This window comes from Psammomys obesus, unplaced genomic scaffold (genome assembly GCF_907164565.1).
Source record: "Psammomys obesus unplaced genomic scaffold, mPsaObe1.curated_primary_1811, whole genome shotgun sequence".
In the NCBI taxonomy this organism is placed as follows: Eukaryota; Metazoa; Chordata; class Mammalia; order Rodentia; family Muridae; genus Psammomys; species Psammomys obesus.
The window spans coordinates 8,963,579-9,034,406 of NW_026595981.1; the positions used below are offsets into that span (position 1 = coordinate 8,963,579).

Genomic DNA, 70,828 nt, shown 5'->3' on the forward strand with positions numbered 1-70,828 from the left:
CTGACTCTCTGTTTCTTTCTTTGCCTCTGTTTTTCTCTGTTCCTGTCTGTCTCTGTATGTCTCTGTGTGTCTATCTCTCAGTCTGTTTCTGTCCCTTTGTCTGTCTGTATATCTGTCTCTCATCTATAAATCTGTAAGAAGTCCTAGCTGCACACTCTGCCTTCCCCACCATGATAGCAATACCCTCAAACAGTGAACCATGAGACAGAATACATCCTTCCTTCCTCCAGTTGCCTTAGCCAGGTATTTCATCACAGTGACTAGAGGGTAGTGATAGGTCAGGCTTTAGAGTATTGCAGAAATTGTATACCAGTGGATCTCCCTTTGGGCTAGGCAGAGTTAAAGCAGCTAGCAAAAATATTTTCTGCACGGCCCATAACTCTACCTTTCAACCCCTTGGAAGAGCTGGCAGTGTATATGGAGTCATTTGTTTGTTAGAAGGACTTCCAACTTGTGGCTTTTAAGAGCTGTGACAAATGGCTAATTCTGTAGCTCCAGAATTAGGAACCAACATCCTTGTGAACATCAAGTTTTCATTCCTTTCCTCTCCCTCCTCTCCCCTCACCGTGTGTGTGTGTGTGTGTGTGTGTGTGTGTGTGTGTGTGTGTGTGTGTTTGGTGTTCCTAGGAATCGAACTTACGGTCTCACGCCCTCCACCATTAAGCTATGACCCCAGGCCGAGCGCTCAACTCTCTAAAGTGAAATTAATCATCTTCCCAGGGATCTACAAAGAGACAGCTAATTCTATTAGCCCTCACTCCCCCTCCTACCCCCTGCTTCCACCTTAATTCACGTTCTGGTATTTTATGAGACATGGTGTTTGTCTTAGTTAGCAATAGTTTCTATTGCTGCAATAAACTACCATGACCAAAAATCAAGTTGGGGAGGAAAGGGTTTATTTGGCTTATGCTTCCAAATCATAGTCCATCATTGGAAGAAGTCGGGACAGAAACTCTCAGTGCTGGAACCTTGAGACAGGAGCTGGTACAAGCCATGGAGGAGAGCTGCTTACACTTGCTCAGCCTGCTTTCTTATAGAACCCAAAACCACCAGCCCAGGGTTGGTACCACTCACAATGGGCTAGCTTCACCTATTGATCACTAATTGGGAAAATGGTTTATAGCTAGAACCATAGGGACACTGCCTTAACTGAGTCTCCTTTCTCTCTGATAACTCTAGCTTGTGTCAAATTGACACACAAAACCAGACACTACAGTGTATTCATGGCCAAATATTATGTGTGCCCCTCCCCTGCCACCAGGGAAAGAAAAAGTTATATGCCCTGGCACCAAACCGAAGGTAGTCTGAGGGAGTTGATCTAGTCCTCTGTGTATTCAAATGAATTATTGGCCGTAAGATCTAATTGCAGTCCAGACGAGAACATTGTCACGTACATTGATGAATGTTGTGTAAACATTGATCCCTGATTGGTTAATAAAGAAGCTAAACATTCTGTAGCTAGGAAGAAGAGAGGTAGGTGGAGCTTTCATTCCTGGTCCTGGGGTCTCAGGTAGAGGCCATGAGAGAGAAGAAGAAAGAAGAGGGAGAAAAAGGATGTGACAATTAACTGACCTGATGGAGCAGAAACAGCCCAGACAGGACCAATATGGCAAGTAACTCAAGGTGTGTGGCTGGGAAGCAGCCAGACTAGCTTAGAGGATTAAGATAGATTATATTTGTCCAGTCATTTAGCCTAAAGCTTATTAATAAATCTTATAAGTCTCTGTTTCATTTAGTTGGGAGCTAAAGTGTGTGATTAGAAAAGCCCCCTCCATTATAACATATCTTTTAGTACACAACCACTCATCTAGATAGTAGATATTATAACATGTCTTGTTCATAATCACGCATCTAGATTAGTGGGCATATCTACAAGAAGAAGGAAATGAAAGGTCATAGCTAGGCTGTTTGTCACCCCATTCCAAGTCCCACAGTACAGTGGTGCAGCCTGAGAGGCATCCTGGGACACTTTAACATAGATGCCACGGAGGGTTTCCCAAACTAAAGGTTCCAAGCAGCAAAGATAATCACATCAAGGCAGAGGAAAACTAGTGTCTCATCAACTGGTGCCTACACCCAACTAGCTCTCCCATTATCTCTCCCTGTCCTCAGTTACAAGAACAATTGTCCTAGAGCAGGGAGAGGGTGAAAAGGCAGACGGCGACCTTCTTGCTGACACGCAGCTCCTGGACTGTAAGTCCCTGAGTACACATTCCTTATCCTGGCCCAGAGTAGATCTTTCATACTTTGCTGAAAATGAATGAGAATCCCTCACCCACCCAGCTTTCCATGTTTAAGAAGATTATTTGTGGGAAAATGGAGGGTGTTCTTTGGCTGGCTTAGCTAGTTTCCGGGTGGGGCTTTGGCTTCTGTGTGTGACCCGCCCTTAGCCTTGTGTCGTAGCTCTGTGGGTGGAATCGTTTAAATTCTAGGCAGCTCTCAGCCCTGCTACTTGTTGGCTAAAATCCTCCAGCAGCAGCATGAAGCTCGGAGCCTTGTTTCTCTTGGTGTCTCTTGTTGCCCTCAGCCTAGAGGTACAGGAGCTACAGGCTGCAGTGAGACCACTGCAACTTTTAGGTAAGTCTGGACAAATGGTTGCATTTTTTTCCCCTTGAGTGAAGGTGCCTCTGGAGTAGGATCTCCAGAACCAGTGCAAGCAAGAATTGGGAGGGATGGGGCGGGGGGGAGAAGAAAGTTCTCTTTAGGATCCTCCTTTGTGGTCACCTCTTTGTTCCCCAGAACAGAATCCCTCTTCAGCTTTCTCTCTCTCTTCATGTTGAGTCACCTAACTGGACACTCCATTGCTGCTTGCTCATCACAGCCATCTTCCATCTCGCTGGCATCTCCCTGTCTACCAGCTACTTTCTTGGAACTATCTACAGAAAATATTTTTTTAATTGTTTAATTTTTTTAATTGTTTAATTTTAAACGCAGGACAATCTCAATCTCCTTTGCCAACAATATTCTCAAAAAGGGTTTTGCTTCCATAGGGTTTTTATTGTTGCTGGGTTTTGTTTTGTTTTGGTTTTGTCTGGGACAGTCTCATACTGCAGCCCAAGCTGGCCAGGAACTTACTGTGCAGCCTAGGCTGACCTCAAATTCATGGCAATCTTCCTGCTTCATCCTGCTGTGTTGGGATTACAAACGCAATCCAACTTACCTCACTTGGCCTGAAAGAAGTCTTCTTAAATCTCTGCTCATTCTTGCCTTAAACCTCTGGTGTCCACAGCCTCGTTAGACTCCTGACACACCCCTCTCAGGCCCCCTGGATGAGTCTTCTGACTCTTCTCAGTAGTGCAGTCTCCCTTTGCAGCACTGATACTGTCTGCCCTCCCCCACACCTCTCCCCCATCCTGCTTCTTCCCTGGTTTGTCTTTTACTGAATCGTATCACTCCTAAATGTCTTTAGATGGAGCTTAGGCCTCTCTTCTTCACTCTCTCCTGCTCTAGCAACTGCCTGTTTTTGAAACATTGTTTGCATCTCTTCTGTCCTGTTGCCTCAGTGTGTCCAGCCCTGATTGCTCCACCGTCCTGCTATTGCAACTGCTTCCCAAAAGCTCTCCCTACCCCTCTCTTCTTCCTTCTTCCATGTGATTACTAGTTGACTCCTGGTTCTGTCTATGCTTTTGCAGTAGATAATCCTCCCAGGTGACCTTCTTTCCTCAGCCTGTTAAGTGGAATCCCAAATCCACAGGTCCTGGTGACTTTGCCCTTGGCAGCATTTATTTCTCCTGCTCCCAAACTTTCCCAGAACCAACTCCGATTACCATTCTTCCTGACTCCTCTGTCCTGTCTCCTACGTAACACACGGGCTTCCCTGGAGCCCTGCCCTACTACGTTTTCCCCCTGTAAAGATCTGCATCTTTCCTCACAGCACTCCACCTGCTTTCCCCACTACTCCTCCTTGAGAATATTCCTGCACTTCCAGGCTTACTTTTTCTGATGAACAAGAAATACTGTCTTCCCTCCTTTGAGCCCTTTGAGTGCTCTGGATGCACCTTGCAGGACACTTGTGAAACACTGCTTGGTTTCCAGCGCCTTAAATGTAAGTCTTACTTGCATTGGAAGTTTCTTCTAATGTCATCGCTCTTCCCGAATGCTTTATAAATAGCAAAAGCTATTTATATAAGTATTTATATAGCAGAAATACTTAATGATTGACCAAACTATTGTGAATAGGGACAAACAGTCTTCAACTTCCTCACCTCAAAGCAACAACAGCACCAAAACCACTTAGGGATCATGCTATAAAGCAAAGAGCTAGGGAGACTAACCTCACAGTGAGACTGCAAGACAACCAGCAAGTCTGGATAGTCCCTCCTCTGCTCCATGTCCTGTGGTGGAGGGAAGTGTCTTCATTTATGCAACCTTCTTCCTTCCTTTCCACAAATGCAATCTCTCCACCTCTAAAGTAGGCTTGCTTTAATAAGATTGTGTGTGGGCCTTGTTTTTAACAGAAACAAACAGTTACAAATGGCACTATGTATTGAGCTAAAAGAAGCTGGTGAAATTCACTGCTTGATCGAGGACTGTCATGCCCAGCACTTGAACCTCTAGCACAGCAGCGTTCACCGGTCTATTTGTCTGTCTGTGGGAGGGTAGACTCATTGTGCAGTCCAGGTTGGCCTTTTGCTGATGATCTGCCTGCCTCCGCCTACCAGTGCTGGGATTGTAGGTTCATCCCACCATGCCTACTTTCAGCTGATCTTTTCTGACGTAGGCACCTGCGCTGAGCTCTGCAGAGGTGACTGGGACTGTGGACCTGGGGAGCAATGTGTCAGCACTGGGTGCAGTCATGTGTGTACTACAAACTAAGAACAGGTAAAAAAAAAAAAAAAAATACATCTAGCCCTTACTGTGACCCCCAAATCTTGTCCAGACCAGGCAGTCTGTACCTTTCACCTCCATGGGACTTTCCAAAAATTGGTAGGATGGAACCCTATGTGTTTCCCTATAGCTCCTCCCTTTTTTTCTCCATGAAGAAGAAGCATCTACCACAAGATGGTGCTTTCTAAACCTTTAGAATAATTTCCCAACCCAGTCTACCCAGGAGAAAAATCAGACCATATTTGAGCAAGAAGATAAAAATGACCCGTTATTCATCATGCCAAAATGATGTCCGTATGCTACTGTGACTATGCACAAATATATATTTTAAAATAAAACCCTGTACCTATTTGATTTCTTAGCTATTTCATTTAAAAAATAGTTAAGTAACAACTGTAGTCTCAGTACTTATACTCAGTTCCGTCCAGCCATCTTTGCTTTCTCTATGGTCCATCGTGTATGCTCTCCTACCAAACATCCCTGCAAATGTACATTTAAGGCATTTATTCTATAATACTAACACAGCTGTAATGAATATCAAAATGTACACACCCTTACTAATTCCTTTGGGATATAACCCAGCATAATAAAAGACCAAAGAATACTGACAGCCTTTTGATGCACATTGCCATATGGGCATAAGCACATTCGTTTTCTGTAAAAATATTTGATGGGATTCATATTGTTGTTTTAATTTTCAGTACCAATTAATTTAAAAAGAGAATAAAAGCTATCATCATTAAGTTGTGTTAATATGGTTAAATTGTATTAATGGATTTAGCATGTACTCTAAACACCAAACTGTTCAGGCAAAAAGATTAATCTATGGGTAAAGGCTCCTGTTGCCAAGCCTGGTGACCCGAGTTTGATCACTAGAATCCACAGAGTGGAAGGAAAGAACTAGCTCTCAAAAGCTGTCCTCTGCATTCTACATGTGTGCCATGGCATGCACATGACTTCACATACACAAATAATACTAACATACTAAATTAAAGCAAACTCACACAGTTCATGTTCAGAACATTTTAGTTACCCAGTGCACCTTTAGTGCTATGGATTTCCAGAATCAAGAACTATTATTTCTCATTGCATTCTGGATAGCCAGATACCCCAAACAGCAGGCCTCATGTATAAATTGTACATCTATTTCTCAAAAAAAAAAAAAAAAAAAAAAAAGTCTCAAAGGCCATCTTCTCAAATAACTGCTCATCTCTTTCTACAGCTTCTACCTGGAAAAAAAAAAAAGTGCCTGTTTGGAGCTCTGTGACCAAGAAAGCAGTTGAAAATGGAAGCCATAAATGGAGATTATAAGAAGCACAGTGGGGAGGGACAAGGAGGTGTTTCTTTTAATAAATCATCATCATAAAAGTCTCTACACTACTTATGTTATTTGGTTGGAGGTTGCTATGGTTTGAATATGACATGTCTCCACAGACTCATATATGGAGGGCAACTGGTCCATAGCTGATGGCATTTGTTTAGGAAGCAGGGGCCTTGATGGAGGAGGTAGATCATGGGGGTATTTCTTGCTGCTTCCTGGTTGTTTTAAGTGAACAGCTGCAATCAAACACTCCTGTTATCATGAAAATTCTGCTTTACTACAAAGCAAAGCCACCCAGGCATAACCTTAAACCTCTAAAATAGTGCACCCAAAAATAAACCCTCCTTCCTTTAAACTGTTTCTCTAGTTATCTAATTCTAATAGTGGAAAAGCTACTAATGGCAATATGTTGAGCTCTGATAGTATATATCCATGTGGGTGGCAATGTGGGTCCACAAAAAAAAAAAAAAAATATATATATATATATATATACACACACACACACACACACACACACATACATACATACTGTGGTCATCACCAGCTGAAGGGAAAAAAATATAGAGTTCCCAGTAAGACCTTTAAGGACTTCCTGCATTAGCTTGAGTTACCGCTTAGCAGCCCCTACACACCCATCTCCAACCCTGAGATCTGAAAGTCACAATTTAGCATCTGTATACTCTATAATACCAAAGTCATGCGGTCTTGAATAATACTTTATGTGGGTCATCCATGTTATTAAACCCAGACTGTTGACACAGTCTCTTCACACCTCTGTTGTGGTAAGTACCAAGCCCTACACCCTTCTAGCTCAGCGTAATATTTGAACACATCTTAAGTACAGCTTCAGTTACTCTTGGTGATAAGCAAGAAGAACCATTCCTATAGCAGCCAGTTTATCTCTGTAGGTGGTAGTCCTTTTGTGGCTGGGGGTAAGGAGGAAAACAAGGACTGGTAAGAAAGAACAGTAGAAGGGTGGGTGTCACATAGCTAGCATTTCTGTCACTGCCATCTGCAAAAGTGTTCTCCAACTCCAGCCAGAATCTTAGACTCTGGCAAATGCCAGCCCTGCAAACTTTCTGAGAGCGTAAGGGGGTGGGGGAGGGGGCGGGCGAGGTTATCATGCCTTATTTCTGCCACCTTTTACAAGATACCAGGCTGAAGGACAACTACTCTCACCACCGCTTACAACCTGTAGCGCCAATAAAGCCTTTCCGGAACTAGAGCACACAGCAAGGCCCTGCCCCAAGCGGTGCCCCGGAAGTATTTCCGAGCTATCTCACGTAGGAAAAATGGCGGCCGTGCAAGTCGCCGCCTCGCTTTCTTGTGGGCAGCCGCGAGAGGCCCCGCGGGAGCTATCTCCGGAGCAGGACGATGGGTTCCGCCGCTTGTCTGCCAGGCTCCGCGCGCTGCAGCCCGATGACAGCGCCGTGTCCCGCATGGAGATCCACCTGCTCTTCGACCAGCTCATCTCCGAGAACTACAGCGAGGATGGCGGCCTGGCTCCGGAGGTAGGCGGCGCGGCGAGTCCTTCCTCCGGCCCCTCCGGGTCTCACCGTGCCCCGGATGACTTAGTTCCAGGCTGGCTTTCTCCCTCCTTCCGTGCCATATTCTCTGCCCTCCATCTGAAGGCTTGAAAGCTAGCGTCTTTCAAAGGCTTCTTCTCCAACGCCCTCAGCTTCCATCCCTGGAAAACTATTCCAGGAATGTCGGGACGAGGATAGTTTTAGCTGATGAAAACGCTGAAGCTCGCAAAGATCCAGCGTCACGGGGTTGGCAAAGCTAGAACTGAAGCCCGAGTTTGCCGTGGGGCCTGTATTTTCTGTTTTGTTTCTGTACTAGCTCTCGTTTGCCTCCACTCTACTGTCAGAGTAATCTTACTCATACACATCAGACCTTGTATGTCAATAATTCCCAGAATCCTTGAGTCAGTCCTACTGACAAGCACCTCAAACTTGATGGCTCTCAAAGAGGAATACATTGATTCCCATACTCCCAACCCCAGTTCACTCTACCCTGCCCCACCTTAAATACACGCAAGGCGCGCACACTGCTTCTTTCCTTTCTGCTGGAGCTTGTCGGATTAAAATTCTTCAGAGTCTGTCCCAAACGGGTTGTTCGGTTCACTCTCCTCTATTCCCATTGTCAGTGTTTGAGGCAAAGTAATTCTTGCCTGGACAATTCCCCTGGTCTCTCACTGGTCTTCCTCCAGTCTAGCTCCTTTCCAGACTTCTTTGCTGTGTTGCCAGAATCTACTATTTGGTTAAAAAACAAACAAACAAACAAACAAACAAAAACCATAAAAGTGTAAACCTAATCAGAGATTTTTTTTTTTTTTTAATGTATACTGGGAAATGGCAGAAGCAAGCTGCCTAATGAAATAAACCACACAGTAAGAGACAAATACGGGGAGGGAGGAGACTTTAAAAATAAATGTATATTTATATGCTAAGAGGGAAAAAAATCCAGAAGAGCTCACCACAGATAAGGGAGGGAAGTGGAATTAAAAAAAAAAAAAAAAAAAGCGTGCCTTTCTGGTTTTCTCTCCTGTTTCTCCTCTGCACCCTGGTTGTAGTCATTTGGAACTTGCTGTTGTTGTTCAGGCACCAGAAGACTTTTCACATCTCCAAGACTCCCCACTCTGTCGTCGCTTGTTTTTGATTACTTGTCTGACTGGCAAAGTTCTATTCATTCTTCAAATTTTCAGAAAGATCTGTGTATCTTTCTGTCTCCCTCACTAGATTGTAAATGTTTTTTTTTTTTTTTTTTTTTTTTTTTTTTTTTTGTGATTCAGGGAAAAGTTCGTTTCACCTGTGGAGTCAAAAGACCTAGCCTGCTCCCTGGCACATACTAGGTGCTCAGAGCCCTTTAATCAGGGAGCATCAGTAGATGGTGTGGTGATCTGTGGACAGCATGTTCCTTTCTAAGTTTATGTAAGAGTCCTGTCAGTGTTGTTTCTGATTTTCTCAATAGCACCGAAAGTCTGGCTCTCTTGGAATTTTTAGCTGTAGCGTGTGCTTTTCTATGCTAGAAGCCTTTCTTTTGTTATTTAATAGTACTGTGTGGTAAAAGTCCTTTTTCTTCTTTTTAATAATTCTTTTTATTTCATTTCCCCCAAGCCCTACTTTCTGCCTCAGCTTCTGCTCAGATATTTTTATCTCATTGAGTGTGGAACATTTGATATACTTTTCCTGTTTGACTGTGTTTGGGGGTGTTCACTTGGCTAACAGGTGCATTTATCGTTGCTTTGTCTTTTTTTTTTTTTAAATAGGATGTCAGTGCTCTTCTTGTGCGAGCTTGTCAGCTGGTGCCTCTTAACCAGAATCACCTTGTGAGCAAAGTGTCTCAGTTGATCCATCATTTACTTAACAGATTACAGGTAATCATGTATATAACTTTAGGCTCAGATTGTAAATGCAGAGAACACATAAATGCCTTTGAAATACCGTACCTATTGTAGATATGGTAGGCTTATCTTTTTGTTTGTTTTGATATAGGATCTTAGGTCATGTTGGCCTGAGAAAGACCTTGACCTTCTGATCTTTTTGTTCACCTTTAAAGTACTGGGATTACAGGTGTTTGCTACCAGACCCCAGGTTGGTAGTCTAATCTTTTGAAAAGCTTGGAAAATCAAAACGTCTTGAGCTCGGAATATAACTCAGTGAATGGTGGAGCCCTGGCCTCCTGGCACACATGAGGCCATGGGTTCAGTCACATCATCAGTACCACCAAAAAAAAAAAAAAAAAAAAAAAAAAAAAAAAAAAAAAAAAAAAAAGCAATGCTTAATAAGAGCACATCATTAAACCCAAATATATATTCTGAGAACTTCTAGGCTTTTGCTCATGAAAAATATTCTTTTGTGTTTGGCTCAGTAAACCAAGATCATTCGTGACATCTTAGTTTTTGTTGTTGTTGTTGTTCATGGAAAATAGAATTGACCAAGATATATTCCAGACCAAAATTCCATGTTGCATGATTCCCTATTTCTTTCCTACACACACACACACACACACACACACACACACACACACACACACACACATATATATATATATTTAACTTCCTGAAACTATTATTTTTACAGTCTACATAAAACCCCCGAAGTAGCTAGGGAACAGAGAGCCCCAGGATAAAAACTCCACAGTTATTTCTATCAAGGTCTATTCTGCAGTTCTCCATCTGTAAAACTTCTAAGTGAATCCCTGAGTAGATGGATATCAGTTAGCATCGTGCCAGCCAGAATCCTTTGGCCTGTAAGAGAGAAGAACATCCAATAAAACGAGACCCCTGCCATAGGCTAGGAGGGCATCCAGTAAAACTGGGACCCTGCCATTGGGGAAGGGGATGGATGCTAATGTGTATGCACCCAGCTGTGTTAGGTGAGCTGAGGCCATTTCCAGGTTTAAAATGTCACACACAGGTGTGTGGTAGCTTCTGAATTTTTACTGCTGTCACGTGCTTCATTTTTGGGTCACTGGCAGTTGGAAAACACCCTATCACCTGTGGCACCTACAGCCCACAGCCAGCTGTCTAGGATTTGATGATATTGTGCATGGACTTGAATGTCCATAACTTGATTTTTGGTTAGCCCATTCTTTCTCAAGAGGATTATAAACTGTGGGGACAGGAATGTGTCATATCTTCTTGGTGTATTCCTCACATCATGATAGATACATAGTAGGTATTTAGCGGATATGTTTCTTTGCTGTGCCTTAGTTGAGTAATTACTATGTATTAAGTCAGTTTAATCGAAGTAAGACATTTTAGTGTGCTGAATCTTGTGTCTGTATGTATAGCTGTCAGTTTCTGATTAGTTCCAGGAAAAGTTATTGGGACTACCAGGTTCTACTTTGGAGAGATCAAAGGGGCAGAAGAGACCAACATCCTGGGGCAAGGAGAAGGACTCCCCTATCTTGATCAAACCTGCAAACCTTCAGAGCCAGTGCTTTGGTACAAAAAAGATGAACATGCACTCTCTTAAGTCAGATCATCTCTTTTTTTCCCCCGTCTTGGCAGGTCGTTGTGGATGAGCAGAACTTGGATTTCCTGTTGACCTATACAATCTCAGCTATTCAGCAGTGTAGTTCTTGGACGCACATGGAAATTCTTCAAGCCCTGGCAGCTCTGGTTTACTGCAATGGCTCCAAATGTCAAAAGGTAGTATCACAGGTTGTGTTCTGTGATATACACCATGACCAAAAGCAACTTGGGGAAGAAAAGGTCTATATCATTTTACAGCTTATAACCCACCATCAAGAGAAGCCAGGAACTGTAGCAAAAGCCACGGAGAAATGCTGCTTACTAGCTTGCTCTCCCTGGCTTGCTCAGCTACTTTTTTATACAGTGCAGGCCCAACTGCCTAGGAGTCCCACAGTGGGCTGGGACTTCTACGTTAGTTAGCAATTAAGAAAATGCCCCACAGACATTTCCCCAGGCCAGTCTGATAGAGAAAATTCCTCAGTTGAGGTCCCCTCTTCCCATGTGACTCTAGGTTTGTGTCAGGTTGACTACTGAAGCTAACTATGACAGGTAGTTTAAACTAGTATGTCTGTCCTTTGAAAGCCTAGTAGCACACACTTGAGCACCAAGATACCTGTTTTCAAGTATCCATCGTGTCACTAACTATATGGATAGGCTAGAAAAGTTCTTACTGAATCCCTCAGAGTCTTGTTCAGTCATGTGTAACATAGTTGTTCTGAGATGAAGTGAGACAGTGCTTAGCACTCTATTAACCGTTGATCCTTATCATCATCACTACCCTTTGTCCAGGTAGCCAAGACCAAAGACTCCCAGCAGTTACCTAGTAATGATTCTTCCTACTGATTTCTGGCACGTTTGGGTAGCCATTGAAGGATTTACCTCCTAGCTAATTTTTTGATATTCAACTGCCTCTTAAGTATTTTAGTTAAGAAAATACTGTCAAACAAGCACAGTCTTCCAAAAAGCTGTTCTTAGACCCTCACTGTTGATATTTTGTTTCAGTATCTCCCAGACTTGCTAGGCAAGAGTGGCCTCTTGATGAAGTTGAGTGACTTGAGTCACTCTGATCCTGAAGTCAGGAGAGCTGCAGTGCATTGTATGGCAAACTTATGTCTCAGGTACGTGGGTCCAGCCAGGTTTCTCAGTAGTAGAAGATAGGACCTCTCTTGGCCCTTGTAGATTATTCTGTCTGCCTGAAGCCAGAGCCAGTGTAGACAATTAACCTAGCTTGAGCTACACTGCTGACGCATGCCTGTGATCCCGGCACTCAGGAGACTGAGGCAGGAGGATCCTTAGCTTGAGGCTGTCCTACAGAGCAAGTTCCAGACCTGCTTGGGCTACAGTAAACAAAAAGAGAAAGAAGGTAGTTTACATTTCCCATGCCATTTAACAAGGTTGTCTTGTGCTGTTTTTAATTAAAGAAAGCCTATCAAGGAATAAAGGGAGGAATGCATGCTAGAAGTGATAGGCAATATGAGTGACTGGCAATGTGTCAGTTTTATTTTCTGTTGGTGTAAATTTTAACCCCTCTTCTTTTAGAGGGAATATTCGTGTGAATTTAGGCTCTTGTGAGAGTTTCTGTTAAGTCCAGTTTCTTCTTTAAGAAGATGGAGCTGGTCTGTAAGACGCGATTGCAAACAGGCAGCACAGACTTGACCTTTTCTCTGGGTAGCACTGTGCTGTATGGTGCCTGGAAAAGCAGACTCAGTCACCTTCTCACTCTGAAGGATCCATCTGCATTATTTCCCTCCTCTGACTGAAGGGCAGAACCCGGGAAAGCTTGTTTCTTCTCCGCACTTCTTGCACTCCACTCCTGTGATGTTTTTGTATAGAAACTTCTCTCCCTTCATGTGCATTCAAGCCTGTGCCAGTCCTGCAGTAACTAATCAGCCAAAGAGCTGTCTCTAGAGCACAGTCGTATTGAGGGTGCGCTCCAGACTTAGCAGTCTGCATTGCTGTTGCTGACGCTCGTCTGTCTAGAAGCACCATTTAAAAGGAGACAGCTTGAATTGTTCCCCCTTCTTGTGTTTTAGTGTGCCAGGACAGCCGTGCTTGGAGGAGTCCTACCAAGATGTCTGCTTCCAAGCTTTCTTGACCATTTTACAGTCTCCAAGATCATCTGATACGGATGATATAACGTTTTGCATGGTAGGTGGGACTGTTGTGTAACAGCCCAACATTGCAAGGCTTCAGAATTTGACTGCTGTGTCGGTTTGCTCTAGAAGAGAGAGAGAGATTTTTATGTATGTGTAAACGGTGTCTATACGTCAACAGCCCTGAAACCACACCTTTGCATTCAAATGATGCGGAACGGTTATGCTCGCTTTGGTGTACTCTGAGTTCTGTTTTGACAACTTAAAAGCCTGTGTTCTTTCTCCTCCTGAGTCTTAAAAACAAGACAATGATTTGGCTGATCTTAGGGTAAAAAGAAAGAAAATCTGCTCACTAATATTTTTAATGACAAATGTGATATCTGAGCTGGAAATAACTCGTTCTTTGGGTCCTCTGCTTTCTGAATGAGCAGCACATTTATCATTTGATGTACTGTCTTACAACCCTCCCATTTTCTAAGTTTTAATAACCCTTAGACACCTTTCCAGTGCATAATTATATACGTCATGGTTTCTAGTGGCTACAGATGGAATAATTTGGGCAGATTATGCCCCGGTGCCTCCATGCTCTGTCCTGAAATTAGGTTGATAAAACCATATTGTGGGGCTCTTGCTCGGTCCACAGATAAAGCATTTAACGTGCCTGACAGTCATGACGTTGACTTTCACATTTAGCAAGCATTAGCTTCTTGTGTAATCGTTGTAGCCATAAATCACAAAAATCTGCTTTTCCCACTATTTCAACAAGCCTACGGTTCACACCCTTCCCTGTGCGGAATATTTCTGAAGGACAAAGCCCTGGAAATGGGGTTCCTGAGCTAAGAAACTGGCTGGGATCACAACGGCCCTCCCACCTGGGCCTTGTCTTTACCAGCCTCTTAGGATATTTTCTTACAGAGCTCTTCACTTCGCCTCTCTGACATTTTAAAAATTCTTAAATGATACTTTTTATGTGTGTGAGCATATGGGAATTCCATAGCACTTGTATGGAGGTCAGAGGACACGTTGGAGAAGTTGGTTGGCTTTTTCCTTCCACTGTGTGGGTCCTGGGAACTGGAATCAGGTGGTCAGGCTTGGCGGTAGGTGCTGTCCCTGCCGAGCTATCTCACAGGTCCTCTGTCTCATCTGTTCCCTTTCTTGTTCATTTATACTTGCTGGTTTATGTTTGCAGTAAGAGTACTAAGAGAACTCTTCAGAAAGCTGGCCAGGTCTGTTCTCTGGGTCCTCATCTCTGCTGTGTGCTCCAAAAATTTTTCCACCATCTAGAGGACTTTTAGAGCATTCTAACTGCTATGGAGTTGGTCCCTGAGGAGCTAGGTTTTCTTCGCCTTCTAACTTGCATCTCTGCCTCCCTACCCTCAGCTGTTACAGAACGCACTGAAAGGCATACAGTCCCTTCTCAATGGTGGGAAGATGAGACTGACGCAGACCGAGCACCTGGGAGCGCTTCTTGCTGTGCTAAAGGTGAGGCAAGTTTCACCTCAAGTCTTCAAGTGTGGGGGGCCACACCCCAAGTGTGGGACCTGTCTTAAATCCTCTCACCTCTCTTCAGCTAACTGTGATGTATAAGAATGTCTCGTGAATTTTAAGAGCAGAATAAAATGTTTGTATTCAAGCATACTCAGATTAAGGGCGTAGGACAACCACAATGGAGCAAATATGTCAAATTTTAAGAATTACTTTTGAATCTCAGAAAGGAATCAGTGGTGAGACATGATCTGTGGATAGTTTTATTATAGATTATCCTGAACCCCCCTCACCTGCTTGTGCTGAAGGAGCGGTAGCTGCTCTTATTAGCATCTGAGCCTGTACCCATGTGGGAAGTCTTGTAACCCTGAGGCCCAGCAAACCTGCAGTTCAGCCAGGAAGAGTTAGGGGCTCAGTGCTCACCTCAGGTCAAAGCCATCCGTGACAGTCTAGCTTTGTGACCGATACTTTCTTTATTTTCTCTTAATCCCCAAGTAGAGATAGACAGATAACGGAAATAGATGAATAAATAAAAATGATAAATTAGGGGCCGGAGAGATGGCTCAGTGGTTAAGAGTCCACTTTCACAAAAGACCCAACCAATACATGGTGGTTTACAATCATTCACAACTCCAGGTCCAGGGGATCCAGCCCCCTCTTCTGACTTCCATAGACACCAGGTACCCACATTCAGGTCCACACTCATCCAGGCAGAATACCCAGGCACATAAATAAATCTAAAAAGTAATAAAGGATTGGATTAAGAAAAAGAATACATTAGTTTAAACAATTTGATTAATATGAACAGCTGGATAAAAGCTATAAAAATTATAGCTGCACCAAAGCCAAGCCTAGTCTGGTGTGGCCAGTGCAGACACAGAGCGTCTAGATAACATTAAGCTCTTCCACATCCCAGTCCTTGCCACACACAACCCTAATAGCCTCAGAAATCAGCTGAGGTCAGGAATATGGGGTGGGGGGTGGGCATAGATGAGAGTAAACGCACCTTTGCGCGCTCACCTTCAGGTCTCTGCGCTGTCTCGTTATTCTGTGGTTTTCAAACATCAGTCTGCTTGTGTTCTAATGGGAACAGGCTAGCTGACTTACGATGCTTGTGGTGTTTGGTTTTCCTCACTTTTCACCGTTAGAAAGCCATGTTTCACGGACTGCCTGGATTGAACATAGAGATGCCCGCGGTGCTCTACCCAGCTCCGCTTCCTCAGTACGATGGGCGATCACCTGCCAAACCCCAGCAGCCAGAACCCAGCGCTGCTCGACTGTCTGCGGTACATGTCCTTCCTGAGGTTCCGGCTGCGGAGCACTTGAGTGCCTGCTGTGTGCTGTGTCTGCTGTCTAGGATTTGCCTCTCAGCTGCTGCCAGAGGCCACTAAGAATTTGTTCTCAAGTTCCTGTAGTTAATATAGAAATTTTAAACTGATCAGTGTGCTGAGAGTACCACTTAGAGCACCTTGGGCTTCTGGGAGGTCTGGGCTGTTACCGTACAGCCCATAACTGTTGTTACAACTGTTGTTGTAACTGTTACAACAAGCGTTTGCTTTGCATCCAGCCCCGGGATCGTTCCCAGGCCTCTCAAAGCTCAGAAGAATCAGCATGCCTCTTTTCATAAAGGGCCGATGTCACAGATACACTAGTGCAAAAGCGGGCAGGGATTCTCTGTGGAAGTAGATGGGTATGGCTGCATTCCGGCAAGGCTTAATAATAGGAGCAGGCTGCACCTAGCCTCCAGGTCAAATGGCGGCAGTTCTCTTCTAGAGCCATTGAAGCCCGCCTGTCTATCAGGTCACCGTCTCCATGATGCTCTAGTCACATTTCCCTGCCTTTCTAGATAGTTGTCTTCTCCTTAGTTCCCTTGGAGGCTCTGAAGCATGCGTGTGTATGTATGTCCAGCAGTGTGCGTCACGCACCATGCCTGGCACATCCTACCACACTTTGCGCCTTTCTGTCCTCTTACTGCATGTTGTGAACATCTCTAGTCACTTTCAAATGAAAAAGTGCCAGTGATTTCAGCTGAAAGTACTTTGGGAATGACTATCATAATGTATGTGTGTGTGTGTAAATATATGTGTGTACATATGTGTATATTTAAGTGTACATGTATATAGTATGTCTTTGTTTGCTCCTAAAAATCAGAATAAAAAGAAAAAACACAAAGTAAAACCAAAGAAAACCCAACAAGGAGAGAAAGAGGAGGAGGAAGAATCCAGGGGTGAAATGGAAGCAGCCCCCGGCCTCAGCGCGGGCAGGATAAACATGTGTGGTGAGAACACGTGGTGCTCCTCTCCTTCGGGCCAGAGCCTGCCTGCAGGTGCGGGCAGAGAGGCGTCCTCACCCTTCGCCTCCTCCAGCTGGAAAGGAGTCAGCAGCAGTGAGTCAGACTACTCTGACGCGGAAGGAGGCATGCAGGGTAAAGTGAGGTAGTAGTATTTTGTTATAACTCTCTGCCTGATATTTGTAGGTGCATGAGACTCTTAGAACATGTCTGCTATGTGGCGTTGACCTTGAGGTCTTGCATGTGGGGCCATGCTTCTCTTTGATTCATGGCCACTTACTGGATCTGCTGAGTGCTTCTTTCTGGCCTTTTCATCTTCTTAACTGCTAGTCTTCTTCAAAATGAGGTCACAGGTCATATTTTCTGAAAAGCTTTTCCAACGCATTTGTTCTGACTTAGGCTCTCTGTTCCATGACCCTGAAATTTACCTTTGTCCTAGTGTTGTATAAAGTGTGCTACAGTTCCTTCTTGAACCATCTGTCCCGGCCAGTAAAAAGCCTGTCAAGGGCAGGGCCTCTGTGTGTGACCACCTCAAGCACTGTGGCCCACGTTAGGTCTTTCAGGGTCTATCCATTGAGCAGATGCATGGGTTCTCTGCACTGTTTCTTGTAACTCTCGTTTCCTCATCAAAATGTTACTCTCTTACTCTCTTCTGCCTGTTTTTTAATCAGCCTGAATAGCTTGTAGCAAAATTACCTAGCATGTTTTGATCATACTTCAAAAGGGATGGTAGCATCCTTAGGGATAGTCAGGATGCCTAATTTCTCAAATCATTTAAAGTGGCTGCAATAAATGAATAGCCTTTCCATTTGCATGTTTAAAAACTTCTAAAACTTCCTTTTTTTTTTTTTTTTTTTTCACTATGAAAGGTGGTACCAAGCCAAGGTTCGCCAAGGGGCGTTAGCTTGTTTTCTTTCTACTATCAAATCAATAGAAAAAAAAGTTTTGTATGGCTACTGGTCGGCCTTTGTCCCTGACACGCCCGAGCTTGGAAGCCCACAGTCTGTGTCCTTAATGACACTCACATTGAAGGACCCATCTCCAAAGGTAAGAGTGCTGAACCGAAGCTCTGTGGGAAGAAGACACGTTTTTCTGTCCCTTTCCCCCTTTGCCCTATCTGAGCTTTCCTGAATTCTGCTCTCACTAATACCATCCCAGGTCCTGACTTGAGGACCTTAACAGGCAGGAAATGAGGAGGGCACAGGCTTCTGTGGACTTCACGTTAAGATTACATCTTAAGCCCAGGCCTTGCCTGAAGTCAGAGCACACTGGGCTGTAACTGCTGTGTGTCCTGTGAGGGCCACTGAGCTGTGGTTTATAGCAGGAACAACTTAGGAGCGGCTTAGCTCAGTGCAGTGTAGCAGGTAAAGGCTGTAAAGGCTGTAAAGGCTCCCTAAAGCTAGAGAAGTACCTGTAATGCTTCATGGAAGCACAAGATAGTGCTGTGTGTAAAAGAAGGTCCTAAGAAATTTTCCCATGTCTTAAAAAGTCATGAATGGTTTACAGACTTTAATAAGAAAAGGTAATTTCAGGAAAGGAAATGCAGTGGTTTGGCAATCTTGATAGCATCAGCAACCACCCCATGCAGATGGAGTGTCCGCCTCTGTGTAGATCTGTTCACTTTTCCCTGGAAACTAGCTCTTAGCCAAGGAAGGAAAGGAGCTGTTCCAGCCTTCCAGCAGTGACCATTAAAAAGTCACACTGGGCAGCTCCTGGCTTTCTTAGGAAGCCCAGCTACCCACTGAAAGTGGGATTTTAATAAGGCCACCGCATGTTTTCCCTATTTCTAAGGTTTCTTTCTAAAAGGGGAGTGTAACCCACAGTAGATCGGGATACCCCAAAATCCTCTGAGTAGATAATTACAGTCTTTGTCATTGGAGTGATGGCTTCGTGGTTAAGAGTACTCACTGCTCTTCCCGAGGTCCCAGGTTTAATTCTCAGCATCCACATGGCAGCTCACAACCTTCCTTAATAAACAGCAGTCCATGCCAAAGATGTATATTTTTTCCCTTTCCATTCATAAGATTAGGGTCTGTAGGATGGCTCCACATTCAGAGTGTTTGGTATGCACTGAGGAAACGAGTTCAGATCCCTAGCCCATAAGAAGGCTGGAAAGGTGGAGACAGGTAGATCCCCACTGGCTGGCCAGCCTAGCCAGATCAGGGAGCTCCAGACTCAGTGAGAGGCCTCTTTTCCAAAAATGAAGTGGAGAACAACAGAGGCAGACACCTGGCATCAACCTCTAGCCACCACACACGTGCACACATGTGCATACACATGAGCATACACACATACAACTTACATTCTTTATTTCCTACACGCAAGTGTTTGTAAACATCAAGTGAGCGTTGTTCACACACACACACACACTCTCACACTCGGATGCTTCACAGTAGAATGGCTATTTCAAGAGCATTTGTTTTTCTACTCCAGGTGCTGTTGGTTCTCCTTCTGTTGGCCTCATGCTTGGATGTGTAGGTCTGCAGTCTCTAACCATTCCCACACTTAGGATTTCAGATCAGTTCTGCCTCCCTGTTGCCCCGTGGCAGTGTGGTCGAGGATTTCCTTATGTGTGGTGCAAGTGGCCTTCCTCGTAGCTGCCCTCAGTACCTCATACATCCTCCCGTTGCCTTCATTCTTCTAATAAGGCTCTGACTACCTGGAGAACTGAGTATGTATAAGAAGGGAGCCTGGACCCCGACTTCTTACTGATCAGTATGAATCATCTTGAAATTCCAGACTCGTGCCTGCGCTCTTCAAGTTCTGTCTGCCATCTTGGAAGGCTCAAAGCAGTTTCTTTCTGTTGCTGAAGACACCAGTGACCACAAAAGGGCTTTCACTCCCTTCTCTGTCACGATTGCATCCAGCATTAGAGAGCTGCACAGATGTCTTTTGTTAGCGTTGGTGGCAGAGTCATCATCCCAGACCCTTACTCAGATAATTAAGGTAAGTCCCAAGTTACCTGCGGGCTTCAGTTTGTATGTTTTACATTGTCTAAAAGTAATTTGAGCTAAGGGTGTAAGTAATAATTGTATTAAAGGGACCTTTTGAAAGTCTATACCTATTTATCTAGTTAAACTATAGACTTTAAAAAGACTGGTTTTCAGTTAGCATAAAGACCTTTAAAAGTTGGGGGAAGGAGAGCTGGTGGGATGGCTCAGTGGGTAAAGGAGCTTGCTGCTAAGCCAAGTTTGGTCTCCAGAATCCATGTGGTGGAAGGAAGGAACAAATTCCCACAGTTGCCCACTGACCTTCACCTCCACATACATACTCATGAAAATAAATGGGAAAAGAAAATATTGTTCAAAATTTAAAAATCCCCTTAAATTAAATATTGTAAATGTGTGTTTCTGTCGCAGTGCCTTGCAAATCTGGTATCAAATGCCCCCTACAACCGTCTGAAACTCAGCTTGCTGACCAAAGTCTGGAACCACATAAAGCCTTACATCCGCCACAAAGGTTGGTAGTGCTGACTCCTACTTTATATCCACCAAGTGTAGGGTGTCAATGTTTAAAAAAAAAAAAAAAAAAAAAACAGAAGTAAGTATTCAGAGCATTTCCTGGGCTCTAAGATCTCTGCTTAGTCTCAGCTTTTCCAGGGTATCAGCTATTGCTAGAAAGGCCACGTGGGAGAAGGAAGTGAGCCAGAAAATGGACTGTAAGTTTGAGTGCCTCTTTGATTGTTCACACTGACAAACTGCATCTTAGATTAAGAGGGGGCCAAGTACAGCTGGCTGTGTCAAATGCATAAGAGTCAGTATCTTTAGGCAGAGGATGGATGGATGGATGGATGGATGGATGGAAGGTAGATAGGTAGGTATTATGTATTAGGAAGAAAAACTAATATAAAAGCCTGACTTCTGTAGCATGACCTGTGAGGTTCACGTAAAGTCCTCTGAAATTAGCTCACATCTCCTCTAACTACAGACTTATTGCTTGTGTATCTTGGCTCCTCCCTCCATAAGGTGTATGGGCTGTAAGCATCTGCCTTTGGAATGCTCCTCTTTGTCTGTAAGAGTGCAGATCAGACTTACTCTTAGTCTGAGTTTCAGTCAGAGTAAGAAAGCAGTGTGGATGTTTTCTGGAATGCCATGGAGTCAGGCTGAGGGCCTGCAATCCACTCCCACTCTATCCTCACAGCCATGGCCCATCCAGAACCCATTTTCCTCACAGCAGGAGGACTTGTACCTATTCTGTAAGATTCTCATGAAGCTCAAGTGAGAGGATGAGTTCAACCTACTCCTTACACCAGTCTATAAATCAGGACACAGAAAGAGAAGTCCTGCCTTGAATTCTGTCATCACAGTGAGTGTGCAAGTAATTTAAGAACCCAGGTCTCAGCTGGGTGTTGGTGCCACACACCTTTACCTTTAATCCCAGTGCTTGATGGCCAGAAGCAGGAGGATCACCGTGAGTTCCTACACAGAGATATCTTTTCTTGGGAAAAAAAAAACAAGCAAACAACAATAAACCCTAGTCTTCTAGTGCAGACAGCTGCTAATTTAACTGTACCAGTTTCTCTTTATTTCCATCTTTGCCCACAGGCAATGGACACATCTCTACAGTGTCCTTGCAACAACAAGACTTCATACCTGAATGTTTTCATTTGTAAAATGTTCCAACTCTAAAGTACTTAGGGATAAATCTAACAAAATGATAGAAGGTTCATAAGAAACTTAGAAAGTGATAGATGAAATGGAAGTCCTTGTTCATGGACAGGACTCAGTGTTATTTCTTCCAACTTGATCTAAAGTTTAGTGTAATCCCAATAAAAATCCCAGAGGGTCATTTTGTATAATATCAACAGTTGGTTCTCACATTCATTAGGCAAAAGACCTAGAGTAGGAAACGGTATTAGCAGAACAGTTAGCTGGAGGTTGAGCTCAGTGGAGGAGTATTTGCCTAGAATGTGCAGGGCCCTGCGTTCAGTCACTAGGGTTTGCAGGGAGGAAAAAAATAAAGATCTGAGAGTGTCAGTACCTCAAAACCTACTGTAGTAAAGACTGTAAAACATAAAGCAGCAGAAGGAAGTCGAGAGCCCAGAAGTATACCTACATTCATCCTCGTCAGCTGGTCACAGCTAACAAGCCAAGATAACTCTTCAACAGTGGTGCTGGGGCAGCCAGACAGCCACATGAAAAACTGAACCCGAATGTGGGCGCTTCAGCTCGATCTGTTTCTCGTTTATTATGTGTGTGTGTTGTGAGTACATGTGTATATGGGCTTTTGCATGTGTGTGGATGTGTACACACATGTGAAGGCCCAAGGTGGGCATCAGGCATGTTCTTAAGTCTCTCCTCCACTTCATTCATTGAATCGGTGTCCCTCATTTGCACCCAGAGCTCTGGCTGGACACTTTCCTCCCAGGCTCCTGCCTCTTGTCTTCTGAGCACTGGAATTATGAGCAGGTCGCAGTACCCACCCAGCATTTATGAGTGTTCTGGGGATCTGAACTCTAGCCCTCTTTCTTATGGCCAGTTGCTTCAATCACTGAGCTGTCCCTCTAGCCCTGGTTGGTTGGTTGGTTGGTTGGTTGTTAATAGTTTTTTCTTTTAAATCCTGGGGTCATTCAGGTTCATGGGTTAATAGCACTTTATTAATGTGTGTACCACTTTAATGTTTTGGTTTGTTTTGTTTTGGTTTGGTTTGGTTTGGTTTGGTTTTGAAAGGAGGTCTCCCTGTACAGCCCAGATTGGCCTCAACATCCTCCTACCTCAGCTTTCCCAGTGCTGTGGTTGTAAAGCTTCATTGTTTTTATTTTTGGGAGTGTGGGTAGATGCGTGGATGTGTATGTGGGCACTTAGGAGGTCAGAGGAGGAATCCCCGGGAACTGGAATTACAGGCAGCTGGGAGCTGCCCAGTGTTTGTACAGGGATCCAAATTCTAGTCCTCTGCAAGAGCAAGTGATAGAATTTCATGGATACAGCTCCATGCCTGGGTTCGTTTTAAATGAAGAAACCCCACTACCTGTTTTGAGTTTTCTGTCTGGTACTCACATTTGGATACTCCTAGTCAGTTGTCTTGTAAAAGGTCTAATGTTCTTGATTTTCAGGTTGTTTCTTCATGATATTGTCACATATTTTCTATGAACTGAAATTTTAGAAGCTTAATTATACCTAATTAAAGAAGACTGTAGCAGTTCCTAATTGCCATCAGGGATAACAACAGCCCTTATGACAGTGTTTCCATGATGATAGGCTCTGCCTTTCTTTGGACAGATGTTAATGTTCGAGTGTCGAGTCTCACACTCTTGGGAGCTATTGTGTCCACTCATGCGCCTTTGCCGGAAGTCCAGCTGCTTCTGCAACAGCCCTGTTCCTCTGGGCTCAGCAGCAGCAGCTCAGCAACTCCACACCTTAGCACCCCTGACAGTTGGAAGAAAGTCCCCCCAGGACCTTTTCTGGAGGATGCCTCAGTTGGCACACCGAAAGGGTCTTCGGAGCCCTGCTGGCTCATCCGACTTTGCATTTCCACGGTGGTGCTGCCCAGGGAGGATTCCTGCTCAGGAAGCGACGGTGGCTCTGCCCTGGGAAGCACCTATGAGCCATCCCCCATGCGGCTGGAGGCTCTACAGGTAGGAAGCATCGGTCCTCCTGTCTGAAAGGAAGGGATGTTCCTCCTCTGGAGGGTGACTGAGGAACAGAAGCCTGAAGTGGCCTTGCTGTTTCATGTCGCCTTTGCTTTGTTGTTTTGTTTGGGCAGTCCTTGTAAATTGTTGGAGTGCATTCCTTTTTGTTCTTTTGTTACATTCTTTTGTTCCTTTGTAGTCATGTCAAGTATTGTATGACAGGTGGATATAATGACCAACCTAATTCTTTAGAAAGTCTTTGTTGTCATCTTGTATCTATTTATTGAACCAAAATGTCTGCTCCTTGGAAGGAAGAAAACACCCCTTGCAGGGCATGTTGGTCCGCATTTTTAATCCCAGCACTTGGGAGGCAGAGGCAGGCAGATCTTCTGAGTTCAAGACCAGCCTGGTTTACATAGCAAGTTCCAGGCCACCTATGGCTATATAGTAAAAACTCATCTGAAAATAAATAAATAAATAGAAATTTTGAAAAAAGAAAGAAAACATCTATATACTCAAATGTAGTCTAAGACATAGGTTTCTATATGTCAGGGTTCTTTAAAGGAACAGAATGGATATGTAAAGGGGATTTATTAGAATGTCCTTTGGGCTGTGGTCCAGCTAGCCCAACAGTGGCTCTCTACCAATTGAAGGTCCAAGAATCCACTAGTTGTCAGTCCATGATTCTGAAAGTTCAGGCTGGTCTTCAGTATATGCCAGAATCCCAAAGATGTAAGCTCTAATGCCAGAGAAGGAATGGACTTGCCAGTGAGAGGCAGAGCAGGCAGGCAAAGAGAGCAAGCCTCCCTCTCCCATGTCCTATATATAGGCTGCCAGCAGACGGGGTGGCTCCGATTAAAGGTGGATTTTCTCACCTCCGAAGATCCAGATTAAGAGTGGTTCTTCCCACTTCAAATGATTTAATTAAGGAAAAAAAAAATCCCTCATAGGTGTACTCCGGAGCTTGGGTTTTAGTTACCTCCAGATGTAATAAGGTTGACGCCAAGAGTAGCCATCACAGCTCGGTCCCACAGGCTGTTGATCGTCTGAGGACACTGAACACACTCTTCTTTCAGCCTTGGTTTTTCAGCTATAAATTCCATAAAACTCACATCAAAGAATCATTCTTGAGTGAGCTATCACAAATCAATAAAATGCCATGGAACTGATGCCAGCACAGCTAGATAATGGCCGATTCTCACTTCATCAATGGCAAACTGTAGGTCTGTGCTGGGTATGAGGGTTGCTGAAATGTTGGGACATTTCTGGATTGTTCAGCCTCACTCTTTCCGATGAGCTAATTGCCCGCTCTCTGTGTAGGTTTTGGCTAACCTGGCAAGGGGCTATTTTTCGATGGCTCAGCAGTACTTGATGGAGCTCGGCGAGGTGATCTGTAAGTGCATGGCTGAAGCAAACTCATCCATTCAGCTCCACGGCATGAAGGTAATTTCATTACAAGTGACGTGTTTTCTTCCGTGGTTTCCCAGATTTCAGGTGAAGAGGGGACACATTCCTCTCCTGGTTCTTACTTGTAGGGTTAGCTAACAGCATAGGTGTCGGTTTTACTCCTTGAAAGAATACCTCTGTCATAGTTGCTGAGAAGAAGGCAACCAGTTAGGAATTCCGCTTCCTAAATTGTGTGCACTCCTTTAATCCCAGCATGAGGGAAGAGAGGCAGGTGGATCTCTAAGTTTGCGGCCAGCCAGGGCTGCCTGATGAGACCCTGTCTCTAAAACAACAAAAAGGAAAGGAAAGAAAGAGAAACTACTTTCCTGTTGATCTGTGATGATCTTCAAACTGAAGGCATGGTATTTGTGGTCTCTGTAGAGCTAGCTCTCTGCTCTGACAGCTTGTCTCTTGTCTCTTGGCAGCTCCTGGAAGAACTGGGTACAGGCCTGATACAGCAATACAAACCCGACTCCAGCACGGCGCCCAACCAGAGAGTGCCAGTCTGCCTGGTGAGCACCTCCTCCCAGTGTTATCTCCTCTATGCTCTAGCGTGCTTTTTATTTAGAGGCTCAGTAACAAAGTGGAAAAGGTGATACCATTTCTTCCAATGTCGAAAACATGGTAAGCCAACAAAATGGCGCTGTGGGCAAAGGAGCTTGCCACCCAAGGATATAAGCCTTACAACATGACTGTGATCCCTGGAACCCACATAAAGAACCAACTCCATAGTTTTCCTCTGATGTCCCCATGTGCACTATGATAGGTGTGTCCATATGCCAGACACGTGCACACTAATAAAAATAATAAAATCCAGAACAAATCTGTGATACTTTGAATAGGGATGTCTCCCATAGACTCATGGAGTGGCACTATTAGGGTATTTGGCCTTATTGGAGGAAATGTGTCAGGGAGGGGGTGCTTTAAGATCTCCTAAGCTCAAGCTCTGCCCAATGTGGCACACAGTCCCTTCTGCTGCCTGTGGATCAAGATACACACTCTCAGCTCCTTCTCCAGCACCATGTCTGCCTGCATGCCACCATGCTTCCCGCCATGATGGATATGGAGTAGACCTCTGAAACTCTAAGCCAGCCCCAATTATAATTTAGAAGAGTTGCCTTGGTCGTGGTGTCTCTTCAGAGCAATAAAACTAAGACAAAATCTATGAAGGAAAAGCATGTGGAATAGCACACCAAAACTTGTTAAATTTTCATTTTTGTAGTAAATTGTCTATTTATTCTTACTGCGGTATGATGTGTGTGCTAATGCCCACATGTGGATAATTTGTGGACTTGGCTCTCTGTGTCCACTTTTATGTGAGTTCCAGAGATTGAACTCAGGTCACGAGCTAGTTCAACAACTCCCTTTCCAAGGCTGTAACTCAGGCTTCCATGGAACCACTTGTAAGGAGATGGCCTGAGATTGGTCATCAAGTAGAACTTGGGTAGGAATCCAGATTCTTCCTTTGCTGGACAAGTGGTTGTGGGCAAGCCTCCTAACTACTCATAATCCCAGTACTGCTTCACCTGGAGAGAAGACAGACCTTATTACCTGTCATCAGTCAAGCAACACAGTGATCCTATACACATAGCATCTTCAGGCCATTTGTCCTCTGTGTAGGCTCTGCTGGTCAGGAATTGGAGGGGCTGGGTCATGCCCCTGGTCTCTCACGAGTCAAGATGCGGCCAGGGCTGCAGTAATTGTGGCCTGGCCTAGGGCTGGGAGGCCTTCAGGTGGCTCACTCATGTACCAAGCAACTTATGCTGGATATTGGTAGAAGGCTCACTCACTTTCTCCTGGAGAGCTTCTTGATAGGGTCTCCCGTCACTTTCACAGTATCCTATTGGTTACAAAGATCCTATTCACTGTGGGCTGGGTTCCACGAGTGTGAATATTTGAAGGTGAGATTGACTGGACCACCCAGGAGATGGGTGCAGCCATCCAGTTCACACATTCTAGGGAAAGAAGGGTTCAGACTAGGTTTCCAGGAGCATGGACAAAGATAGCACAAGTACATAGCAAAACCCAGGACCAAGTTTTTTCTTCTACGGGAAGAAAACTAGAAAAAACAAAAAACAGACAAATTCTGAAATGAATTAGAAATCCCATATAATACCTGGGAAGGAGACCTGAGAAGCCTGCCTGAGGGGCTTTGGCGGATGAGCTGAGTCATCAGAGTACCGACGGCAGAGCCTGCTTCTCCAGTAGAGAATGGCTACCATGTCCTAGTGCTGGGCACGTAGCACTCAGTGTCACACCTTACTGTGGACTTCAGGGGAGATGTCTTTCCCCGTGTGGCTGAAGAAGAGCCAAAGCCTACACAGGTTAAATCACCCAGGCAAGGTCACAGACGGGAGGGGACAGGAAACAGCTCCAGCTCCCCCTCTCATCCTCTTTTCCTGGCGTGCACAGCCTCCTGTGCCTCAGTGGGGTCATGTTGAGAACGCCCAGCGGGATGCTGGCTCATCGCACCTCTCTGTGACCCCTGCTGCTGACAAGCATGTTAGAATGTGTTTAAGGCCTCTGTTTTCTTGGTAGAAGTGGGGGTAGTGGTGCAGACTTGATTTAGCTGTGCTGGGGATTTAAGAGGATTGATGTGTGACAGTTGCATAGAACAATGCCTGCACAGTGATAAAGCCTCTGAGATACAGCTGCTTCTGTTGTCACCATTGTCATCGTCATCATCACTATTGCTGTTAACTCAATTACACTGTAGCGTCCTGCTGGATCTTGCTGGTTATTTCAGAAATTGTTTCCATTACTGTGGAAGACAACTTGTGAAAGCGCTTATAAAAAGCTACTACTTCAGCAAAACTTGTTTCATCTCCAAGGCTGCACCTAGCGCGCATGGTTTCGGCGGGTTCCAGCGTGGCTGTTGTGCTGTGGTTCTAACTGTGCCTCCCTTCCAGGTGGTGATGTTCTGGACTGCGATGCTGAACGGTCCTTTGCCCCGAGCCCTGCAGAGCTCAGAGCACCCAACTCTCCAGGCAAGCGCCTGTGATGCCTTGTCCTCCATCCTGCCAGAGGCCTTCAGCAGTCTGCCGGTAACCGAGCCATATGTCCCCACTCTTGGACCATGTCCTGGGTAGCAGGGCTCCAGTGTGATTCTTGGTTCTGAAACCTTTTCAGCCTCATCTCTTTAAAAAGAAACAGTTTCTGTTGAATTTGTGGTGGGGGCAGTGAAGCCTTACCCCAGGAAAACCTTGCTTTCTGGGCAAAGGTGGGTGTGGGTACAGGAGTGGGTCTGGTGGCACAGCTGTGAAGACATTTCAGAGACACTTCGTGTCCTGAGTTGAAAGTCCTGGGTCCGCATCCTAGCCATTCCACTCCAGCTCTTTGACTCCATGGATTTCTTTAAAGCTTTGTATTATTCGCTTACCAGAGGAGTCACATGAGAAGAAACGGTAGTGAAAATACTTGTTATCGGGCCTCGACGTCGCTGTGGGTGAGGGTGTCATCTCTGATTTGGACCACATACACGTGTGCACACTGCTCCTGTTCTTTATGTCAGTGGCTTTTGATCTGTCCTTAGCTACGTAAATTGGCTTTAATAAAGGAATGAAAGGTGGGAGGTACAATGTGATGAGATAATGTGTGTCTTGCCCCAAATTGCTCTTCAGATGCCCTCCCCAGGTGTCCGGGCACCGTTCTCTACCGGAGCCAGCTGAAGGTCACAGCATGATTGAACGCAGGCATGGCACACAGTTGTTGTGGAAGACTGGCTCACAGTTGTTCTTTCTCCCTTTTCCTCCTGTGAACCTCCTCGTTGCAGAATGACAAGCAGATTTTGTGCATAACCATGTTGCTCGGCCTGAACGACAGCAAGAACCATTTAGTGAAAGCTGCGACCTCCAGGGCCCTCGGAGTCTACGTGCTTTTCCCCTGTCTCAAGCAGGTGAGAGTAAGCCCGGCTTGCCCTCCTCCGTTTCCTTAGTGCCTGTACCACTGGTGGATTTGTGGACGTAAAGCTTCACTGAGTCGAACAGTGAAGGAAGTTAACCTACTGTGTAATCTGATTTCCTTCATTGCTGCCACAGCGTGCAGCACCTGTGCTTCGATTGTTACTTACCTGACACACTGTTTAATTAATGAATGACTGACTAAAGGTAAAGAGGGCTTTTCCACATGGACGATTAAGAAGGCTCATGCCCATTCGCCCTTCATCCTTACGTGTGACATTCATCTCTAAGAAGGGCTTTCCCTGTCAGGTCAGCTGAGCACAGAAGGCACAGGCAATGTCACAGGCTCACATTGATTCCATAGATGAATTTTGGCTTCTGAATTACTAAAGGCTTATAGCTCTCCGTGAAAACGAATTAGGAAGCTCAGAGGCAGCAGTATGAACCCTGTAAGTAACGTAGCCCGGTTTGTTGCACAGGACGTCATATTTGTTGCAGACACAGCAAACGCCATACTGATGTCACTTCAAGATAAGTCCCTAAATGTGCGCACCAAGGCAGCCTGGTCCCTGGGCAACCTGACAGACACACTGATTGCCAACATGTAAGTGACTCAGGTTGCTCTCTCTGCGTGGCATCTGTTTCAGGATTCCTAAAATACGTCTTTCATCCCTGTGTGGAAGGAGAATCCCGCCATATTATGCAGAGTTTTTCCACTCTGCTTCAATTGTCCGTTAAGCAGTAAACCTGGTAGGTTCTTACTGTGTGTTAAGAATACATGTGTATGTATGTACATGTGTATATATTCAAAAATATATATATTCAAAGTATATATATTTAAAAATATCACAGTACAAATTCGAAACCTCACTCATAATTGCTCTGCTCTTAGGATGCAAAGGTTTGAGGGATTTTGTTTTATTAAAATATTTTTACATACAATATATTTTAATCATGTTTTTCCCTAACCAACTCCTCCCAGATATCCCTGCCTCCCTACCCATCCAACTTCATATTTGTGGTGTGTGTGTGTGTGTGTGTGTGTGTGTGTGTGTGTGTGTGTGTTTCTGTCTGTCTCTTTTTTTTCCTCTCTCTCTAAATAAAACCAAACAAGGACCTGCCCTGGAGTGTAGTCGATATACCCAGTGACACTCCCATTGCAGAAAACAGTTTGCATTTTTTTTTTTTTTTTTTTTTTTAAGAACTATGTTCACAGGTCAAAAGAATTGGAACAGTACTAACGGGTGTTAGTACTGTTAGTACTGTTAGTAGTAAAAAGCCTGCCTCCTTCCCAGAACAGCCCATCCATACCTCTAGAGGTGGCTGCTGGTCTACTTTTTGTCACCTAGTTCTGCATGGGAGACAGGGGAGACATAGCACGCAGAGCCGTTCTCTGCACTGATGTTCAGTGAACCCTTGTCACACAGAGCCCGCCAAGGGCTGCACCCTTACCATGCCCTTCCCGAACGGTTGTCTGAGGCCTTGGGGGTGTCTCAATGCAGTGAACACTTCTGGGCCTGAAATGTCCGTTTTGAAATATCCCTTGTGGTTACATTCTTAAGTGTGGAACCGCTGGGTTGAAACCTAGGTGTGGTGGCACATACCTGTGATCCCAGCACTCAGGAGGCTGAAGAAGGAGGATCACGAATTTGAAGTCAGCATGGGTTCCATACCAAGTTCCAGGCCAGTCTAAGGTCTATAAGAGACGCTGGCTCAAAAACAAAAATGAAACAAGGTCAAAAAAGATGTGTGAGTTCTTGGTGTGATCTGGGGAGATCTGCCAGGCTGTTTTCCTGAAGTTTTTACCCTGGTACACTCGTTGACTGTATCTTTGCACACATTTAAATGATGTTTTCTTTTTACTGCACCTTGTGCCTTGGGTGGAACAGGGACATGCCAGATCCAAGTTTTCAGGACGAGTTCTCTGGACTCCTGCTCTTGAAAATGTTGCAGTCTGCGATACAAGCCTCCACAGACAAAGACAAGGTACACACGGGAGGGCGAGGTGCATGCTGGGCACAGCTGCTCCAGCAGGGCGGTCCCCAGGGTGGAGTGCCTCCCCCTGTCCTGCTGCGTCCTCCTCTCATTGTCATACTGCATGATAGAGTCATGCTGATCTGCTATTTAAAAAGAAAGAAAAGAGAAATGCAGCCTTCAGTGGAATTGACAAGTAGAAAGATCAAGAGCCTGCTTGTGGCTGTTACACAGTGCACTTAAAAAGTGTGGGCGCGGGCGTTAGGCCAGGCGAGCTCGCACAGTTCCCGGACTCAGCCCCCTCACGGGGTTCATGCCTCCTTTGTTGTCTTGCTTTATGAAATGGGGGTGGGGAGTCTTTTAAAGTGGAATTTACGCTTTCTGTAAAATCTCTGGCAAAATAACTGCGGCCTTTTACGTTTTTTTCCAGGTCAAAAGCAATGCGGTCCGGGCCCTCGGGAATTTGCTTCATTTTCTTCAACCCTCTCACATAGAAAGACCCAGGTTTGCCGAGATCATCGAGGAGGCCATCCAGGCGCTGATCTCCACCGTTGTGAACGAGGCTGCCATGAAGGTCCGATGGAATGCTTGCTACGCGATGGGAAATGTTTTTAAAAACCCCGCTCTTCCTCTTGGTAAGACAGTTTCCTCTCCTTGCCTGTCAAGGGCCTCCTGGGAAGAAATATGCCAGTCTGTGCCTCTGTTAAAGACGTCTGTCACAGTGGCTGTTGTCACAGGACTAGAAAACAGCAAGAACCACGTGTAGTGGAATGATGAAATAAGTCTGTGTATATGAGTTTGGTGGGGTGTTTTATTGCCATTTAAAAAGTATATTTACAAAGATCCTTTTCATAACCTGAGAAAATACTTCTTACGTCAATCAAACTAAAATGGGATTTTAACTCATTTCTACAGTATCATCTCATTAAATACTTAGGAGAAAAGATGGAAAGGAAATTGGCCAAGTCCACAGAGTCGCCTCTGGTATAGAGGGTACAGGTTCAAATCCCACAGGTTCTGGGTTGAGAAATGGAGGGCTTCTGGCTCCATCATACTGTCCTGAACACCATGAGTCTTGCTTGACATGTCATCTTGGGCCTGTACCTTCTTCTGTGTACAGATGCTAGCCACTGGGAATGCCGGCCCTGGCCCTCCATCTCTGCCTCTGACAGGACTGGAGAGCTAAGGGTGTGTCGCCCAGAGGGGTGTGGCAGGGGACACAGGGACAGGAATGGAAGGGACCATGTGAGGGCCAGCTGACCCAGTGTCCATCCCTCCCAGGATGTCCAGGCAGAGCAGCCCGGGGGAGACAGTAGAGAAGCTCTCTGAGGATACAGAGCTATGAGGAAGCATGTAGGAATGACGCAGGAATGGACTGTGGGCAGCGAGAGACTGGGAAGATTCTGTTTCTCTAGGGACAACAAAGAAGGGGACAGACTGAGAGAGTGGCTGTTACCCCTGTCATCCCAGAGTGGCCCGCAGGAGAAATGGGAAAAAGACAGAGGCAGCACCTTATTCTTGCACCTAGAAGTGTTTTTTACCTCTTAACAATAAATAAAACGCACGAAGTCTAGTGGCGAGTCGGTGCCTGGTGCTAGCAGGAATGGGCCGCTGCCTTCCTTACACAGCCGGGCACTGCCAGGGGCAGCTGGGGTGCAGTTCCCTCCAGGCTTCCCCACCGAGCTCTGCCCCCCAGACAGGTAAAATCTTATTCTGCTTATCAAGCTTCAGCTTTGTCTAGGGAAATAGGGAAGCCAGGGGTCAGTCCCTGCCCCGGGATCCCACGTGCTAGCTTTTGCTGCCCTGATCTTATGAGGAGTCTTAGTCACTGTTCTGTTGCTGTGAAGAGACTCCATGACTAAAGCAACACTTACAAAGAAAAGCATTTAATTGTGGGCTTCCTTTCAGAGGTTTCGTCCATTATCATCATGGTGGAATCATGGTTTCACACATGGCGCTGATCCACACACACAGGGAGAGAGGCTGGGCCTCACATGGGCATTTGAAACCACAGAGCCCATCCTGAGTGACACACTTCTTCCAACCAGGCCCCACCTCCTAATCCTCAAATAGTGCCAATTCCCTGATGGCTGAGCATTTAAATATATGAGCCTATATGTATTTAAATTAAATATATATATATATATAATTATATTTAAATATATATAGGGGCCGTTCTCACTGAGACCAGGGGGTTCTCATGAGGGTAGAGTAAACATAAGATGCATGTCCTTCTGCCCCTGCTTCTCTCTAAGAGTTCACTTTTCAGTCTCTGAATTCTTCTAGGGACAGCCCCATGGACCTCCCACGCCTACAAGGCCCTCACCTCAGTTGTGATGTCATGCAAGAACTTCAAAGTGCGCATCAGATCGGCCGCAGCCCTTTCCGTTCCAGGCAGGAGAGCGCAGTACGGGTCTCTAGAACAGTTCATTCAGATCTGGAATGCATTGGTCACTGCCTTGCAGAAGAGTGAAGACACTGCAGACTTTCTGGAATTCAAGTACTGCGCCAGCCTACAGACTCACATCTGCCAGGCGCTGCTTCACCTCCTGAGCCTGGCCAGCGCCTCAGACCTCCCCTGCATCCAGGAAACTCTTAAGCTGAATGGAGATATGATCCGGTCCTACATCCTCCAGTTCTTAAAATCGGGAGCCGAGGGAGATGATCCCGGAGCAGCCCACACTCCCCAGGAAGGAGCCCAGATGGTCAGAGTGGCCCTGCAGCACATGTGCGGTGTGCAGGCGCTGGCCGGGGACACAGCCAAAGGGGTCATCGTGGCCTTCTTAGATGCCATCATGACCGCTCACTGCGATTTCTCAGGAGGGCAAGAGGCACTCCTCGGGCCAGCAGATCAGTGACTTCTCCACCCTCCCTTCAAATGTCATAAATGGGAATCAGAGAGCGGGCCTGTGCATTTGCTACTTGGGAGTTTTACTGTGGGGCACAGGAGCGTCCTGTGAGCCTTTATTTAGAACGGGCTAGTGGCTATGGAACTCTTCCTCAAAGGGCTCAGCTACTTCGGAGAGTGGTTTCTATTACTGGCCACTCTAACCCAGACAACCACTCTCAGACAACTGGAGGTCATGAACTGTTCAGTCTCAGAAAGGAAGAAAATAGGTTTATAAACAGAACCTTCTTAGAACTGTGTTTTCAGGACTGTCACGAATTGTCTGTCCGCTGCCTCAGCTGCAACAGCTGGGGACGCCTGCAAGAGCATCCTGGGTGAGTGTGCACCTGCTCCCCAGCATCTGCAAGCACCCCTCCCCCACCCCAGGCTCTCCACCACCCCACGGTCCAAGCCTGGGCCATAGCAGCTCCAACTTCTGACTAAATTTGCAAATGACCTTCAGAATAATAATGATCCCATATACTTTAAATATGCTGTTTGACCAACCATCTTTTAATTTGTATCTTCAAAGAGGGTTATGTGTATAATTTAGATGATTTCAAAGAGAGATTTTAAAATTCTATTTATTAATGTCAACCATTTGTTAAAGTAGTTTCTGAATGAATAATTGTTTACATTTAGATTTTGGACTTTTTTTTGTTGTTTTTTTTCTTTGTTTGTTTTTCGAGACGGGGTTTCTTTGTGTAGCCTTGGCTGTCCTGGACTCACTTTGTAGACCAGGCTGGCCTTGAACTCACAGAGATCTGCCTTCCAGGTACTGGGATTGCGGGTGTGCATCATAGCACCCGGCTTAGATTTTGTGCTTTTGACCATGAACAATTTAGTAAAATTATTGCCATCAAAAATGTAGGGTTATGTCTGCAGACATAGCACCCTGAACAAGCCCAATCTTGTCTGATCTTGGAAGCTAAGCAGGGTCGGTCCTGGTTAGTACTTGGATGGGAGACCGCCTGGGAGAAATGTAGAGTAATAGGAAAAATAATTAAACCATTTCACACTTACATTTGGTGTGAAATAAATTAAAACATGGAGAGGTTTGGTTCTAGTGATATTTCTTCAATTATGAGACTTAAGCTAGGCATGGCTGCACATTTCTGTAACCCCAGCACTCTGGAGGCCGAGGGAGAAGAATGGCAAGCTTGAGGCAGCCTGGGCTACATAGCAAGACCCTGTCTCAGAAAACTACACCTTCAGTCCCGGCACTGAGGAGTTGAAGGCGGGAGGACCAGGAGTTTGTAAGCCCATCCTTTGCTGCGTGGCTCCAGGCAAATCTGGGCTACATGTGAGAGGCTGTCTCGAACAAATAAACAGAAACGCCCAACAGGGTCTGAGATAATGACCAAGTACTAAAAGTGCTTGTGCAAGCATGAGAACTGGAATTTGAGTCCCCAGAAACCACCAGAAACCCAGGTAGGCACTACATTAGCAGAGACAGGATCCCCATAGCAAGCTCTGGGTTTAATTGGCAGATCCTAATTCAGTGAATCTAAAGTGGAGCTCAATAGAGGAAGAATCCTGACACCCACCTCACATCTACACACACACACACACACACACACACACACACACACACACACACGAGAAATACAACAGAAACCAAAGTTGTTATTTAGCTTAAAATACAGACTAAAGGGTATATATACATCTTCAGTTTTTCTCCTTTGCCCCTGTTTTTATTTTTTGTCTCTTCTATCATGTGGTTCAGAAACAGCTGTGTGCACAGTGATTGGGGAACATAGCACTCACACGGACCGAAGTCTGCATGTTCCTTTGGTAGGGGGCTAGTATCTCCCAGGGGCCCCCTGCACAGCGAAGTGCCACGCAGAACACTGTGAACTTGCATTCCTTCAGGGGTGATTCTGAAGTGGATTGCTTCAGGGGGACCCCAGGGATCCAGCTGAGCCTTCCCTGACCTGCACGACTCTTCTACACCCTCCAGACTTCTCAGTACACTCTCAGCAATGGCTTCTTGAACACACTTGAATAAGAGTGAGGATGACATTTTCTGGTTCTTTCGAGCTTTCACCTTTTATCTCTTGGTGAAAATATCTGTGCAACAGGATCTCACAGGTTTATTTGATGATCCGTTCCTATCCTTTGCCTATCTTGAATAAAACTTCACATTCCTTCATAACCTTTTGGTTTCTGGGTCTCTGGTATGGATGTCAATGTTCACCTAAAGGGGAAATGTAGACATCTCTAGATAGTTCAGGTGTCTGGGTCCCCGCTTCTGTCTTCAGGGAACAGATGCTCACTGAGGCATCCCCGGCCCGTAGCACAAGGAAATGCTTTTCTCAGGCTGCCTGGTACAGGAGCAGCCAGCACAGCACACACAGACTACATCAGCAGATCTACAGAGAGGTGATGGATTCAGAATCCTAATCCATGGCACTGAAGTCCAGACTCCACCATAGCTCAGTGCTTACCTACCCAACATGAGGCCCTGGACTTAATCCCAGATGCCACAACTGTCAACTAACATTGTACGAGAATTCACGGCCAATGTGATTAAAACTAAAATAACATTTTAAAACATTTTTTAAAAAAGATTCTAAATGATCATTTCTTGTGTAAAGCCAGCCAGATACAAGATGTGCAGAAAGCCCAGAAAATGAACTCAGAAGAATAGCAATATACAAAGAGACTGTAAGGCAGCTGGCTAAAAAGTAAATATGCCACAATCAGTAGCCTTCCGGTGTATCAGCAATGATCAATTTGGTTTTTTAGGTTGACATTCAGAGTGGCAACATGAGAACTGGAATGCCCAGGAATAAGTACAGGGAAAGTCCCTGCACATTATTTTATGATAGAAATGAAATGTTACCGAAGGTCGTAAAAGAAGACACAAAAAGAAAATCATGTTCCTAGGCTGAATAGCTTGATAGTGTAAAAATCTATAAATGTATATTTTCATCAAAATCAAAGTTAGAATTTGTATATGTGTGTGTATGTGTGTGCTAGTTGATTGTGTGTCTGTGGGTGTGTGCCTTTAGAGTTTGTTAAGGTGTTCTCTCGCCTGCTACATTATTCCTTTGAGACTGAGTCTCTTGCTGAACCAGAGCTCGGCTGGCTGCCAGAAAACCCCAATAATCTGTCCTCCTGTCTCCACCCCTCACAGTGCTGGGCTTCATGCATAGCTTCCTATGTGGGTGCTGGGGATCCGAACTCATGGCCTAAAGATTGCATAGCAAGTGTTCTTACTCACTGAGCCACCTCCCCAACCACACAAATCAGATTTTTTTTTCCACTTTACTTTTTATGTGTGGGGGTGTTTTGACTGTGAGTATGCCTCGTACAATATGTGCAGTGCCCGCAGAGGCCAGAAGAGGGCAGTAAGCTGCCATGTAGGAGCTAAGAATTCAACCTGCGTCCTCTGCAAGAGCAACGAGTGCTTTTAACCACTGAGCCATCTCTCCAGCCCAAGACCTGTATCCCCCAACACCCCTCACTACTCAGTACCCATGGTCAACAATCTAACAGGCACATAGGTATATATCTATAGATAGATAGAGAGAGAGAGAGAGAGAGAGAGAGAGAGAGAGAGATGGCAAAATTAAAACCATTCAAAAGTAATCACTGGTACCCCCACAGGGGGAGTCTAACTTAGACTTAATTATACTACACATTTTATCCTAATGTATTGAAAACTTGTAGACAACCTCATTATAGGAAAGGATATAATTTTTACATATTTTTATTACTTACGATTTTCAACTCTTGGGTCTTATTTGAGACAGGGTTTCTCTGTGCACCCCTGGCTATCCTGGAACTTACTCTGTAGACCAGAGACCCACATGCCTTGGCCTCACTAGTGCTGGGATTAAAGGCATGTGCCCATTTAGCAAAATTTTTGACCCCCCCACCCCCCCCATGTTTATTTAGATCTAGCTTTTTCCAGGCAGCTCAATTTATCTTTTTTTTAATATTAATTACAGTTTATTTACTTTGAGTCCCAGATGTAGCCCCCTCTCTCATTCTCTCCTAATCCTATCCTCCCTCCCTCCCTCATCTCCTCCTTGCCCCTCTCTAAGTGCACTTATAGGGGAGGTCCTCTTCCCCTTCCATCTGACCCTAGCTTATCAGGTCTCACCAGGACTGGCTGCAACGTCCTCCTCTGTGGCCTAGCAAGGCTGCTCCCCCCTGGGGGGGAGGGCGCTGGGGAGGTCAAGGAGATAGCCATAGAGTTCATGCCAGAGACAGTCCCTGTTCACCTTACTAGGGAAGCCACTTGGATACTGAGCTGCCATGGGCTACATCCGAGCAGGGGTTCTAGGTTATATTCATGCATGGTCCCTGGTTGGAGAATCAGTCTCAGGCAAGCGCCTGTACCCAGATATATTTGGTCCTTGTGGAGCTCCTGTTCTCTCCAGGTCCTACTAACTCTCTGTTCTTTCATGTGCCACTACCTGACCCATTTAGCAAAATTTTTAAAAAAGTAAAATTAGCAATGTCTTGGATATACAAATAGCACAGTTGAACTCCTGCAGTTTGGTTAATGGCCAGCAGGTGGAGACAGAGAACACAAAGTCTCTTAGACTGTAGGGCTGGGGTGATGTAAGGTAAGGGCAGGTATCAGGTTGCTTTCATTACAAACAATGGCTGGGGCTCAGCTTTACGCTGACATCACCTGGGATAACTTTCATAACTCTGACAGTCACAGATTCTGAGTTGAGTGGTCTGAACTATACATGACCTTGCCTTGGGGAGCTTTTATTGGTTGTATTATTGTCTCTACTTAAAGCAAAGTCTAAGACTTCAGACGATGCTACACGGGTGGGTTAGGGTGGTGTGGAATTTTCTGGAGAGTTTATGAAACCCTGGCTGTTGTTGACTTTTGTTCCCCCCCAAATCAGCATATTCTATGATAATAGTACAGGAAACCTGCGTTAATTATATAATCAGGCTGGGTGGGTGTCTCATGCCAACCCCAACTCAGGAGGCAGGGGCAGGTAGATCTCTGAATTCAAGGCCAGGCTGTTCTACATAACAGGTTCCCGGCTAGCCAAGGGTACATAGTAGAGACCCTGTGGATGGATGGGTGGGTAGATAGATAGATAGATAGATAGATAGATAGATAGATAGATAGAAGTTTCCTCAGCAAAAAAAAAAAAAAAAGAAAAATAGGAGGAAATTTGAGAGAGAAAACAATATAGTTAGTACTAATGTCATTCTCACATGAGATTCCAACATAGAACAGTAACTATGGGAGTCATATGTCTAAGTTTTTCTCTGTGGCACTAAGGACGGAAGCCAGGTTCTCACATATGCTGGAAAATCTACTACTGAGCTGCCTCCCCGGCCCCCGACAGCATCATATGGGCAATTTTAATAAAAAGAATGTTAACCAGCAGCTTTATTTTCCCCCCTGGAAACAGCGATATTAGCAGCCTGGCCCCCCTGGGCCCCCCTGTGGCACCCAGGCATTTTCCTCTCCTGAGCCAGAGGAGTTTCCCTGCGGTGCCAAGGAGTTCACAAAGTCTTGTCCACCAGCCTGTGATGGAGTGTTAGGAGAAAACCAGACAGCTCAGCCCAGCGTATTCCCAGTCTTGATGGACTCCACTCCCCAAGGCTTGCCTTCACTTCCTTGTACAGAAGTGTGTACATTATTTTTATATTAACAGCTGTTGTAAGTTAATTTTGAAATAGCATCTCTTGCCTTCCACATCTCAAAAGTAATGAATCTTGGTTGTGGAAAAGAGAAAATCAGAAGGATCTGGGTAAATGATGCTACCACACAGAGGGCATCACTCCGATCGTTTGGATATGTTTCATCACAGGCTGTTTTGAGGCTACGTGCATGTATGTGAGTCTGCCTTATACACGCAGACTCATAGTTCAAAGCTGTGTGCACATAATCCTGTATGCACTGTGGGTAAATTAGGCTCCAGAACTGGGATTTCACTAAATATTATTTACAGTGGCTCTTTTGCTTACCAGATGGTGAGCATTGGTGATTCTTCTAAAACAGGACTTTAATGATCAGATTGCCGTTCACTGCTCTGCTACACAGTAATTTAACCAGCTTCCTACTGGGCGATGATGTATTCTAGCCTCAGCATGATTTACCCAGAACTCTGGTTCGCTGGGGTTTTATGGGGAGAGTTTTTGGTAGTTGCTTTTTTTTTTTTTTAAACAATTATTTGAAAACATTTACTTGCCCATTTGTTTTACCTGTGTATGTATGTGCCTGCTTGTATGTGTGCATGTGTGTAGATACCAGAGGAGGCCAGAAGAAGGTTTTGGATCCCCTGAACTGAAATTATGGGCATTGGCAGCTCTCAGATGTGAGTGCTGGGAACCAAACCCCAGTCCTCCGCAAGAACAGCCAGTGCTCTTAGCCACTGAGCCACCTCCAGCCCCTGCCTTGCTGTTGTTGTTTTGGTTTTGCTTTATTTCGCTTGTTTTGGATTTTGTTTGTTTGTTGGGGATGTTGTTTTTTGTTTTGAGACGGACTTATTCACAGGCTGAGACTTCCTACCTCAGCTTCCCCCATGCTGGGGTCAGGGGCTCCACACCCAGCTACTTAACTCTTCAGTGAGCGTTTGGATCTTCCAGCACGTGATCTGAGGTAGAAACGTAACAGAGTTTCTAAGCGCTTCACTGGTCATCCCTGGACCACTGTCCAGTATTCAAGCCTTCCTTCAGCCTCCAGGATGCCCGTGGTTCCCAGGTTGCAGCCTTACATTCCTGGAGGCTTTTCGGCTTTGGGACCATCTGCTGTAGCTGTCGCTGAATGTTCAGTACTGGCTTGCAGATTCACACCTCCCAGCGAGGGGGAGACTTCCGCTCCTCAATAGCCCCGGTTCCCATCACTAAGAACTTCTTTACCATCCTGCTGTGCTCATCTGCCTGCTCATCTGTTGTTTCCCTGCTGGACATGTGTCACTTCACGTCTTGTTGGCCTTTCTCGCCTGGCCAGTCCAGCCAGGCACTCTACAGGCTGTGGCAAGAGTCTGTTGGGTGAATTGGAAGGGTCTCAAACATCCCCTTGTACAGATGAGCACCGAGGCCTCAGAGGGAAAATGGCAGCCCCCATGACAAGCTCACCAGGGGTCCAGTGGGAAAGGAATTCAGGTCTTGGAGGTTTCTTCATCTCTTCCTGTCTCCGGCACAGGTCTGCTACCACAAATAGATGAAACCCAGATATGAGCGAATTCAACATATAAAGAACACTATTTCCAAGCTTGTTTTTTTTTTCCCCCACATTTGACTTCTCAAACATGGCTTTTCCTGTCACTCAGGACCTGAGATAAAACTGTCATAAAGGTTAGTGCTGAGATAAAACCCTTGAAGCTGACTCAGCCTCCTGTGTCATCCACCCTCCCCACCTACCTGCCTCCCTTCAGAGGAGGAGTCTCACACACACATATCACACACACCACACACATCCAAGACACACATACACACACACACATTTTATTTTATGTGTATGGGTATTTTGCCTGCTTGTACAACTGTACTACGTGGGTTACAGATGATTGTAAACAGCTGTGCGGGTGCAGAGAATTGAACCCAGGCCCTCGGGGAGAGCAGCCAGCCCTGTGTGGCCTGCATCTGCAGAGGCAGCCTTTACCTTGAACTTCAAGAACTGTCCTACCTGACCCTGCAACACTGGCTTGGCACTGACTAGAGAACTGACACACACCGGACACATGTCTGAGCCCGGGGAAATGCAGGTAGGTGTCCCCGTGGGTGAAAAATAAGTGGACTCGCAGTCAAGGGGGTGCCTGCCCCACCCTGGCATTAACAACGGGCACAGGGCAGCTGGCAAGATCGACTTGATGGCCCCTCGCCCACCTAAGCGGTAGCCGCTCGGCCTCCTTCATCCCTTCATTTGTCACCTCCCCCGGCTCGCAGCAAGAGTAACCTACCGAAAACCAGGCAGGTGCAGGGTTTTGCAAATTCAAAGGTGAATGCTAAAGCCAGTTCAAGCCGAGAGGCACTCCCAGATGAGGAGAATGAAGGCTGAGCAGAGGCCAGCACAGGACCAAAGAGGGGAGCCAGCCGGGCAGTTCTTCCTGACTGAGGGGAGGAGGGGAACACACCTGAGGAGGGAGTAGCCTACCCCATGGCAGGGGGGGTTGGCCAAGCAGATGGGCGAGTGTGTGGTGTTCAGCTTGGTGAGCAGGTAGAGGTCATGGGCAGTGGCGGGGAAGCTTACTAGACTTGCAGGTAGGTACTGGGATAGATTTGCTTTAGAAGCACTCAGCCAGCAGGTAGAGAACGGACGGGAGGGAGGAGGCGGGGTTCTCATGGCAGCCTGCACTCTGTCGCTCTGAAGCAGGAGGAAGAGGAAGCTCCAGCACCCAGTCCCGCCTGAAGGAAGTTGCTGTTATCTGCTGCAGGTGTGGCCTGGGCCCTGGGATATGGAAACTCCCTTCCTTGTAACTGAGGTGTTGGCCAAGGAGGGGCCCCCCTCGGAGGCACAGGAACCTCTCAGGCATGAGTGCAGAGAAGGTTGGGCAGAGCCAAAGGCAGCACGGACTGAAGAAGCCCAGCCTCTGTCTGGATGTGCACCCGTAAAGCTAAGAAGAAGGTTCGGCTGACAGCACCCTCCAAAGTGTCCCCATAGTCACAGTCACCGAGTGACTCGGCAACTCCAAGTTGCCAACAAATGATGTGAACGAGTACAGTATTGCCCAGAGCAGCATCAACCTAGAAACAGCTGGTGAAGTTGCTGAAGAAGGGGCGAAATATTAATGTACTCCACATCTCGGGTGAGCCTTGAAATGCTATGCTAAGTCAAAGAAACCAGTCATGTCTACTGCAGGTTTTCATTTACATGAGCCGTCCAGAATTGGCAAACCCCACAGTCGGAAACAGATAAATGGTTGCCAGAGCTTTGGGGGAAGCAGGTGTTGGGGATGATAAGGGGAAGTACCTGAACTGGGTTCCCAGGACCCATGTCCAGTGGCTCACAGCACTTAAGCTTCACTTAAGCTTCAAGAGATCCAGTGCCCTCTTCTGGACTGCGAGGGCAACTGTACTCATGTTTAAGTGTCAGACAAGCATGATTTCAAAAAGATGGAGGAGCAGGTTTGGATGGTACAGTGTGATTTTCATCCATTCATCCATCCATTCATTCATCCATTCTTTCATCCATTCATCCAGCCATTCATCCATTCTTCCATTCATCTATTCATTCATTCATTCATTCACTGGAGAAGACACCAAAAAGAATTTAGCAAATATATTTTGAGAATCAGGCAGGAGAAAATATCAAATATTAGGGAACAAGACAAAAAAAAAATCTTCCAGCCGCGCATGGTGGCACACGTCTGTAATCACAGCACTCAGGGAAGCAGAGGCAGACAAATCTCTGTCAGTTCAAGGCCATCCTGGCCTACAAAGCCAGTCCAGGACAGCCAAGGCTACACAGAGAAAACCTGTCTCAAAAAAAAAAACCAAAAAAACAAAAAAACAAACAAACAAAAAAAAAAAACAGTAGACTAACATAATCTGTGAGCTGAGGTTTGGGGGATCAGAGCCATGAAGAGGCGGATCAAGGGAGGGTAGAAAGCTCTGGGCACATTGTAGCTTGGCGTGAGGTGGAGGGGAGAAGGGGAGACATGCTCCAAGCAGAGCCGGGCAGGAGGTGAGCTTAGGAGTGATCACTGAAGAGCTGTGCCAGCAGGTGTTACATAGAGCATGTGGGGCAGATTAGAGGGACAGCAGGCAGCAGAGCGGAACAGCAGGTGGGGACAGGAAGAGGGTGAGCATGGCCACTGGGGTGTGGGGACGCTACCGGCCTTGTCCCCCTGCTGTGAAGAGGAAGAACAGGGAAACCATGGAGGGCTGTGAGCAGAGCTTTACCGTGATCCGACCCCTCCCAACGAAAGGTCTCCTCTCAGCCAAGGTTTTGAGCCATGGCACTGATTTCTGGGGCAGGTTGGCTCCTTGGGAGGTGTTGTGGGATGCCTGTCAACATCCCAGACCTCGTCATTACCAGATGCCAGGAGAGTCCCTCCCTTTAGCTGGGACAACCCAAAGTATCTCACACCTTGCCGAATGTCCCCTGGAGGACTAGAAGACACCCACACTGGAGGACCATTACTTTAGGTGGTAAGGGGCTCGGGGCCCCAGGAGCTCTGGTTCTGAAAGGCTGGATTGGAGGTGGCCCATGAGACCTGTAGGACAAGCTGTCTCTCAGGCAGTGAGACACGTAGAGTTCAGCAACTTTCACGCCCTGGGATGATCATTACAGAAAAAAACGGGGGTCGGGGGCAAGCAACACCCAAAGGCTTGGTTGCGCTTAATTCCTTGAACAAAGATTGTGTGTAAAGTGCCGGAAGAATCACTTGAGCTTTTGCCCTGCCCCATCCCCAAACATAGAAAAGCGAGAGGAAAGGAAAGGGAGTGGTAGGGGGCTGGAGAAAAAGGAGAGTGAGTCCCTGTCGTCTGGGAGCGAAGGTCATCGAGGTTATTGGAGCATCTTGTGACTGTCTTCTATAGGGGAGGCCAATATTATCCTTCCTGTTCCGTGACTCACAGATTAGGGAAACATTCTCAAATGCCTCAGTATGCCTGCGCAGGTCAGAGGACAATGTACAGGACATGGCTCTCTGCTTCTGCCGTGTAGACCCCAGGGACCAAACATCAGGCTTTGTACTGCCTACCTACAGTCTTTCCAAGCACCTCTCTCACACTGTCTCTCTTCTCTCTGTGTCTCTGTCTCCCCTCTCCCCACATGCCTAATTCGTGTCCCGTGTAGTAGCGCTCCCTGTAACGCTTGGCAGGTGGCTGCCTGGGCACTGATCAGGCTACTACCAGGGCAGGTGGCACAGCCCCCTCCCGCAACACATGCAGAGTGGGCATCAGCTGGTGTGAGCACTTCTTTGAACTTTTTTCCTAAGACAGGAGGCCTTCCCAAACCTTGCCTCGCTCAGCTGACGCAGAACCATCTTGTGCCATGACAGTTGCTTTTCCAGAAGTCTCTTTTGACCCCTTTACACAAAGGGAAAATTTTCCCAGGATGGAATATGAGCTTTCCAAACTGTAACAGGAGACATGCTGGGACTTCTGAGAATGGCTGGTTTTGTTTGGTTTGGTTTTGCAGCAGGAGATGGTGAAGGTGGTGGACTGGCTAGGGCCACTGAGTCTGAGCCATTCTCAGCACCAGCCCCACCTACACACAGAATGTGCCCTGCCACTACCTTCGGGTCTGAGGAACCTCATGTCCCATCCTTCTGAGAAAAGCCTGACCAACATCTCAATGCTTGTGTATTCAAGAAGACTTTTAAACTGTTCTAAATGGGAAAAGGATAATATTTCTGGCCGCCGATTAGAAGTAGCCACAAAAACTAACTCAATAGCACAAAGTAATATTGTAAAACTGTAGAGTGGTAAGGCTTCTGCACAGATGCCCCCACTTCTAGTAAATAGTAAGGGCAGGAGGCAGTGTTGGTGGACAGGATGACACCAATTAGTTAGGACGTAAGAGTCATAAAAATGGTTCATCCCAGCAACAAATGCCTAAGAGCTTCAGAAAGACAGAGCATGAGCCCCTCACTGGAAATTCAGGGTTATTTCTTAAATGGTTAGCCCACCTGCCGCCACACACACCTGAGTTCTGGCCTCCTGGAGCTCACCATACACTACTCCTAGCACCTGCGGGTTTCCCTGTCTAATGCTCACTTGCTCACCTGGTTTCAAACTCAGGGACAGGTGTTTCTGCCATCAGCACCTTTCCATTCCTCCATGCAGTCCCAAAGGGTCCCCTCATCCAGGAACTTGTGTTCACCTTCTATCATCTTCAGTGTCTTCACCATTTATTCACATTCCGGGCTCTGTAAAACCATAAAGTCGTCAGTGCTGTGCCCAGTCATGAGTCTAGAGCAGACCTGGCAAGTTAAGGAGGAGAAAAGGAGGCCACCAGCGCAGGGAAATGGTGGAAGCCAGATCAAGGTGGCGGGCCAGCAAGATGGCTCAGCAGGGAAAGGTGCTTGTAGTCAAGCCTGATGACCTGAGTTCGATCCCCAGGACCCACACTGGGGACAAACAGAATTCGTGCAAGTTGCTCTTCGATGTCCACACTCATGCCATAGCATGCCCCCCCCCCACACACACACAGTTTAAACAAGTAAAATTTTGAAAGAAGTTGAGAGACTGGAGAGATGCGCACTGGTTAGGAACACTTACTGATGTTGCAGAGGACACAGATTTGGTTTCCAGCGCAGCACATGGCACCCATAATCATCTTCAACTCCAGTTCCAGAGGATCCGGTGGTGTTCTCTTCTGACATCTGTCAACTCTTGCACACCTGTGGTGTCCATACTCAGGCACATGCTCACATACACATGAAGTAAAATATTTGTTTCAAGTGGAGTGAATTTACATCCACCCGGTATACAGATGAGGAAACTGAGGACTGAAAGGGAAGATAAGTGACCCAGGTCTAACTTCCAGCCTGATGTCATCTTCCCCCTCAGTCCTTTTCACACTTTTCTAGCTACAAAATCCAAAGCTTCGATCTGAGACATGCACAGCCAAGTCCAGTACCCTGTGAACGTTTCTCTTTGGGGTCCTTACCCACCAGGGTTGTGCTCACTCGGTTGTGGGGACTCCGGGAAGAATCTCAGACTTCAGCAGAGGGAGAGACAGATCCTCGAAGACCATCTCTCTCTGCTTGTGTTCCGGGCCACTCATCGTTCAGAGAGGACGGAGGACCAAGGGGAAGCAGCCGTGCAAGGATTGGAGTGCAAGACTGGCGCCCATTTAAAAAGAAAATAGGTTGGCAGGATGTTTTGGTGGGTAAAGGCACTTGCTGCCCAGCCTGGTGACCCAATAGAAGGAGAGAAATGACACCTGCTAATTGTCCTCTGACCTCCACAGGAATCTTGTGGCATGAGGATCTCTCTCTCCGTCTCACCGTAAATGTAATTTCTAAAAGTAAAAAGGATAAAGTTTACTTTAAAATATAACAACTTGCTCCCTCCCTCCCTCCTTCCCTCACTTCCTTTCTCCCTTTCTTCCTTTCATTCTTCCTTCCTTCTTGTATGTGATGTTTGACACATATGGAGGTCAGATCACATCTTTCGCACGTCAGTTCTCGACTCCCTTGTGAACCCTCAGCCCTCTACCCCTACCTGCGTCACAGTGCACAATCCTGGTTAAACCTTACTCCTCACATACACCTCAGCCATGGTGCTGAACAAGATTTGTGCTGGCTGCTCTCCCTTTACATTCACCCTGGTCCTCGATGCCAGCGCACTGAACATCCCTAGGCAGCTCACACGGCCATCTCCCACCCAGTGTGGTTAAGTGAATAAATCGTCTTATGTTTAGGCTCCGTGACAGTGTTCTGCTTGCCTAAGTTTTGGCAGAGGTGCAGGTATAAGGTCAGTGAAAACGTGGAGGAATCAGTTCTCTCCTTCCACCATTTAGAGCCCAGGAATTGAACTCGGGATATCAAGCTTGGAAGCAAGTTCCTTCAGCTGGTGAGTTATTTTGCTGCCCCTGCTTGTCTTTTTTTTTTTTTTTTTTTTTTTTTTTTTTTTTTTTTTTTTTTTTTTTTTGGTGATGGAGTTTCTCTGTGTAACAGCCCTGGATATCCTGGAACTCAATGTATAGACCAGGCTGGCCTTGAACCCACCTTGCCTCTGCTGAGATTAAAGGCGTGCACCACCACTGCCCAGTTCGTTTTTATTTTATTTATTTTATGTGTATGGGCTTTTTGCCTGCATGTGTGCTGGTGCCCTCAGAGGCCAGAAGAGGGCATCGGATCTCCTGGACCTGGAGTTACAGACCATGTAGGTGCTGGGAATCGAACCTCCGCTAGAATAGCAACCAGTGCTCTTACCCACCGAGCCACCTCTCCAGCCCTCTTGCCCAATTTTTGATATGTCACAAAGTAAGTTTTGAAGCCAAATTATAGTGGCCTGTGCTTGGCCTGGGTGGCTTCAGACTTGGTCAAAACTGGCACAGGCCTGTTAAGTTTGTAGTTTTAAAGGACCCCACACACACTCATCATTTGCGGAAGAAAGCTGTCTCTGTGACATTGCTGAGCTGCTTCCACCTAACCTGTTGAGCCAGCACTCAACACAAGAGCCCAGCAATCTCCTTCCCCAGGAAGGAGCGTCTGGCACGTGCCTAGGGGTCATAGGAAAGCCCAGGAACCTCGGCTCCGCTTATACAGCCTTTTTATAGCATCAAGCAAATAGCCGACTTCCTATTTGGAGAAAAGATTGTGTTTGTTCTGAAGGCTGCCCTGAGTCCTCTCGCCCTCTAGAACGTGGAGAGAGCGCTCCTGCTCTCCCGATGGGGTTTTGAAATAGCCAGGGCCGTTTGCAACCTTTAACCACGAAAGATGATTTCAGGCGAGGCTGTGATTCACGCCACACTGCTTTGCCAGTCTCTGCCCCCGTCACTTACTCCGAATCGGCCCTCCTTTCCTCTCATTGTGGGTCCTATGCTGGGGACGCGCATTCCTTACTTTTTGTTGGTGTCAGCAGGGTAATGATTAAGAAGAAACAGCCTGCCCCATTCGGAAGCTCACTTCTCCCCACAGAGCAACACTAGGAACCCAAGTGCCCCGCGCCTGCCAGCATCTTCCAACAGCTGGAGTGTAGGGAAGTGAGACAGCAGGCGGCAAGCCCTTCTGATTTGAATCATAACATGCTATCGCTGCCGTATCATTCCGAACACCTGCTGCCTCTCCTCCCTAAACTGTGCCCCCCTTGGAAAAGCCCAGCTCAGGTATCTCCCTACCAGGTAGCTACAAGCTTGAAGATACACTGAAGCAGGGGTACACTCATGGCGTGGCTCAGTGAGTAAGGACACTTGCTTCCAGACTCTAGGACCTGGGTTGGATCCTCAGGATCCACATGGTGGAAGGCAAGAACTGATCCCTCCCACCCCCCAAGTTGTCTGCTGACCTTCACGGTGCTCTGTGTATGGATCATGATCTATGGATCATGTGTGTCTAAATCATGATCTGAAAGAAAACACTCAATAAGGCAGAATCAAGGCCAAGTTCTAAGTAAGGCAGGATGTAGGTTAGGGCAAGCAAGAAAGCTATGACCACTGAGATCACAGCTGTCCAGAGAACACCAAGAGAGTGAAGAATTATTGTCAATTGTTATTTCAGGGGAAAAACAAAACAAAACAGAATAGAACGGTAAGAGCAAAGACACCCCACCCCTATACCCCTGCCCTCACATTCTCCATTCCTCCAAGAGATCTTTAGAAAGAAAGAAAGAAAGAAAGAAAGAAAGAAAGAAAGAAAGAAAGAAAGAAAGAAAGAAAGAAAGAAAGAAAGAAAAGCCCAGGAAATTCCAGGCCGGAATGCCTTCTCAGATAAGACAGGCGTTGAAGACAACCATGCTTTAAAAGTAATGAGAGAGTTAACCTGGGGACAGCTAAGCACAATTGCACAGATGGATTCATTGTGCAGAATGGTCACTGAGCGCAGAGAATGCCAGGGCCGTTCAGAGTCCATGCTCCGTAGGGGTCATATCTGTACCTGCTGAGTGAGGCGCATGGAAGCGTCTGTGTGCAGTCAGCCTTGACGATTCTTTCTAAATCCATTTCGAAGTTGCTCACCTGGTGGTTTCAGGAAATGCAAATAAAGTATCCAGAGCGGTATTCGATGACATGTGTTAAACTGAAAATGCAAATCTAACTCTTCGGCCCTTACTCCTGGTAAGGTTCTCTTCCGGCTGTGCTGTGTTTCTGTCATCCTTTGTACCCCCCCCCCCAGCCAGATTTTGTTTCTTCAAAGAAGCAGTCGCAGGCAGGGCGCACAGGACAGCCATGGTGGCAGAAGGTATTGACTTCCGGTCTGTTTCACACTCTCCTGGACCTTGAGGTCCTCCTTCCTTCACTCTGGACCTTCACACTGGCAACCTGAGAAGGAACACGTGGATGACACGGGCCAGCTCTCCAGTCCAGAAGGCCTGCCTCTGCGTCTGCAGAGTTTGACTTTAAACCAACGAGAGATGCTTTTACAGTGCAGAATGCTTGTGATTCTGCAGTCAATCAGCCTACCTCGGGCTCAGGGCCACGGTTAGAAAGAAGTCATTGTTTTATGTGCCTTATTCCAATCAAGAGAAGACTCTATGCCTGGCCAAGGGGCAGACGCCTTTAATCCCAACATGAGGAAAGCAAAGGCCAGTGGAGTTCAAGGCCAGTCTAGTCTACAAAGCAAGTTCCAGGGCATCTAGGGTACATACCAAAACCCATCCCTAAAACAAACAAAGAAAATACAAAACAGAAACATTAAGAAAGATTCTAAGCATAGCTGGGAAAGTATGGCGCTTGGAATCACAAAGGAACTGGGTAATCGAAAAGATTGTTAGTGTTTATACTCTATATTTGTACAAGAAGGGTCCTTAGCAGGCATTTGGGCCCAGAGAAGATAAGCAACTTGCTGAACCAAGCCCATGGCGTAAGTCTCTTCCCTCCTAGGCGGGAATGCTCCTGCCTGCGCCCTTCAGTGTCAGAGCTCTGCATGTTCCTGTCTACATGCCCGTGCAACCAGACTGGAAATAGTGCATGCTGGGCTTTAGGGCTCCCAGGTGAAATGAGCCTTGCCTTTTCTATCAGACAGCATTACTGGAGAAATGTTAGCTGCCTTCACTTGAAGTTGTCCTTCCCGGGACATACAGTAATCAAGAGGCAAGAGAAGGAAGAGGCCCTGACTACAAAGGACAGTGTCATTGACTGACAGGAACCTCAGAGAAGAGTCTGTGCTGACCCAGCGGCTGCTGTGTGCGGAGCTGGGGATTGAACCCAGGGCCCTGGGTTCTACCACCAAGCCACTCCCTCAGTCCCTGAACCGAGCTCAAAGCATGACTCAGAAAGGGTCCTGGCCTCACCAGTGGAGCACAGGCCTTCGAAAACAGGATGGTCTTGCTGCGAAATAAACACAGGCCTGGGTGCTGCCCAACAATGCTCCTGGACCTCACGGCTTTAGGAAAAGGGCTCCCAGGTCCAGCATTCTCAAATACTGAAGCCCCCTGGGCACCTGTCTCCCTGACCCACCCTTCTATTCAAATGCTCACCGGTCCTCTGGGGAGTGGGAAACAGAAGCTGAGTCTAAAAGACATTGGCCTGGCCCTGAAGAGATGGCTCGGAACCAGGACAGGCAGGCCGACTTTAGACAGGGCATGCAGCTCCTCTGTCTCTCGCCCTAACAGGGTCTCTCTGGAGAGAGGCCACTGTTTACCAAGCGGCCCTAGGCGCCAGGTGCTAGTTCTTCACTGAAGACGCTTCTCCAGGTGCCCAATACAGAAATGAGTAGTACCCAAGGGCGGGGTGCCATCTTGACTCCCCCAACCATCCAACACCCAAGTATCAGTTATTCCAGTCCCTTGGGAAATGGTGATGGAGGTAGCGTCTAACTGGCAGATGCTCTTGTGTCTGCGAGAGTAGCCTCTGTCTTCCTCTCCCTCCCTCCCAGTGGCCACTCTGTCCCCGAAGCCACACGGAGCCACCACCCTCATGATGGGCACCACAGCCCCTTGATGAAGAAGCCACCAGCACCAAGTTCAGGTGCAGAAGCAAGCACCCGCCAGACACCGACCTGGTTCCACCACTCACCCTGTGACCTAAGCGAAAGCCTTGCTGAGCCACAGTTTCTCCGCTGTTGGATGGATCTGGAAGAGGTATCTCTTGAGGGCCATTCTAGTGCAACCTCGGATTTGGTGACCATATGAAGACTGTCAACTTTCTCCAGAAAACGTTTGCCTTTTCCAGCTCTCCTAAACAACAATACTGCTTCTGTGCCGTGTGTGTGTGTGTGTGTGTGTGTGTGCGCGCGCGCGCTATGTTTAGGGTTCTTTTTACAAAATAAGGCTTTACAGGGTCTTTTTCTCCTCTCCCCACACCTACCACAGAGACCCAGTGCCAGTGACCAAAGGCATCTCTCTTCCTCATCTGAACTCAATTTCTGCTTTGAACCTTATGCCAAGTCTAAAGGCTTATCAGCTAGAATGTGTATGAATTACCATATGAAAGAACTTAGTTGGACCCTATTTAAAAGAATCGCCATTTCAATTCAGTTAGGAAAAACAACTAGTTCCTCAGGAAAAAAATACACGTAAATGCCTCTCTAAATAGCCAAGCCAATTTATGCCCGTAGAAGAGGTAATGATGTCCTTGTAAGATGAAAGAACTCTCCGGCAGTGGGGAAGAGCCAGGAGGCCTCAGCAGAGCTGCCACATAAGTTCTACCCATTGCCCCGCCCCCCCCGCAAAGGGGGGGTCTGGCTGAGGGGAACAGGCTGGAGAGCATGGCCTGTCCCTAGTTTTGTCTGCTCAGATAGAAGAGGGATTCAGCAGGGGCCCTAGTGTGTGTTAGCAGGCTGCTCCAGCTTTCTTACATCCAGGCTATTTCCCAAAGGCTTGAAGCAGAGCAGAAGCTGAGGTGGGGTGTGTACCAGGAGATGCTGTTTTAAAAATGGTCTTGGTTGCCTTGAGGGACTCTCTCTCCCCTCCCCCAAAACGCCTCCAAAAATAGATGCCAGCAGGGCTCTCTCTCACTCAAGGTTCAGCCTGGGACACCCTGGCCCAGCCTGACCTGGGGCCCTCATTTAAGACTCAAGCCTGCCTTAAAAATTGTCTGACACGCACAGCCATGCAGCTCCAGTGTGGCAGGAAGAGTCATTTCATTCAACTGAGAGCAAGGCCACAGACAGGCCTGCCCATCTGTTCTCACTTCTGTCTTTGGGGAGGACAGAATAAGGCAGCCGAGGCAGGGAGTAAGAGTAGGGAGGCCTGTGGGATGAGGTGCATGTCTTCAAAGACCTGCTCTCCTGGGAAATCTACATCCCCCATCTGCCTCCCATCCCTCCCTCCACATCTTCTAAGTCACCTCCTTTCTCCCCACACTCAGTCCCACACAGGTGGCCCCCAGGCCTGGCAGGGCTACCATGCCCAGCCTTTTCTAAGACAAACAGCCACACCAGGGAGAGGAAGGGAGAGGCCTCAGCAGGTGCCCGTGAGGATCTGGGAGTTCCCAGCCTCAGCACCGAGCTGCACACCCAGGTGTCTCCTGAGCCCTGCCCCGCCACAGTTCAGTGCCGCCCCGCTGAGACCTGAACTATCTTGTCTGCTGTCCAGTTATAAATTAATCTCTTGTCATCAGTGATTAACGTAGCCGAGCCTCGGGAGCTGCTGAACCAAAACAACCCCTTGGGGCGAAGGAGTCTCCACTGTGGTGCCTGTGCCTGTGTGGATCCGTCTGTGACCCTCATCACTCTGGCCTTGGTGCTGTGTCAGCAGGGAAAGCCAAGACAGGAGTCCTAATCTGGGCGTTGTTGCCCTAGGATGCTCACCGGGTCCCTGGAGGTGGGGAGCCACATTCCGGGGCTTGTTTCCCTTGTGAAATGAGATTGGGGGTGAAGTTCGAGTCACCTGAATACAGGCCTGGGTTGATATGGAAGAAAAGGGAAGTCAGGCTATGGCAGACACTGAATTCAGAGGAGAGCTGGGGTCACTTCATCAGGCATAAGGTGCACAGTGTGGGAAGGGGAATAGGCCTAGCTTGTAGCTGGAGCCAACTTCCCAGTTGTATAGAGGCCAAAAGAGTGAGCTGGACCCCAAAGAGACAATGAGAACAAAAAAGAATGCCGAGTCATATTTATATGTCAATTAAAGGCTCGTTTATTCACTGTATGCATGTCCAGGACTATACAGAAAAGACCCTGGAGAGAGACAGAGAGAGAGAGAGAGAGAGAGAATGTATAAAATCATCCTGATTGATGTCAGCCAAGTAAGAGACTCAGTATGCTATTGGCATATTTCTCATCATTATTGCAATTATGAAGGCACTTGGTAAGTTTGGATTATCAAAAAAATAAATTTCCTTGCTGGGTGTGGTGCTATACTCCTACTGGAAGGTCATGCATTCAAGACCAGCCTGGACTGCATAGATTGTTCCAGGTCAATCTCGGCCACATAGTAAAACCCTGTCTTAAAACACAAACCCAAAATAAAAATAAATCTTCATCAAAGAAAACTGTCACTGGAGCTGGCGAGATGGCTCGGCAGGAAAGGGCACTAGCTAACAGCCCAAGATCCATCACCAGGGCCCACGCACAGTGGGAGAGAACAACTCCCCCAACAACTCTGCCCTTCACACAAGAGCTTTGCCATGTGCCTGCCTCACACACACAAACTAAATGGAAACACAATAAAAAAAAAAATTAAGCCCCTCTCTCTCTAATTTATTATAAAAACTACTCATAGAAGAAATTGAGTAGTTTTGTTTTGTTTTGTTTTGTTTTTTTAAATCCTAGATTAAATGGTAAATGGAGTTTCTGGACTGTTTAGTACTGAACACGTTGTGAGAAAAGCCCAAAACTATCAGCTGAATTTTAGGTACTAAAGCCCCTCTGCCTTTAACCCTTATCTATAAGACAAAAGGAGACCAGAAGAGCAGCCCAGTGGGAAGGGCCTGTCTAACATTCACAGAGCCCCGGGTTGGCCTCCACCACTTCAGGAATGAAGGAGTGGGTGGTACTTACCTATACTTGCAGAAAGTAGATGCAGGGGAGTCAGAAGTTCAAGGTCATCCTCAGCTACGTGGCTGGTTCCAGGGCTACAAGACAACGTCTCAAAAATTAAATAATTAAGCAAATAAGAGAAAATGAAACAAATCCTGCTGGTCTTGGTACATATGCTGGAGGTGAAAGACTTTGACATTCAAGTTTCAAAACAAAATCTGATTTCAATGTTCTTCTTTGTTTTTGTTTTTTTTTTTTAAGTGGTTGATTTATTTTTATTTTATGTGCATTGGTGTTTTGCCTGCATGTTTGTCTGTGTGAGGGTGTCAGATCTCCTGGAACTGGAGCTACAGAGAGTCGTGAGCTGCCACGTGGGTGCCGGGAAATGAACCCCGGCCCTCTGGAAGAGCAATCAATGCTCTAAACCACTGAGCCGTCTCCCCTGCCCCTCAGTGTTCATGTGCTGTGTCTTCAACATTGCAGGAAGCAACAACAGCTTAAATAGGTGGAAATGCCTATGGTTTAAACAGAAAGAGAAAGCAGAGATCAAGGAGGGAAGGCGACAGCGAGGGCAAGCCCCGGCTATCCCTCGTGAAGAACATCCGTATGATGTCGGATGCTTCCAGAAAATTGAGGGTAATGTGTGCACAGGCCGAATTCCAGAGACCAGGTTTGCCAAGTTGGTTTTACCTGACTCTACCGGTTGACACACACTTCTCCACAAATGCCCACATGTTTAAAGTTGTCTTCTGCCTGCCTTCTGGATCTGACCCATCCTTAAGGGCTCTCTCTCCTTGGTCTATAGAGGTGGTACCCATCCTGCTTTGGCTTTGCTGAACTCACTCGACAGAACTTGATGTTAACGCAGGAAATAGATGGTTGGCTGTTGTCCTAACCCACCCTGATATTTTGCAGAATTTCCCAGAATTCTGTGGCGGGCTGCTAAAAGGCCTCTGGCGACTGGGAATGCATTCCTTAGCAGGATGTTCAAAGATTCCATTGCTGGCTGGATAGGCAAGCAAAATTGCTTCCCCGCTACTTTCGGTCCTCCGTCCCAGTTCAGCCTCCTGGCTGCAGAAGGCAGATCTCACTTCTGCCTCAGCAGGAATGGGTTTCTGGAGGAATCTACCCCTGCCTTCACTCAGCCACTTTTTCTGAGGGCTTGCTCTGTGCTCTCAGGCTAAATACTGAGCACGGATATCACACCCAGGACTCCGACTTGTGAACTAAATGAGAAGATGGCAATTCCGGAGGGTGAGTAACTTGTTCAAAGATCACGCCTCTTTTTAGTCAGTGACACTTCAACTAGGAGAATCATTCAATCATGGCTTCATTTTAAAGTCATCTGGGAAACTTTTTTAAAAAGAAAAAAAGAAACGTGGTGGTGCATACCCTTAATCCCGGCATTCCAAGGCAGGTAGACCTCTGTGAGTTCGAGGCCAGCCTGGTCTAATAGGTTGAGTGCCAGAAAAACCAGGGCTATATAGAGAGATGCTACTTCCACACACACACACACACACACACACACACACACACACACACACACCCAAACACACAGCAGAAAGAAAAAGGAAAGTGATTTCACACTTGAGAGTGTGAAACCAAATGACATCACTACATCATGGTCTCTGGGAGTAATTTCCAGCACTTATTTCTCTTCCCAGGTGATACAAATTAGGAGCCAGGAGATAAGGCCTTTGACACTGAACTCCACCACAGCTCAGGAAGACAGTATAGCGGAAATACCTGCTTCTTCTTTCTCCCTCCTCACCTCTGTGGGCTTAATAAAATCACGCCTGCCTGACCCTGTGTGTGACAGCTCCAGCAGGAATGACTTGTACCTAGGTAATTACTAAGAACTGGAGCAACCCTTAGCAGAACAAGGCCAAGACTGTGTTTAACCTTTTTTGTGCTAATAGAAGAGCCAGAGGCCTCTGGCTGTTCAAACACGTGGCCCATACGGGATTTACATGTTCACTGCTCAGTCGAAGCTGTTGATCAAATCATCCAAAGCCAGATGTGGAGGCGCAAGCCTTTAATCTCAGCCCTCTCAGGAGGCAGAGGCCTGTGGGCCTCTGTGAGTTTGAGGCCTGCCTGGTCTACATAGAAAGTTCTAGGCCATATGAAATAAATAAAGAAAAATACATATCCAAGGAAGAAAGTAAACCAGAATTTTTTTTTTAAATTGTTTTTAATTAAAGTGTATTTGTTTCTTCTCAAGCTTTCTGTTGCTGTTTATAGCTGGGGTTTTGGGCTCTCCTTGCTCCTACAACCACTAGGTGGCGCACGTTCCAAAAGCTAGCCCGTTGTGTGGGACTCCTCTGGTCACTTTGAACACTGGAAGGGAGTGGGGGCTGTGCGCCAGATTTAGCAAACAAAAGACTCCCAGTTAAATGAGAATTTCAAGCAAGCAAGATGTGACACGGAACTTACATAGACTAAAAATACTACTCCAGGACCATCTGAAATTCCGATTCAGCTGGCCACCTATGGGCGTAAATAGGGGTGGGCTTTTCCTCACACTAGGCTTGAGAAGCATTCAGAGTGACATGAGCCGGCCAGCAACTATGACAAGGTAGCCTCGACCATTGTGTGACGGACGTCTTGAGTGCCCCAAAGCCCTGACACTCCGTAGCCCTCTCCTCCCTGGCTTGTCTCCTGTCGTCATGCTCGGCCCTGACCACAGCTCTTGGGTAACCAAGACAAAGGTCTGGGATGCTCCACTGACCTCCTTTGCTTTCTTTGGCAGCGGCTTGGTGTAGTTTACCTCCTGCACTAGTGTGTGGCCCGAGAGCTCAGCATTCCGTCTGACCGAGGACAGCACAGATGGGCCTCGTGTAAGAAAGGGATTATATGTTGATCAAGGCGTAAATGGCCCCCGATGTAAATCCCGTACCTGCTCTGAGCTGGCCAGCCGCTCTTGGCCAGCCTCAAGTTTAACACATCATGGGGAGGAAAGGAAAGCAGGAGACTGACCTGCATCCTGGACCTTCTCCACAGGCATTGGCTAACATAGCCTCAGACACACCGCACGCCATTCACACAGTGATGTCACAGTTGTGAGCCCCGACTGTGCTTTCTGGCTCTGCCAGTGTGAATACTGTGTTCCTGGGCAGAGAAGACAGAGGAGACAGAAGGAAGGGAGCTGAGAGACTTCAGATAAAAGGGCCCCTTGGAGGTCACCTACTCACACCAGCTCTGCTACTGGACCACTCTCCTTTGAGGAAGAGGAAGGCCGGAGGGTCAGAGCCTCTGTCTCGGGCTACAATGTCTGCCTTTTTGCAGGGTGCATAGCAGAGCAACCCAGGTGGCCCAACCCACCCCCTACCCCACCCATCTGCTGACACGTTGAGAGGGATCTCCTCACTCGTGTCCTGATACCCATTCAAAGCGGAACAGCCCCACAGGATGCCAATTCCGATATCAGGACAAGAAGATAGATAACATCCGTTTAACAGGGGCTGGAGGGGAAGGGGGTGTCTGGGGGGAGGGGCCCCTTGGCAGAATGCTGACAAAGCTGCGTAAGTTTTCAGGCCCTTTGAGTTCAGAGAGGATCGTGGTGAGTTTGCCAGCTGCAGAATGGGTGCACAGCCCCGTGCATGCCCTGGCATTCTGTTTCCCTTGCTGGTAAGAGCTGGGAACCAAACCCAGAGCCTCTCACATGCTCTACGACTGAGCGACACCCTCCTCCTCTCTCAGGGACCCATAGTTAATAGACCCACACCTAGGAAAAGGTGGGTCCTAAACGAATATTCCGCTTGACAGTCTCATAAGAATGGTCTCTGAGGGAAGCAGCAAGATGGCTCTGCTGTCAGGCCTGACGACCAGGTCCTACACGGTGGAAGGGGAAAACTGGCTACTGCAAGTTTTCCTCTGACCTTAACATACACTCTGGGGCATGCCTCTGCCCTCCTCCACACACAGACAAATAAATGTAATTTTTTTAAAAAATCAAAGAATGGTCTGGGAGTGCGGCTAGGCCTTAGATATATGGTTCTCAACAAGTGGGTCGCGACCCACTGCAATTGCCCCATAAGACCGTCAGAAAACACGAGAGGGAATAGGGCCAGAAGTTTTCAGACCCTGCTCTCAACACTCATGGCACACAGACCTAAGCAGAGGTCCAGCACCCCAGCTCGGGAAGCCAAGTGACTGTCAAGACAGACTGGAGCCGGCTGTCCTCACTCCCCACTGAGAAGTTCCTTCCGATCCTAGGAACTCCACAGATCAGTCCGCACAGACTCAGACTGCGCATGTTTTTTGAGTCCTGTTTCTATGCCACATGCCACAGATTAAATAATAATAATAATAATAATACCATGCTGCAAGTTGTAAGACAGAGTGGGGTTGGAAAGATAGCACAGCAAGAGAGGCAGCTGAGACCTTAACCTCAGCAGTCTGACTTCCACAACAATTCGAATTCAGACCCTCTTTTCAAGGAGATCCTAATCTGGTGAGAGCGGATAAAGCTGTATCAGTAGGAGAGATGGGGAATACAGACAGGCCTAGGAGGCACAGCCCTCGGCAGGAGAGGAGGAGGCAGCCAGCAGTCAGTGACAAAGGGCCTTTTATACACACCGAAGATTAGATTTGATTTTGGAACCCACAAGGAGCCACTTGAAGATTTTAAACGGAGAGGGCAAGGAAGGTCTTCTAAGACGTGACCCGGTTCGTTGGAACCACGTGGTGGGAAACGACTTGGAGGCTACGGGAGCAGAAACTAATGATAATCTTCAAAGACAACGCCCATGCCTGCTTCAGCCGTGCCTCCGAATTCTTGGACTGTCTTTAGTCTGTCTGTCCTCTTGTTTTCCTCCGTTCTGTCTGAAGCAGGGCCTCCGTTAGGTAGCCTAGGTTGGCCTCAGTCACGCACCCCTGCTTCCACTGCTTGAACATTGGGATTTATGGACACGCAGGGGCACAGCCAGACCCTGCCCTTAGGTCATGTGCAGAGGGTCAGGCTCCCTGCAGGGAGGCCCTGAGGGCTCAGTGTGTAAAGCCCCAAAGGAGAAACCCAGGTTGGAGAGGAGGCCCAGTACCCGGACCAGGGAAAGTTGTAGGAATGGAGTGGAACTGGCCTAGGAGAGAGGCCAGGCATCACTGAAGGTAGCAGAGGCACAGAGGCGGGACTTCCAAGCCTGTTGGAGCCCCCACCCTGGCCTCCTGTGCCCCAGATGGTAGCCGGAGCCTCAGGATGTGTGTCCTGCTGGGTTTCAGTCTTGCCTTAGTGGGGTCTTCGCTTGCTATGCCCCCATCTTCCCTTTCCTGTTCGGATGGGAAGTGCTCCTCCTCTGCCTTTGTACGTTAGAATAACTACCTTAGATCGAGGTGGGTTTTTTGTTTGTTTGTTTGTTTGTTTTTTGTTTTAGAGATACTCAAACCTAAGAGTTTTGAGTCTTTCAGGAGAGCTTTGAGGTTTGGATTTTTAGACAGTGCCGGGACCATCAAGACTATGCAGACTCTAAGTAGGACTGAATGCATCTGTGCTAGCAGATGGGCACGAGACTGTGTATGTGTGTGTGTGTGTGTGTGTGTGTGTGTAACCTTTGGTGATGAAGGTGACCGCAGGTGATGATAAGCCGGCTCTGCTTCCTGGTTAGCCTGTATATAAGCAATTGCGCTGCCACCCACCCCAGCACAGACTGAGCAGCTGCTACTGCTGTGCTTTCTTCACCCATGGCTCTGTCCCTCCAAACTGGGAGCTAACGTAAGTCCTTCTTCCCTTAGGTTGCTTCTGTCAGGTATTTTGCAGCAATGACAAAGAAAAAAAAGTCACTAATATACCAATTGAGGTAAATTAACAAATAATAAATTTGAATTTTTAAATTTGTTTTATTATTTTAAATTAAAACTAATTTAAAATAAGTAAAATTTAATTAGAATTTTGTGGAAATGATTTTTAAAAAACTGATGTTTAGATTGTACCAAATTCACAGTCTCACTTGGTTTTTGTTTTTTATTCATATAAAGAAAAAAAAAACAAACAAACATCATAGAATCTCAGATCCTTACCTCACACTGTATGTAAAATGAATTTAAATGCTGTGTCATTCTAAACAAAAGAGAAACTATTCTAAATACTCTAGAATAAAATATTAGTAGTATTCATGACCACGTAAGATGGTTGACACAAAAAAATATAAACCATTAAGACAAAACTTAGCGAGCCAGAAAAGATTAAATTGAAATTTTATGTTGATTTAAAGGCATTAGATGGGTAAAAAGGAAGATTCCAAATTATTTAATATACAACACACAGATACTAATCTTTCTAATATACGAAATATTTTTCACAGTTAATTAAAAAAAAAAAAAAAGGTAGACAATGAAGACATTCCAATAGACAAGCCAGCCAGAGACTTTAGCAGCCACTGCAGAAGAGAAACCATTCACATGAAAACAGTGCTCAGGAGCTGGGCCCGAGGTGGCTTTGTGGTAGAGTGCTCACCTGATGTGTTCAAAGCCTTGTGTTCCATCTCCAGTACTGTGAAAGAAAAGCAGGAGAGAGGGCAGGAGAGGGGGAGGGAGGGAGGAAGGGAGAGAAGAAGGAAAGAAGAAAAAAGAAAAGAAAAAACAAATTCGAAGCACAGTACACTATTGCTATACATTCCCTAGAACACCTACAGTGAGAAAAACAAATAGGATAAAATTTCAGGAAAATTTGGAGTTTCTGGAATTCTTCTGAACTATGGTAAAATGTGTACCTATCGGCCCCTTTGGAAGTAAACATTGAGGTAGAACAAAGACATATTCTATGCCTTAGCAGTTCTCCTGGGTAAAGCGGCAGCAGCCATGTGCCCATGTGTTCATCAGAACATATTTATTAAAACGATGTTCAGGAGGCTGGAGAAATGGCTCAGCAAGTAAGATCTCTTGATCTTGGCCGCACCCTCCTGTAATCCCAGCCTTTGGCGGACGGCAGGACAGCAGAGACGCTGAGGCTGGCTGGCTGCCACCTTCTGGGGAAGTAGCTAGCCCCACGCTCAGTCGGGGTCCCTGTCTCCAGAGAATAAGGCAGGGGGTGACAGAGCAGGGGACCTGACGTCCTCCTCTGGTCTCCACTCGTGTCGAAGCATGTGCTCGCACACGCCACGTGCACACACCCACACGTACACTTTCCTAAGCTGGTACTCTGACTGGAATCATACTCTAGCCATCAGTGCGAAGGGGGCGTGGTGCTTTGCCTATGGGGTCATCCCCAATACAGAAATGGAGAGAATGAGCGCTTTGGCAAGCACTGGCAAGCGCTGGCAAGTGCAGGCCTTCCCAGGGACCATGCTGAGATTTCCCAGCTTGGCCACGTGTTTAAGGTCATGTGATCAGCGTTTGACCCCCGCCACCACTGCGCTTTTCTACGCCTGACCTCAGAGCCCTTCATGCTGGTAGACTAAAGAATTCTACCGCTGCTGTCACCCACTGCCACCTGAAAAACCGCATTCCTTCCTGACTCTACCTGGTATCCTCTAGGCCTCTCTATGCAACTCCTCCCCTGCCATTGCTGATGTGGAATAGTGGACAGGCTGCTGGGAGACCAATGGCACCAGGAGTAAGAACGCTTTGCTGCATTTGGACAGGCGGTGGCACACGCCTGTGATCCCAGCACTCAGGGAGGCAGAGGCAGGCAGGTCTCTGAGTTCGAGGCCAGCCTGGTCTACAAAGCAAGTCCAAGACAGCCAAGGCTACACAGATGAAACCCTATCTCAGGAAAAAAAAAAAACCTCAAAATAATAATGATAATAATTAATAATAATAATAATTAGACTGACTGGCCTGTGTCCTCTTGTCCTCTAGTGACATCCTTGTTTATTTTTTATTCTTCTGAGTGTGGCTGCACAAGTGAACAGGAGTGTGTATGCACGTGTGTGCATCCATATGGAAGCCAGAGATCAAGAGTCAATGTCTTCTTCAATTTACCTCCACCTTTTAAAATATATCTATATATATCTATATATCTATATTTATTTATTTATTATGTAGGCAATGTTCTGTCTGCATGTACACCTCCACACCAGAAGAGGGCACCAGATCTCATTATAGATGGTTGTGAGCCACCACGTGGGTGCTGGGACTTGAACTCAGGACCTCTGGAAGAGCAGCCAGTGCTCTTAACCTGTGAGCCATCTCTCTAGCCCCTTCCCCTTTTTTCTTATTTACTTTTTATTCATAGTCATAAATTTAACTCCAGTCCAACTAGACTTGGAAGGGAATGAAGAAAATATGGAACCAAATTTGTTTTTTATTTTTATTTTGTGTGTATGAGTGCTTTGACTGCAAGTGTGTGCGTGTGTGTGTGCGCGCGCGTGTGTGTGTGTGTGTGTGTGTGTGTGTGTGTGTGTGTGTGTGTGTGTTTGTGCATGCGTGCCATGTGTGCGCCTAATACCCACAGAAGCCACAAAAGGTTGCTGTATCCTTTTGGAATTGGAGCCACAGACAATTGCCAGCCTGCATATGGGTGTTGGGAACCAAACCTGGGTCCTCTAACATGAGGTGAACCATCACCACTGAGCTATCACTCCAGCTTCTCTGCCTTAGTGTTTGAGACAGTCTCTCACTGGCGCTCACTCTTAGATTGGCTAGACTAGCCGGCCAGCGACCTCCAGGAATCCTGTCTCTGCCTTCCTAGCGCTGGGATTATGGATGTGGGCTGCCACACGTGCTTTTGACATGGGTGCAGGGAATCTGATCTCAGGTCTTCGTGTGCGCACATCATCGACTCAGCTTTCTCCTCTATCCTCTTCTTTGTCCCCTCCACTGAACTTTCCTCTTCTGCAGCAAGCATGGTCCGGTGGGTCCTACTGGTCTTCGAGCAGCTGTGGAGGCAACTGATCAATCTGACATTCCTTTCGTGGGCTGGGATTTGAGCAAAGAGCCAATAAGCAGGGATTGGCTGTGGCGCTTTGGCAAGCGCTGGCAAGTGCAGGCCCTCCCTGGGACCATGCTGAGATTTCCCAGCTTAGTCCTCTAGCTTCCTGCTAATGTTGAAGCCCCTGGTAGCCTGTTGTGAAATGCATCCATCCATCCATCCATCCATCCATCCATCCATCCATCCATCCTCTCTCTCTGTCTCTGTCTTAGGGTTTCTATTGCTGTGAAGAGATACCATGACCACAGTCACTCATATAAAGGACAACGCTTAATTGGGGCTGGCTTACAGGTTCAGAGGTTTAGTCTCTCATCATCATAGTGGGAATCATGAGGGCACACAGGAAAACATAGTGCTGGAGGAGCTGAGAGTTCTGCAGCCAGATCTGCAGGCAGCAGAAAGAGAAAAAGAGACACTAGGCCTGACTTGAGCACTTGAAACCTCAAAGCCCATCCCCAATGACACACTCTCTCCAACAAGGCTATACCAATCTGACAAGGCCACACCTCCTAATTCTTTTATATTGTGCCACTTCCCTATGAGCCTATGGGGGCCATTTTTATTCAAACCACCACAGTCTCTCTTTTTCTTCTCTCATCTCCTTATCTTGCCCAAGCTAGCCTCCAATTCCCATACTCAAGTAGGCCCCCTCCCTCAGCTACCTGGGAAGCCATGCCACCATGCCTGTCCAGTAAACTATTTTTTGCTTGAGTTTGTTTGAGTGCCAATCCAAAGACTCTTGGTTAAACTGAGATCTAGTATCAGAAGTGGGGTGCTACAGGGCTAAGCTCTGGCATTTGGGCAGCAGGGAAAGAGATGATCCATGAAAATTTAGCCATTCTCTGTCCCACGGCAGTGAACAAGTGAACTGTTGTCTATTAAGCTTTTCCTGGGTTCCCTGGACTCTGACACTGAAGGATGGTGTATGGAAAGTTTTGAATTTTAGAGTGTGCTGAATGAAGAAAGAGAAGGGTACAAGCTGGCAGAAATAGGTGGCCTTGAAAGCATGAGAGGAAGACACACAAAGAAACCAAGAGCTGCCTATTTGCCCATGGCCTGCAGTTGTCTGGGAATGGAGAGGGTAGGGGCTATGTTCTCCACCTTCAGCTTAACATGAGCAGAAGGAATTGGAAACTCGGGGCCCTGACAGGCAATCTCTCTTTTCTTATTTTTATAGCTTCATGACTGGTTTCCAAAACTGCCAACAGTTTCCTGTCTCATGGGGTTGTCATGAGGCTCGGGAGAAGGAAAGCCAACATCGAGTGATCAACAAATGCCATCCTTAATAATTTTTGAGGTTATTGTGAAAATGGGTGACTCTGTGAGCTAGTCCCACCCAGCCTATTGTTTTACATATTTTTGACTAGAGGCCAAGAAAGAAACATTATGCTCAAGGCACAAGGGGATGCCAGGGCGCCTGACCAATGGTAGCAGAACGATAGGACCAGGAAGGCTCTTTCTTTTAAAGCTGGGATGTGATAAAGATCTCTGACTCCAAGGACTATCTACCATGTTGGCCAGACACCCAAAGAATCAGAGTTTTAAGAGTGTCTTTTGGTCAAAGAAACCTCAAGCCTGGGGCACAACGGTCTGTGAACATCATTTCAGACCCCCCCAAACTCACATTCACGGGAAGAGACCTAACAGAATGGTATAATACTCAGGGGACATTCTTCCATGCTGTGTAATCCCCATAAAAGACGAGCCACAGGAGAGATTCTTCTGGAGAGAAAAGCTGGGACCACAGTGAAAAGGAACCTTTTGCAGGGAAGGCTTGAGGAAAGCCACGTCCTCACGCCCAGAAAAGGACTTCCATGTGGTTTCTAAAACTGCACAGTAGGCAATAAACCAGTGACCACAGTGAGTGGTTTCGCTTCCCAAGTGAGGCTTGGGGGCATTTGTGTGGTATATGTGTTTCACGTGGGCACACGTGTGGAATGCGCGAGTATGTGTGTGCTACATGCACACAGAGGCTAGGGGATGACACTGAGTGTCTTCCTTGGTCACTCTCCACTTACTTATCGATGCAGTCTCTCACATGGACGCAGAGTCTCTTATTCAACTAGGCTAGCTGGCCGGCTTGTTCTGGGGGCCTCCTGTCTCTGCCCCCTGAGTGCTGGGATTATAGGTGGACCGCTACACAAGACTGGCATTTACACAGATGCTAGAGAGCTGAACTCGGGTCCTCATGCTTTATTAACTGAGCCATCTCCCAGGACCCTTGAGAATTTTTTATCACAGTTTTCTTGTGTCTCCTCTACTACTATTCATAGAGTGTTTTGGTGGTGATCAGGTTTAACCATTTAGTCTCACGGGACCAAGAAGCACTCCACTAGTAAGGATGGCATGTCATCCAGGCAGTCACAGTCAGATGAAATTATACCCTATTTCCAGGGAAAGGGGTTGACTATAGAAGGTAGACTTTTTTTTTTTTTTTTTTTTTTGAAGGGACGTTTCTAGTATGGATCTGGGCCAGCTAAACGGGTGGACTGTGTGGGATGTGTGTGAATTTTACAACGCCTGCCTGCCCTGATAGTAAACAGACCCCGGGAAATTAGAAACAGAAGCTAAACCTGGAAAAGATGTTTCCTCTCTTTCCCTATCTCTCCTATGAGGAAATTATCAGGGAGAAGGCCCCTGAACAGAATCCTGAGAGGACGCGAGACCTCTGGTCACTATGGGTACTTGTGACCCTAAGGATGTGGTTGAACCCACAGGGTGATACCACAGAAGGCAGAGTGAGGAGATGGGGAGAAGAGCGTGGGGGACACTGCCCAGGCTTGGTCTCACCTGAGTGTCCCACCTCTGCTCTTCTCAACGAGCGAAGCCGAAGGACACATCACAAGGAGCTGTAGCATTCTAAGTACTTTTTAACATCTCTTCATAAAACCTGCTAGCCAGACCGGTGAAGGGCACCTGGAGAGCACAGACTGCAGAATAAACTAAGCAGGACTCATGGGGGCTCAGAGAGACTCAATCGCAGAGCCTGCGTGGGTCTGAGCCAGGTCCTCTGCATCTATGTCAGAGTTGTTGGCTTGGTGTTTGGGGTGGTGGGGAGCACTCCTGACAGTGGAGTATCTCCGACTCTTTTGCCTGCTCTTGGGACCCTTTTCCTCCTCCCTGGTTACCTCACCCACACTTGGTGTGAGGGTTTGTGTTACTGAATTTTGTTGTGCCATGTTTGGTTGGGAGGACTGCTCTTTTCTCTGGGATGGTGGGAGGTGGGGATGGATTTTGGGGAGAGGGTCGGTGGGGAGGGAGTACTGGGAGGAGTGGAGGGGGGAAGCTCTAGTCAGGATGTATTGTATGAGAAGAATAAATAAATATTTTTAAAAGTGTCTTAAAGCGGTGGCTTAATTGTTGAAATAAAATTATCAGGAGATTACAATTTTTAAAAAGGGATGCGTGCATAGACAGATGTCTTTTGGTCTCATTGCCTCTCTAATAAGACAGGTAGGATTTAAACAACTGTCTTCTTTGTGCATTGGAAACTGAGCTTGGAGAATGCCTGCTTTGCCCTGAAACACTACATCAGTAATCATGGAGGGAGAGCCTGAGCTGGGGTCTCTGACACAAGCCAGTAGTGCTATGAGGAGGGGCCCAGGCCCATCCCTCACAAAATGTGGCTTCTGCTCTCAGTGCTGCAAGTAAAGTGAGATTGACGTGAGCTCTTCCCCTCGACATCCTCAGAGTTCCATACACACACTGTGCAGAGTGCCCGGGTTTCACATCCTGGGCCCCGGTGTGGTTGCGACCTCGGGAGGGGAAAGGACTGTCTGAGATAGCTGTTGGGCAGTCATGCGGGAGATGGTTTTCCTTGCGGTTTCATTGATTTTGTGGAGTCTGTGATCTTAGTTGGAAATATTTGTGCTCCAAGGAGAGAAAGTCGGGAGTCTCAGTCATGTCATTAGGCCACCAGCTCCCAGCGACCTTTTTTATTCAGTGAGTCCTCCCCTGTGGCTCTGGCCTCTCTTACGCGGGGCAGGGCTGCGTGGGGGGGGGGGCCTGTATTTAGGAGCACAACCCCCACAGCACTAATGGAGGAGTAAATTACAAGTGAAGGCACCCACAAGATGGGGCAGCCTCCCTATCCCAAGAGATACTTCAAAGCTTCCCGAAAATTCCCTCAAGGACTCAGCAGGGGGCTTCTTCAGGCTGGCCCTGTCTTCTCAGACACCAGTCCACACAGTTGGCGCTGAGATTTGTAGAGACTGCCTGAGCCTTTCACAGTCAGTGATGCCCAGGTTGTAAATTTAGCAGGGTTGGGAGGGCGCTGAACCCACACTCAGAAATGCCTACCTGAGGTTCCACTTGCCAAAGCCACCCTCCCCAAAGGTCAAGGCTGTGTCGTATCTATCTCAGAGTACAAATTACAGCTAATGGCTGAGGCTTGATACATATTTTTTTGTGGCAATCGCCAACTTATTTTGCTGTCTGGGTATTTAGGCCAAACTTGATTCAAATCCAAAATTTGAATTTTCAACTCCTTCGGGCCTCCAAGAACAAAGAACGCAAGATGCTCACAGGGCATTGGATAATGTCCAATCTGATTCCCCAGTACCCAAATAAAAATTCTTCACATTAGTAAAATTGCTTGGCAATCCTCAAAGCCCTTCTACTTGATCCAGCTAGTCATCCCTAAAACCACAAACCTAGCACAGAGACAAAAAAAAAAAAAAAAAAAAGAAAAAAAAAAGAAAAAAAAAAGAAAAAGAAATAAAGGAATAAATAAACCAACTGACACAGAAAGATGGTGTAATTTGCCCAAAGTCACCTGAGCTGGATCCAGAGCTCTTTCTCTCTGCATCCATAGCAATGGCACATTTTTATCCACTTTCTTGGGGACAAAGGGAGCTACAGGAGAAGGAAAAAACTGACACAGGATGTGACAGTTCTAACTCTGCCAGAAGTATTGCAGCAGAAAGATGAGGGTTGTCTCCTGTGTCCTGAGCACTTCCTCCAGGCCACCCTGCACTTCCGAGGAGAGGGTTCCCAGATTTGACAACCTTAAAAGTGTGTGGAACACGATGAATAATGAGCTGTGATGCTGAGAGATTAAACTCAATCAAAACCAAATTTTGATCGGCTATGCTAATGGAAGTGGAATGATCTTTCTCTTCCAGGAATGGAAAACAGTAAGAACTCATTGTCATTTAGACAGTGGCCGGAATTAAGCAGTCAAACCTGGTGAGGCACTCCTGAAATCCCAGCACATGGGAGGCATAGGCAGTCAAATAAGGAGCTCAACCTGCTTTCTTACAGAACCCAGAACTACCAGCCCAGGGATGGCCCCACCTACAATGGGCTGGGCCCTCCCCCACCAATCACTAATTAAGAAAATGCCTTACAGCCAGAGCTTATGGGGGCATTTTCTCTACTGAGGCTCCCTCCTCTCTGATGACTCTAGCTTGTGTCAAGTTGGCATAAAACCAGCCAGTAAAAAGGGACAGGACTTTCCTCTCTGCTATGTCTGGTTGATGCCCCGGATGGGAGTAAGAAGCCAAGACTCCATCCCAGCCAGCAGAGAAGCTGCTTGCCCAGGCTTCGCTTGTGGAAACTACGCTAAGAATTTAGCCTCAAATCTCACTTCCCCAGTGAATGGGTCATCCGTATAGCCGGGAAGCAGATCAGGTTGGGGACTGCATTCTCTGTGAGCAGAAACCTCTCATGCAGCTATCCACTGGGAAGGTCTGAGGACACCACAGATGCGCAAGACCCTTGACGGTCAAGAGGGGAGTAGGTACGCAGGTTTAGATGACCACCGTGAGTGTATAGAGAGGAACCTCTATGGGAAGGGTTGTGTGTTTGCACAGAGACAAATCTCAGAGCTCCTACCCCTCCCCGGGCAGAGAGAGTGGGCAAAGCGGCTGGGGTTGCTGGTGGGGCCCAGAGTCTGATTCAGTCAAAGCGAGGAACTTCTGGGAAGGTTGTAACAGGTGCAGTGGGCCCCTCACATGATCCTGTTTGAGTCAGCCCTCTCCTCGCCTGCCCCCCCCCCCCCACTTCTCCATTAAAGGACTAAAGCATTCCCCTGCAGGGATACCCTGAATTTCGACTCCTGGGCCAGGCCTGCCAAGTCTAGACACGGGAAACGAACGCATAGAGACTAATACCATTTGCTGGCCCACCACAGGCCACGTGCTTTTCTGATTTCCAAAGGATGAACGCCCTTTTCCATCAGTGCCCCTCTCCCGGCATTCCCTGGGACTGGCAGGTCCGCTGATTGACGGATAGAGCTGGTCCAAGACATTTGGGGCATCTTAGTTCGTCCAGTAGTGTCAGGTTTTCCAGGAAGTAGAGTTTTCAATGCTAAGACAGGGACAATGCCAGGCAAATAAGATATTGTCCACGTTAATGGTATGTAGACCACTGTGAAGCCACTCAAGTGCAGACTGATGTTTTCAAACAAAAAAGCTGATGAAAAAAAATGTAAATATCACCACTCACCTTCAGGAAATCCTATGTTAACAAAGAAGACAACTCTGCATCGAACTCACTTCAGGGAGCATAGACAAGGCAGTTCTGTTTACTGTTTCCTTCCTGCCTTGGGGCTGGGCTCTTTGGGAACAGGCTTGTGAGTGACAGCTCACCTGAGGACTTGGTTTTCCAGAGGGCTGAGCAGGTGACAGGTTCGCTGTCCTGTCTATAAACATGCCCCATAGGGAGGGCGCTCACTGCTTCATTTCTAGCAAGGCTCTCCCAGGGACATCTGATTTTCCTTACAGGACATGAATACCAGACAAAATCGATTGTGCAAAAATTGAGTAAACATTTTGTTTAAAGGGATTAGGAGAGGCAGCTCAGTAAGCAAAGTTCAGACCGGGTCCTAGTTTGCCTTCCTGTGGCTGTGATAAAATATCCTGACAAAAGCAACTTAAGACGAAAGAGTTTACCCCGGCTCAGGGTCCAAGGCAGGGAGGCCAAGGCGGCAGGGACTTGAAACAACAGGTCACACAACTGGACTCCACGGTGGGACAGTGATGACACATGTGAAGTGCCCCGTTTGCTTCCTCCGTGTCACACAGTCCAGGATCCCTGGCCCAGAGAGCAGGTCCTTCCACGTCTGTTAACATAATCGAGATAATCCCTCACCCACAGATAGGCCGAGGGCCCCATCTCCCGGGTGAGCCTGGATTCAAGTTGACAGTTAACAGCGAACGAGCATGAGCTCCTGGGTTCAATCCCCAACACCCTCCTTAAAAAAAAAAAAAAAAAAAAAAAAAAAGACTTGTGATCCTAGGTGCTCAGTGGCCAACCAGTCTACCCTAACCAGTAAGCCCCAGGTACCAGTGAGAGTGCCTATGAGAAGAAGATGGACGGCACCAGAGCTTGATGCCCGAGATGGACTTGTTGAGTCTACACCCCGACACAGACATACACCAATGCACACACACGCATACACACACACACACACACACACACACACACACACACACACACACACACTGAGATGGGTGAGCAGGTAAAGGTACTTGCCACTAAGCCTAAAGAACCGAGTTCAAGTCCTGGAAACCACATGGTGGAAAGGGAGAACTAATGTCCGTATCTGTCCCCTAACTCATGCGCACCATGACATACATGCCGAGTAAATAAATATTTTAAAGGCCGTAGCTAATTTCTAGAAGTAGAAATGTCCAATTTCTACAGCGGGAGCCCCATCTTTTCCTCAAAAATGACATCTAATTCTGAGGCAGGCGGGGGAGGTGCTGAGTCCGGGTGGGAGCAGCGA

The 70,828-nt window shown here is 46.8% G+C and overlaps 2 protein-coding genes across 2 annotated transcripts; both read left to right on the forward strand.

Moving 5' to 3' along the window:
- The first annotated feature begins 2,457 nt into the window (after window positions 1-2,457).
- Window positions 2,458-6,192, forward strand: LOC129686526 (protein Wfdc21-like). The gene is made up of 4 exons (XM_055620554.1): window positions 2,458-2,577; window positions 3,875-4,045; window positions 4,721-4,821; window positions 6,050-6,192. The coding sequence occupies exons 1-3, from the start codon at window positions 2,481-2,483 to the stop codon at window positions 4,813-4,815; spliced, it is 363 nt and encodes a 120-aa protein (XP_055476529.1). The 5' UTR covers window positions 2,458-2,480; the 3' UTR covers window positions 4,816-4,821; window positions 6,050-6,192.
- Window positions 6,193-7,419: 1,227 nt separating this feature from the next.
- Heatr6 (HEAT repeat containing 6) lies at window positions 7,420-35,909 on the forward strand. Its single transcript, XM_055620322.1, has 20 exons — window positions 7,420-7,659; window positions 9,420-9,527; window positions 11,166-11,306; window positions 12,132-12,247; window positions 13,163-13,277; window positions 14,603-14,704; window positions 15,856-15,993; window positions 16,859-17,142; window positions 17,867-18,044; window positions 19,737-19,943; window positions 20,357-20,456; window positions 23,216-23,571; window positions 24,886-25,008; window positions 25,437-25,523; window positions 27,921-28,055; window positions 28,784-28,906; window positions 29,390-29,514; window positions 30,800-30,896; window positions 31,315-31,519; window positions 33,171-35,909. Exons 1-20 carry the CDS (start codon window positions 7,441-7,443, stop codon window positions 33,740-33,742), a joined length of 3,531 nt encoding a protein of 1,176 aa, XP_055476297.1. The 5' UTR covers window positions 7,420-7,440; the 3' UTR covers window positions 33,743-35,909.
- The last annotated feature ends 34,919 nt before the right edge of the window (window positions 35,910-70,828 follow it).

Coding starts and splice junctions, on each gene's coding strand:
- LOC129686526 (XM_055620554.1), top strand. CDS start 2,481: ATGAAGCTCGGAGCCTTGTTTCTCTTGGTGTCTCTTGTTGCCCTCAGC. Junction 2,578..3,874: donor GAGACCACTGCAACTTTTAG/GTAAGTCTGGAC, acceptor CTTTCCTCACAG/CACTCCACCTGCTTTCCCCA. Junction 4,046..4,720: donor TGGTTTCCAGCGCCTTAAAT/GTAAGTCTTACT, acceptor TTTCTGACGTAG/GCACCTGCGCTGAGCTCTGC.
- Heatr6 (XM_055620322.1), top strand. CDS start 7,441: ATGGCGGCCGTGCAAGTCGCCGCCTCGCTTTCTTGTGGGCAGCCGCGA. Junction 18,045..19,736: donor TGAAGGACCCATCTCCAAAG/GTAAGAGTGCTG, acceptor TTGAAATTCCAG/ACTCGTGCCTGCGCTCTTCA. Junction 28,907..29,389: donor TTTTCCCCTGTCTCAAGCAG/GTGAGAGTAAGC, acceptor TTTGTTGCACAG/GACGTCATATTTGTTGCAGA.